The sequence below is a fragment of the Neomonachus schauinslandi genome, chromosome 3 (genome assembly GCF_002201575.2).
Source record: "Neomonachus schauinslandi chromosome 3, ASM220157v2, whole genome shotgun sequence".
NCBI lineage: Eukaryota > Metazoa > Chordata > Mammalia > Carnivora > Phocidae > Neomonachus > Neomonachus schauinslandi.
The window spans coordinates 156,004,806-156,076,894 of record NC_058405.1 but is presented as its reverse complement, the minus strand read 5'-3'; the positions used below and the strand labels follow the sequence as shown (position 1 = coordinate 156,076,894).

Sequence of the window (72,089 nt, the reverse complement as noted above, 5' to 3'; positions counted from 1 at the left end):
TTTTCAAAGGTTTAATGGATTTAATAATTTCTTTTTTAAAAAAGATTTATTTATTTATTTGAGAGAGCGAGAATGAGAGAGAGAGAGAGAGAGTATATGAGGGGGGGAGGGTTAGAGGGAGAAGCAGGCTCCTCACTGAGCAGGGAGCCTGATGCAGGACTCGATCCAGGGACTCCAGGATCATGACCTGAGCTGAAGGCAGTTGCTTAACCAACTGAGCCACCCAGGCACCCCTGGATTTAATAATTTCTTAATCTCTATCATGGTATCTATTATCCATTTAGTGGTCGGCACCTAGACTATCTTATTATATCCTCTTTTCAATTCTGACCTTCTCTCCCTTCCTACCTCTCTTGTTTAATGCTCCTAAAACATTTTTTCCAAGTTGTGCCACTTCCAGAGAAGGCATATCAAGAAAAATAAGAATAGCTAATGTATATTGAGTAGCTATGGGCAGAGCACTCTGGTCTCTAATATAATCATCTAATATAGGGTCATCTCATGGAATAGAAGGTGAGAGGTAGGACATGGTAGGAGATGGAGCTGGAAACATTGACAGGATCCACCTTGTACCTGGCCTCCTGAACCATGTAAAGAAATTTGTACTTAATTCCGAGGGCAGTGGGAAGTCATCAAAAAGTTTTCAGCAGAAATATGATACAACTAGATTTGCCTTTTAGAAATGAGACTCTACTACTATTATTATAGTGAATGGAGTAGGGCAAAGAAGGTGATTGGGATGAAAAGCTAGCTAAGAAGATGCTGTGGTGATAGAAGCCAAGTGTGGAAGTAGCTGAAATTAGAGGAGCAGTGAGAACTAACTATTCAGGAGGCAGAACCAAGTTTATCTTGGTTTATCTGAAGACTTGGCAACAAATTGGATGTTAGAGGAGAGAGAAGAAGGAAACAATGATCATGTCCAGATTGCTACAAGAGCAACTGGGAAGATGGGGAACACAGGAAAGGACAAATCTGAGAATATGGAAATATCCAGCAAACAGATACACGGGGCTAGATATATTCATTCGCTCAATAAGCATTTTTAAGCACCTGCTTAGAGCTCAAATCTACACCCCTTTTAAAGCACTTATTTTCTATATGAGATTCTAGTTTTAATAAATTGGGTATAAAGTATGTCTCTATCACCTTCGAATTTCTATTACAAATAGCAGAAGTATCAATGAACAGACAGTTGAATGAATCAATCATTAAAAGTAACTTTGCCAAATGTATTATAGCATGAAAAAAAATTGATGAGCATTGCCAAAAAGGCTGTTAGTAGAGTCAAATTTTGGTGGCCTTGGCACCACAGCAGAGATATTAAGTATGTATTTAAAGATACAATAACATAAAACATTGAATAATGAGACACTGTAGGCTCACATCCCTCGCACCCTGACATATGTAGTATTATATATCAAATTAATTTTCAACATTTGAATGAAAGAGATAAAATTTGTCACAACCAAGAAATTTCTTTATATATAATTACCAAAAGAATTAATTTTGTTTTTATTTTAGTTGTAACTCAGAGAATGAGGTGTAGGTGGCAGGGCTCAGATGCCAGACATGGCCCATGTTCACACACATTAATTTAAATGACTGTGGGCAAAGCATCTCGTGATAACAGAAGGATAATTTGACTGAATGAATGTCATACATGGTTTGATTAAGAAATGGTGGCAGCCCATAGGATTGCTTCTTAGGACACTAGCACACTACTGTTGTGAGGTTGGGTGAAAAGCCACTCAGAAAGAAATACTGACCACAGCTGCTGGGAAAGCATATAAAATGTGCTGTAAAAATTTTTACAGAATGATAGACTTTTCATTACTACCCAATGATCAGTATTTTTCTTAGAGGAGCTGTTAGTTAAATGTCTTGTCAAGTCCCCTCTTTTTTAGGTATAGCCCAAAATATATCAAATATATCTATATAGACGTTGTATTCCTCACCTCCAGGCCGTATAGCAAACTTGAAAGACAGGCATCAGTACTCTCATTTTACCAAAGAAGAAACTGAGGCTTAGAAAAAGCTTTAAGACTTGTTCATGAACACACAATTTTTAAGTAGCAAAGCTGAAATTCCAAGATCCCAGATCAAATTATCTAGTCTCTGTCCCCTTCCCCACCCAAACTGACTCCCAAAGATTTAAGTTTCCATTAAGTAAAGTCAACCTAGCAAGAGTAGACTGTGTTAACTCAGGTAAAGAATTCTTTCAGAAATATGGAAGAGAATAAGTGATCTTGATTCAATCTGGGAGAGAAATACATCAAGATTGTGCCTAACACTTAGTAGGAGCTATAGAGGACAGAAGAAAAATCTAAAATGTGGTCCCTCTTGTCAGAGTTGGTGAGATGAGACTAATAAGAATAAACTAAGGATACTGTAATTTCCCAGTGTTTATAAGATAGGTTTTAATTCATTTCCTTTTGCCAAAATCAAGGTAATAGCTGATAAGCCTAAATAATACTGCTTATTTGTTCTACTGAAAGAGTTTACAGCCTTTAAACTGCCAAGAATACTGGCTCCTCAATTAAGTTTACTGGTAGGTGTGCTAGGATTGGACCCAAGGTCATCCAGCAGCAATATATTATCTTTAGTTCTTACCACAACATTTCAAATTGAATGCATTGGTTTGCACAAGGATTCCAGCCAAAATTCCAAATACTCAGGATGCCTTAATAAAGGAAGCTATGGATCCAGCAATTCCACTTCTGGGTATTTATCTGAAGGAAATGAAAACACTAACTCAAAAAGATACATGCACCCCTATGTTCACTGCAGCATTATTTACAGCAGCTAAGACAGGGAAACAACCTAAGTGCCCATCAATGGATGAATGGATTAAAAAAAAATGTGAGATATATATATCACAATATTATCACTCGGCAATAAAAAAAAAAGGAAACCATGCCATTTTTAACAACATGGATGGAGACCCTGAGGGCATTATGCAAAGTGTAACAAGTTGGATAGAGAAAGAAAAATATCTCACTTATATGTGGAATCTTAAAAAAGATCCAAGTCATAGACACAGAAAACAGATTAGTGGTTGCCAGAAGTGGGGTGTTGGGGGTAGGTTAAATGGGTAAAGGTGGTCAAGAGGTACAAATTTCCAGTTATAAAATAAGTAAGTCCTGGGAATGTACTGTCCAGCATAATGACTATAGTTAATAATACTGTATTGTATATTTGAAAGTTGCTAAGAGAGTAGATCTTAAAAGTTCTCATCGCAATAAAAAAATTGTAACTGTGTGGTGATGGATGTTAAACAAACTTATTGTGGTGATCATTTCACAATATATCCAAATACCAAGCCATTATGCTGTACACCTGAAACTAATATATTACACGTCAATTATATCTCAATAAAAAACAAAAACATGGTACCAAAAAAATAATAATTACAAAAGAAGCTGTGGTTTATATCTAGTAAGTATAAGGAGAGAGACAGAGAATGTTACATATCCTTTTCGAACCTGACTTGCACCCCACCTGTAAGAACCTGGCAGATGGCAACACCTAAGACAGAAGACAAGGAGAAAGCTCTGTGGATTCTCAGCAGCCTTGCTTGAAAAGACTGCAGAAAAAAACAAACAGCATTGCCCCTTAACCATACTATTACTCATAATAAATTGAGTAATAGCTGCCAAAGTTATGGTTCACTCCTTTCCTTAATTTTAAGGATTTATTTTAAGATTGGTCATTATTTATTTAAAGTCCCCATCTTTACAAAGCATTATACTCTCTCCTTTTGTGGTCCCTTCTGAGGACCACAAACCAAACAGTTTGAAAGAGTTCTTGCTTTTAAGGAATTCACCATCGAACATGGAAAACAGAACAGAAAACCTGAGTCTGAGTCAGACATGATTTTTTTAATATGTAGTCAAGTTTTCATTCACGTTTTATATGTATTCACAAACTTTCCCAAAATGAGCCTCATTCCAGGAGAAAAAAAGGACTCTGAAGTAATTAGCTGTGAGAGGTCTTTTATTCAATAAAAAGCAAAGATTTAGTTGAAGCATAAGGTGAAACCAGCTCAGCTAAATTAATGAGGAAGCTACTTCTAATACATACCTTTACTAAGTTTCGGGTGTCCCTTAAGGCTGAGTTAGTGCCAAGGCGGGGGTTACGGTGGCTTTTTCTAAAATTTAAATTAACTCGAAGCAAGAAAAAAAAAAAAAAGCTCCATTATATACCATTCGTTAAGATGAGATTTTAGACAAGAGAATGATCAAAACTGAGCACACAGCAGTATGTCAAATAAAATAAGCACTTAAAAAATCATTTGCTGAACTAAACAGAGCTACACTAAACTCACAAATAGCTCAATTCTTTTACTCTAGAATTTGTGGAAGTTGAAACCCATCTTTGCACAAACTTGACCCTCTAGCAAAAACCACACAATTTTTGTCAAGAAGGAGCAAAGAATGTAACAATTACATATACTGCTAGTTGGTTTACAGAACTTTTTTGGTAGGGATGGGAAACTTCATTTTCTTTAATAACTACATCAACCAAAATCAAAGTCTCTGTGCATTCTTCTTTGTAATGCTCCAAGAAATCAGAGAAAAATCAATGATGACCAGTCTCTACAACTCCAAAGACCATGAGCAGAGACACTGGAGACCCCATCACTTTAGAAAAGAGACCATCCCAAACCCAGTTAGGTTATACACAGCAGCTACAAGACATTTTGCTCCATAACTCAAAAATACCACTCTATTCAAAGACTTCCATGATCAGAATCTTAGGAATTATTTTTACTTACTGATTCCTTTATATCTCTGAAAAGTCCTGACAATTCCTACTTCAATACTAGTCTCAGATTTTCTTTTCCATTTCTAAATAATAATAACTAACATTTATTGACTATCTACCATGTGCCAACTACTTAGCTAAGCACTCTATATGAATTCTCTCACTTCAACCGCCCAACCACCCTATGAGGTAGGTTCTGCTACGGTGGTGAAGCTGAGGGTCAAAGAGATTAGGTGACCTGCCTAATGTCACCACAGCTAATAAAGAGAGAATCAAGATTCCAATTCTGGTAGTCTAATTCTAGGACCTATCCCTGAAAAGGCAGTGGTACATTACCTCCTGGACCTAGCACCGAATTCTAGAAAATTTTAGCCACTCTCTTAATTATCTCCATTGTTTCACACAGCTATTAAGGAAATCTTTCTTAAATACAGTTTTGTTTTGTTTCTTTTTACCAATTACTCACCCATTTAATAAAAGTACAATGGTTTTACATAGCATATTAAATTTAATGGAGCTGATGGGACACCTGGGTGGCTCAGTCGGTTAAGCGTCTGCCTTCGGCTCAGGTCATGATCCCAGGGTCCTGGGATCGAGTCCCGCATTGGGCTCCCCTCTCCACGGGGAGCCTGCTTCTCCCTCTGCCTCTGTCTCTCTCTCTCTCTGTCTCTCATGAATAAATAAATAAAATCTTTTTTAAAAATAAATAAATAAATAAATAAATTTAATAGAGCTGCCATAGCAAGCTCATCAGATCCTCAGTCAACCCATTAGATCCTCTCAAATTCAGGAGCATAGCCTCTGGAATACAAAGACAACTTGCTGAACTGCTATCAATGAAATATGGGGTTTTTTTTCTTCAGAAGGAAAATTCCTCTGATGGTTGTATTCATAGCAACCAGAAAAAGGGAGGTAAAACAGTCCAATATAGTTCACCACAGTGCAACTGGCAGAGCAACTAGCATTGTGATCTAAGAACAAAATTTTATACACAATACGGATAAAGAATAACATGCCACTGACTTGCTGTGTGAATCTGGGCAAGTTATTTAACCTTCCTGTGCCTCAGTTTCCTCATTAATTCATAACCCTAGTGAGACTTATGTGAGTTAATACATGTAAAGTGCTTAGAACAGTAAGACATGATAAGCACTCGATAAATGTTAGGGGTTATTATTATGGTGGGAGTGTGGGAGGAGACATCCACATAACTCCTTTCAAATATGTCAAAAGTTGTCACATGAGTAATTAAACTTACTCTTTCTAGCTCTAGATAGAAATCAGCCTGACTAGGAAATGCATCAGAGAGGAATTTTATTTGGGCTCAAGATATGAGTATTTTCAAACAACGACAGCAGCCTGAAAATGGAATTGGCTCCCCTGCGAGAGAGGGAGCTCCCTACTGACTGGAGGCCAATATCTATGCATCTACAGGGGTTCCAGCGCTAGTGTGGTTAACTGCACATGACAACCTCCAAAGCCTCACTGAAGATACTCCATTAGATTCTTTCCCACAATGTGTGGCACACAGTAGTTTTTCAAGACATACTGTATTGTTCTTGTTTGGAATTTCTCTAAGATTCACATATGGTATGCATTTGCGAATCAAGATAAAAGTTCAGTCTGTGTCTGTGAGACACAATTTTGAAGTTAACTGGTTCCTACAGGTATTGAAATAGGGTGTAGTAGCACAAGAGCTATGTTCTCATCAGTTGCCCTAACCAAATCAAACAATGTGAATCCAGAAACACATTACAGTAATGTTGAACTCCCTCATATCACAAAATACTATGATTGCCTCTCCAAATTAAAAATATATTCCATGACTTAAATAAATAAATAAATAAATAAATAAGAAAATATTCCATAACTAATTCTTTTAACCTTAACAAAACTTCTTCATTTTACCAATAAAAATCTCCTAAACTTTAAGCTTAGAACATGGCCACCTAGGTAGAGACTACATTTCCCAGTCTTTTGTAGCTGGGTATGGCCATATCAATAATGGGCCAATGGGATATGAGTAGAAGTGATATGTGCAACTTACAGGTCACTTCCTTTAGAAAAGCTACTTGCCCTCCACCTTTGTTTTCCTTCTTCCTATGTGCTAGAAGGGGAATGTGGTGGTGGTGGGACAGTTTAATGGAAGGTACAAGAAAACAAACATGCTAAGGGGATGGCCCAAAAAGAAGACAAAAGAACCTGGATCCCTGAATTACTTTATGGAGCAGAGCTACTTACCTGATACACAATCTGCCTACTGGTGGAATGTTACTTACTAGAGAAATAAACTTCTATCTTGCTTAAGCACTATATGTTTGGATCTCTTTGTTAGAGCAACTTAGCTTCCTAATAAATGAAAAAGTATTTATAAATATGGAGAGTGAACTCTTTAATTTCAAAGGTTCAGAGTTTCATGTACAAATACTCTCAGCTAAATTCTATCTTTAATAAAGCTTTTTAGGGCACCTGGGTGGCTCAGTTGGTTAAGCGACTGCCTTCGGCTCAGGTCGTGATCCTGGAGTCCCGGGATCGAGTCCTGCATCGGGCTCCCTGCTCAGCGGGGAGTCTGCCTCTCCCTCTGACCCTCCCCCCTCTCATGCTCTCTCTATCTCATTCTCTCTCTCAAATAAATAAATAAAATCTTTAAAAATAAATAAATAAATAAAGCTTTTTAGAGTGAAACTTTAAATTCTGGTGTATATCAAGCCAACCATAAAGCAAGCAATACTTTCAAGGGCTGGATACCACCACCAGGGTACACTCTCTGGAAGCTAGAAACAGAATAGTTTAGGAAGGAAAAGACCCAAATGAGAGAAGAAGAAAAAAAATACTTAAAAAAAAAAACTAAAAAGACACTCCCTTGAGGGTCATAGCACCAAGATCCTTATAGGAATAAGACAAATAATCTACCTTAGTCATCTACTTGACCTTTAAAATGTTCAAACCATTTACAACTGTAAAAATTAAATATCAAAATCAAAACCATGAATGAGGGTTCAGAAAGATTTAAGACATAATCAGATAAACGCAAAGTTATGTCTTTAAGAAGCCTCAGAGCAATGTTTTGTACTTTGTAAAAAAAAAAAAAAAATTTTTAAAGATAGTAAGATATTAGTCATAGTTGTTAAGGACTTAACCCACAGTTTGGTTTTCTCCAGACTTCTCTTGAAGGAGTTCAAAACAACAAAAATATCCTGTGCACTGTTTCGTTTTATATAAGTAAATATCTAATACCTACATCCAGGAATTGTTTTAATTATAATTCTAACTTTTTTATCTTGTTGAATGCCATTACACCCACTACATAAAGATTTTATGTCCTCAATTGATCCCAAAGTCAGTGGAGAGTACTGTTTCTCTCTTCTGGCTTTTAACAGGCTTTATACAATGGAAAACATTCCATAAGCTAGTCTTATTATCCATGAAACCAGACAGCAATTGGTTCTCTATGTTGTAAGCTTGCATGAAAATTACACTTTAAATATATGCAGCACTAAGAATATAATATAATTTATATTATATTATATTATATTATATTATATTATATTCTTATTTTAACACCTTACATTGCCACACGGGCTGGACTTACACTGACAATGCATACACAATAATGACCCAAGGCCCAGGTAAGTATGTGTTTTGTATAGGTGTTACAAGTAGCTTCTAAAATATGATTCTTCTAGTGGATCTTATTCACTAAAGTTGAAAAAGGTAAAATAAATAGTTGATTTTACAAACTAGCCACTAGGACTCATCAAAATACCTCTTAAGGAAAAAAAATAAAATGAAGTCTCATTCCCTAACAAAATTACCCACATCTTCACTGCAGAAAATCTTCCCCTGTCTGCAAAATTGTCCCTTTTTTTCCAATTATGATTTGGGAAGTTTTGTACTTTTAACAGTGAGGGTAGAGGTGGACATTTGCTCAAATATAGAGATCAATGGAATCTATTTTTCCAGAGAGTTTCAGAGGTACAGTCTACTCAGAATAAAATCAAACACACAAGAATGTTGTGAGAACCTGAAAATTGTCCTTCAATTGTTGTGAAGAATATATATATTTTTTTAAAGATTCTATTTATTTATTTGAGACAGAGAGAGAGGAGGAGAGTGAGCACAAGCAGGGGGGAGGGGCAGAGGGAGAAGCTGACTCCACACTGAGCAGGGATTCCTGGCGGGGCTCAATCTCAGGACCCTGAGATCATAACCCGAGTCAAAATCGGATGCTTAACTGACTGAGCCACCCAGGTGCCCTTGTGATGAAGGATACATTAAGAATAAACTCAGAAAACTGAATCCTCTTCTTTTAAATCTTATAAGATCATAAAAAGCAGTTATCCACCAATTTGCTTTATGATTTGAGGAAGTCTGTAACCTCTCTAAGTCTCAGTTTCCAAATCTGCAAAGAGGTAGATTCAACTATTACAAAGTAAACTCTAAGGATTATTTCAGTTCAATTTTCTATTAAAGTTCTATATTAAAGCATAAAAAAGTAAAACATGTAAAACTGCAGATGCATTTAGAAATGAAATGTTCCTAAAATCCATAAACTAATTGTCTTTCTTTAAAACTACTACCAAGGGGCACCTCAGTGATTCAGTTGGTCAAGCATCTGCCTTCAGCTCAGGTCATGATCCCAGGGTCCTGGGATCAAGCCCCTGGGCAGCTGCCTCCCTGCTCAGTGGAGAATCTGCTTCTCCCTCTCCCTCTGCCCCTCCCCACCCCTGCTCCTGCACTCTCTCTCTGTCAAATAAATAAATAGAATCTTTTAAAAAGTAAAATAAAATAAAACTACTATCAAAATCCTGAATCTTAACCCAATGGACTATTCATATTTGTTAACAAATAATCATTTTGTTTAAAGAATCTTATAAAATTCATCTGAAATTGGAAAAAATTGGCACTATAGCCATTACCTAGTTCTGAAACTGGGATGTGATAGAATCATGGCCCCCAAAGATATTTATGTCCTATTCCCCAGAACCTGTGAATATTAGTTTCCATGGCAAAGGGGAATTAACACTACAGATGGAATTAAGGTTGCTCATCAACCAACTTTAAAATAGGAAGATTATCCTGGATTATCTGGGTTAGCCTAATGTAATCCCACAGATACTCTAATATGGAAGAAGGAGGCATAAGAATTAGAAGGGAGCAAGGTAGAAAATCAAAGTTAGGGTGGGTGATGTGAGAAAGACTCTACCACCCATCACTGGTTTTGAAGATGGAAGGATCCATGATCCAAAAAAAAGGAGGCAGATTCTAGATGCTAAAAGGAGCAAAAAAAAAAAAAAAAAAAAACAGATCTTCCCCAGAACCTCCAAAAAGGAACACAGCCCTGACAATATCTTGATTTTAGCCCAGTAAGGCACATTTCAGACTTCAGACTTCCAGAACTATATGATAATAAATTTGTGTTATTTGAAGCCACTAAGCTTGTGGTAATTTCTTACAGCAGCAATATATTTAGGGTTTCTAAAATGTAGGTTTGGATGAGTAAGAAACCCAAACTCCCAATCTAGGAGGTGTGCCAAAACAATCACCTTTGATCTATTACTGTTTCTTAGATCCCTCTGACTTCCAACTTAAATGAAATGATGTATGGGCACCTAGCTCAATAAATGGTGGTTGCTTTTATTGCAGAACAATGCAAGGTTGAACCACCTTAACTTTGTTTTCTGCCTGGCCCCATTCCAACCAGATCAATATGTTCTTAAATTACTGATTTTTGGAAATTTGGAGTATTGGAGTTGCAGGTTTGGTGGATAAAAGAAAATAGGTAGGAAAAGCTCTGCCCTCCACCCACCTTAATAGCTATGAGACCTAAAACAAGTTTCCACACCTCTCAGAGCCTCAGCTTCCTTATCTCTAGGATTGAAATGATAATGATCGCTATGTCTTATCACACTATCAGAATTATTATTATATTATCAGATCTTGATAATATTAGTACCTGTTACTGTATACCACACCATGAAATCTGCCCTGGATAAATGGGAGAGATGGTAGACAGCCTTGCTTAGTAAATGAAGGGGTAAATTTAGAGAATGATCTCTAAGCTCTCCAATTCTATAATAGTGTAATTTATAGTTAAGCAATCTCAAATTGTTAGAGTACAAACATGTGAGTTTTATTTTTCCCAACTATACCATCTCAGATCCTCTTTTCCCTGGGTACTCTGATTATTACCAATAGCTCACTCAAACCCCATAATGTTTTGGTCTCTCTCAATTATTAGAAGGGTTCTTTCAAGTTCTTAAAAACTCAGTCCTAGATTCCACGGGCAGATATCGGAGGATAAACAGCAGCGGGAGGGTGCCTGGCCGTGGGGATCCTACACCGCTGGTGAGCGACAGCCTCGCGCGCTGGGGACAGGGCAGACTCTCAGACCAGTAGTGGCGGGGAAAGGACTTTAGGGCAGCCCCCAGGGCGGGAACCCTGGAGCGGCAGGGTCGCAGGGGCGAACTGGGAGCGGCTGGCAGTTTTAGAAGCACAAAGGGCAGAGACGTGCCCCAACCTGGAGGCAGGACTGGGGGCACTGCGGAGGGGCGCACAACCCAGGATGCAGCAGTTTATAGCAGCATGGACAGAAACGGAGACAGTGTGGCCTGGAGAGCTCACTGAAGAACAGACTGCAATCTCTCTGCTCTGAGGCAGAGGGTTGGAAACTGTGTCTTCTGCTCTGACTCGCGGAAGAGATGCGGAAAGCCGCCACGGAAAGCCGCCAGAGAACAAAAGCCCCAAAAACTGATTCCCGCTGAGCCCATCCCCTGTCACAGGGGGGCAGGGCAACTCTGCCCAAGCAGGGTTGCCTGAGTAACAGCGTGGCAGGCCCCTCACCCAGAAGACAGGCTGGGAAAACAAGAGGCCAGCAACCCTAAGTTCCCAAGAAAACAGGTGCACCTTGCTTGGGTTCTGGTCAATAATTTGGACTCTATACATTCCCTCAAACACCCATCAACAGAATGACTAGGAGGAGGAACCCCCAAAATAGAAAAGACTCAGAGATTATGACTTATGCTGCAGATTTACAAATGGATGCAGATATAACCAAGATGTCGGAGATGGAATTCAGGCTAGCAATTGTGAAGACAATGGCTAGAATGGAGAAATCAATTAATGGCAACATAGAGTCTCTAAGGGCAGAAATGAAAGGTGAATTGGCAGAACTTAAAAATGCTATCAATGAGATCCAATCCAATCTATATAATCTAACAGCTAGAGTAAGTGAGGCAGAAGAACGAATAAGCTACCTGGAAGACAATATAATAGATAAAAAGGGAAAAGAGGAGGCCAGGGAAAAACAACTCAGAATCCATGAAAATAGAATCAGAGAAATAAGTGACACCATGAAGCGTTCCAATGTCAGGATAGTTGGAATCCCGGAGGGAGTGGAGAGAGAGAAAGGACTAGAAGATGTATTTGAGCAAATCGTAGCTGAGAACTTCCCTAATCTGGGGAATGAAACAAATATTCGCGTCCTGGAGATGCAGGGCTTCTATGACCGGCAGAAACTGAAAGAATATGTGACCACTAAGCTGGCCCTGCAAGAAATATTAAGGGGGGTTCTATAAAAGGAGAAAGACCCCAAGAGTGATATACAACAGAAATTTACAGGGGCAATCTATAAAAACAACGTCTTCACAGGCAACATGATGACAATTAATTCACATCTTTCAATAATCACTCTCAATGTGAATGACCTAAATGCTCCCATAAAACGGCACAGGGTTGCAGATTGGATAAAAAGACAGGACCCATCCATATGCTGCCTACAAGAGACTCATTTTGAACCTAAAGATACATCCAGACTGAAAGTGAAGGGATTGAGATCCATCTTCCATGACAGCGGACCTCAAAAGAAAGCTGGGGTAGCAATTCTTATATCAGACAAATTAGATTTTAAACTAAAGTCTGGGGGCGCCTGGGTGGCTCAGTCGTTAAGCATCTGCCTTCGGCTCAGGTCATGATCCCGGGGTCCTGGGATCGAGCCCCGCATCGGGCTCCCTGCTCTGCGGGAAGCCTGCTTCTCCCTCTCCCACTCTCCCTGCTTGTGTTCCCTCTCTCGCTGTGTCTGTCTCTGTCAAACAAATAAATAAAATATTTAAAAATAAATAAATAATAAATAAATAAAATAAAAAATAAACTAAAGTCTGTAATTAGAGACACAGAAGGACACTATATCATTCTTTTTTTTTTTTTTAAGATTTTTTTTATTTATTTATTTGAGAGAGAGAGAGAGAGAGAGAGAGCACAAGAGGGGGGAGCGGGAGAGGGAGAAGGAGGCTCCCCGCGGAGCAGGGAGCCCGATGCGGGACTCGATCCAGGGACTCCAGGATCATGACCTGAGCCGAAGGCAGTCGCTTAACCAACTGAGCCACCCAGGCGCCCCGGACACTATATCATTCTTAAAGGGTCTATCCAACAAGAAGATCTAACAATTGTAAATATCTATGCCCCCAACACGGGAGCAGCCAACTGTTAACCAAAATAAAGAGTCATATTGATAACAATACATTAATTGTAGGAGACCTCAATACTCCACTCTCAGCAATGGACAGATCATCTAAGCAGAAAATCAAGCAGGAAACAAGAGCTTTGAATGATACATTGGACCAGATGGACCTCATAGATATTTACAGAACATTCCACCCTAAAACAACAGAATACTCATTCTTCTCAAATGCACATGGAACTTTCTCCAGAATAGACCACATACTGGGTCACAAATCAGGTCTCAACCGATACCAAAAGATTGAGATTATTCCCTGCATATTCTCAGACCACAATGCTTTAAAACTGGAACTCAATCACAAGAAAATTTGGCAGAAATTCAAACACTTGGAAGCTAAAGACCACTCTGCTCAAGAATGTTTGGGTCAACCAGGAAATCAAAGAAGAACTTAAACAATTCATGGAAATCAATGAGAACAAAAACACATCGGTCCAAAACCTAGGGGATACTGCAAAGGTAGTCCTAAGGGGGAAATACATAGCCATCCGAGCCTCACTCAAAAAAATAGAAAAATCCCGAATTCACCAACTAACTCTACACCTTAAAGAACTAGAGAAAAAGCAACAAACGATGCCTAAGCCATGGATTAGAAGAGAAATAATTAAAATTAGAGCAGAAATCAATGAATTAGAAACCAGAAACACAGTAGATCAGATCAAAGAAACTAGAAGTTGGTTCTTTGAAAGAATTAGTAAGATTGATAAACCACTGGCCAGACTTATCCAAAAGAAAAGAGAAAGGACCCAAATCAATAAAATTATGAATGAAAGAGGAGAGATCACGACTAACACCAAGGAAATAGAAACAATTGTTAGAAATTATTATCAACAACTATATGCCAATAAACTGAGCAATCTGGATGAAATGGAAGCCTTCCTGGAAACCTATAAGCTGCCAAGACTGAAACAGGAAGAAATTGACAACCTGAATAGGCCAATAACCAGTAACGAGATTGAAGCAGTGATCAAAAACCTCCCAAAAAACAAGAGTCCAGGGCCTGATGGATTCCCTGGGGAAAAAATAATACCTATTCTACTGAAGCTGTTTCAAAAAATAGAAACAAAAGGAAAACTTCCAAACTCATTCTGTAAGGCCAGAATTACCTTAATCCCCAAACCAGGCAAAGACCCCATCAAAAAGGAGAATTTCAGACAGATATCCCTGATGAATATGGATTCCAAAATCCTCAACAAAATCCTAACTAATAGGATCCAACAATACATTAAAAGGATCATCCACCACGACCAAGTGGGATTTATCCCCGGGATGCAAGGGTGGTTCAACATTTGCAAATCAATCAATGTGATAGAACACATTAATAAGAGGAGGAAGAAGAACCATATGGTTCTCTCAATTGATGCAGAAAAAGCATTCAACAAAATACAACATCCTTTCCTGATTAAAACTCTTCAGAGTATAGGGATAGAGGGAACATTCCTCAAGTTCATAAAATCCATCTATGAAAAACCCACAGCGAATATCATCCTCAATGGGGAAAAGCTGAGAGCCTTTCCCTTAAGATCAGGAACACGTCAAGGATGCCCACTCTCACCACTATTGTTCAACATAGTACTAGAAGTCCTAGCAAAGGCAATCAGACAACAAAAAGAAATAAAAGGTATTCAAATTGGCAAAGAAGTCAAACTCTCTCTTTTCGCAGACAACATGATACTTTATGTGGAAAACCCAAAAGACTCCACCCCCAAATTACTAGAACTCATCCAGCAATTCAGTAATGTGGGAGGATACAAAATCAATGCACAGAAATCAGTTGCTTTCTTATACACTAACAACGCAACTGTAGAGAGAAATTAGAGAAACGATTCCATTTACAACAGCACCAAAAACCATAAGATACCTCGGAATAAACCTAACCAAAGAGGTAAAGGATCTCTACTCTAGGAACTACAGAACACTCATGAAAGAAATTGAAGAAGACACAAAAAGATGGAAAAATATTCCATGCTCATGGATCGGAAGAATAAACATTGTTAAAACGTCTATGCTACCCAGAGCAATCTATACCTTCAATGCCATCCTGATCAAAATTCCAATGACATTTTTCAAAATGCTGGAACAAACAATCCCAAAATTTGTATGGAATCAGAAAAGATCCCGAATCACCAAGGAAATGTTGAAAAAGAAAAACAAAGCTGGGGGCATCACGTTGCCCGATTTCAAGCTATATTACAAAGCTGTGATCACCAAGACAGCATGGTACTGGCACAAAAACAGACATATAGACCAATGGAACAGAATAGAGAACCCAGATATGGACCCTCAACTCTATGGTCAAATAATCTTTGACAAAGCAGGAAAAAAACATGCAATGGAAAAAAGTCTCTTCAATAAACGGTGCGAGGAAAATTGGACAGCCACATGCAGAAGAATGAAACTCGACCATTCTCTAACACTATTCACAAAGATAAACTCAAAGTGGATGAAAGACCTCAATGTGAGACAGGAATCCATCAAAATCCTAGAGCAGAACATAGGCAGTAACCTCTTTGACATCACCCACAGCAACTTCTTTCAAAATACATCTCCAAAAGCTAGTGAAACAAAAGCAAAAATGAACTTTTGGGACTTCATCAAGATAAAAAGCTTCTGCACAGCAAAGAAAACAGTCAACAAAACAAAGAGGCAACCCACAGAATGGGAGAAGATATTTGCAAATGACACTACAGATAATGGGCTGGTATCCAAGATCTCTAAAGACCTTCTCAAACTCAACACCCAAAAAACAAATAATCAAGTCAAAAAGTGGGCAGAAGATATGAAAAGACACTTCTCTGAAGAAGACATACAAATGGCTAACAGACACATGAAAAAATGTTCATCATCATTAGCCATCAGGGAAATTCAAATCAAAACCACATTGAGATACTACCTTACACCAGTTAGAATGGCAAAAATGGACAGGGAAAGAAACAATAAATGTTGGAGAGGTTGTGGAGAAAGGGGAACCCTCTTACACTACTGGTGGGAATGCAAGTTGGTACAGCCACTTTGGAAAACAGTGTGGAGGGTCCTCAAAAATTTAAAAATAGAGCTACCCTATGACCCAGCAATTGCACTACTGGGTATTTACCCCAAAGACACAGATGTAGTGAAAAGAAGGGCCGTATGTACCCCAATGTTCATAGCAGCAATGTCCACAATAGCCAAACTGTGGAAAGAGCCGAGATGCCCTTCAACAGATGAATGGATAAAGAAGACGTGGTCCATATATACAATGGAATACTACTCAGCCATCAGAAAGGATGACTACCCAACTTTTACATCAACATGGATGGGACTGGAGGGGATTATGCTAAGTGAAATAAGTCAAGCAGAGAAAGTCAATTATCATATGGTTTTACTTATTTGTGGAACATAAGGAATAGCATGGAGGACATTAGAGGAAGGAAGGGGAATTGGAGGGAGAGATGAACCATGAGAGACTATGGACTCTGAGAGACAAACAGGGTTTTAGAGGGGAGGGGGGAGGGGGGATTGGTTAGCCCGGTGATGGGTATTAAGGAGGGCACATACTGCATGGAGCACTGGGTGTTATACGAAAACAATGGATCGTGGATCACCACATCAAAAACTAATGATGTATTGTATGGTGACTAACATAACATAATAAAATTAAAAACAAAACAACACTCAGTCCTATTCATTTTAAAACTTCAATCTCATGTTCAATTCAAAGTCCTCTTCTTTACCCCATTACCCACAAGGCAAGCTAGAATGGCGGTTATAGTGGTTGGAGCTGGGGGTGGGTCTACTCTATCCACTTCTCCCTTTCTCTTCCTCTCTGCACTTCCCTCCTAGAGCTCAGCTGGAGGAGGGATAGGAGAGTCCAAGGTCTTCCATAGATAGTCCCAGAGGGATGTTGCAGGCCTCACTGTGTTAGTTTTCTCTGCTCCTTAGGTTAACACTAAACTGACCTTTGGCACTCTGTGAGGCAGGCATCCAAATACAAACTCTCTGGAGTTGCTGGTTCTCCACAGTCTCCTCCTTCCCTGCATATTCATCATCCTGCTGTTAGAGGTCTGACTTGGACACTGATGTCTTCCTCTTACCCCTCACCCAGCCCCTGCCCCAGTATTTTGTTAAGAGTCCCTCTACCCAAATGGCTTCTTTGGGTGGGGCACCAGCAAGACTCCTGGCCATCTTCTATAGTGTTCCCTTTCTGAACACCCAGGACAGTATTAGGGGCTCTGATGATCCCTTACAGAGAGGGACTGAGTACCTTCCAGAGAGGAGATGAGCATCAGTCCCAACTTATATGGAGACTTGGTAGAGAGGGAGACTGTTGGATGCCACCACCACTACACATTCTTCCAGTCCTTTCTTTCTCTGACTTAGAAAAGGTCATGAACCATCCCCTCCCCATCCCCCCGATGAGGAAAGTGGAAGGAACATGCTCTTCAGGAACCATAACACCACTCCAAGATTACCTCTTCCCTCCCAGTCCTCCTCTTATTTAGCCTGGGATAGAGAGATGGGCAAGGGTAGTAGTGAAATCAAACTCTATAAGACCAGAACCAGTGGCTAAACACAACAGTTCGTGGTTCCCTGAAGCTGTAAAATGTCAGATTTTTGTTTTGAGCTGTGATAGTTAATTCCAGCACTCCCAACTACCCCATCTTGTTGTACTAACTTCTAAACTGACTTGTTTGTCAGAAGCCATTTCTCTGTATTGGTGAAACTGTCATGCTGAGGGTACAACAATGAAGAATTTCCTTGGACTTTCCTGGGGCTGGGGCTAGAAAACCAGCAAAGTAGACAAAACTCATCTTTAATGCCAAACATTCTGACCAACAACCCAGACCAATCCTTCCTAGATCCTTCGCAGGAATCTCTTAGCTCAAAGGGCTTTGTGCCCAGCAATTACTGTTGGTGTGTTAAGGTGTGAGGTGTTAATTAGTTAAAAGGCTCTCCAGAAGAACCAAAAAGCCATCAAAATCTAAAAAACCTGAATTCCCAAATGAACAACTTCTGGCAGAATGATCCAGTGAAGAGACATTTGTTAAGCCATTTACCCTGTCCATTTATAAATATGGTCCCATCTGACTCCATTCCCCTCTAACGTACCCTGATCCTTCTTTTTCTCTTCTCTCCCAAACTCCAAAATTCTCAGCATCTAGTCAAGTTTAACTGCTAACACTTCTGAGTATGACTTCTCATAGCCCTTGCAGCTACTTTTGTGACAAACTTGTCTTTGGATAAAGACTATCACTCCAGATGTAGGACAGACAGCCTGAGGATCAAAAGGTCATCTGCTATTGAGGCTTCTGACTTCCATTGTGTCTAGCACAAGCGTGTATACACTATGCACATACACACACACCACTGCATTTATCACAAAACTTGCTTGATCCCATACTTACTGAACATAAGAAAGTATAGGGAAAATATTCCTTTATGTTTCAGATGTTTGGGGAAAGCCTTATCTTTTCTTTCAAAAAAAAATCCACTTTAAGAGAATGTGACCAAATATCTTATAGTGCAAATGCTGCAATAAGAAAACAGAAAGAGAAAGAAAAAGCCAAGGTCCAATGTCTTTTCAATAATTTAACATAACTGCAGGGTGCCTGGGTGGCTCAGTCTGTTAAGCAGCCAACTCTTGATTTCGGCTCAGGTCATGATCTCAGGGTTATGGGATCGAGCCCCGCATCAGACTCCATGTTTAGTGTGAAGTTTGCTTGTCCCTCTCCCTCTGCTCCTCCCTCTGCTCCTCTCCCCAACCCCCGCCCCGCTCATGCTCTCTCTCAAATGAATAAATAAATAAAATCTTTAAAAATAATAACAATTTAACATAACTGCAGATAGATAATAAAAACTAACATATGGATGTTTCAGCAGAAGAGCTGACTATGCCTTTAATACCTAGCCAGTCTCCAAGTGATGGAGACAAACCTCTGAGTACCATTTGGTCACCACACTATATCTCTGAAGAGCAGAACAGACTCATTACCTTTAACACAATAAAGCAGCCATAAGCACAATAATTTCTTGACATAATCATGTATTTGAATTTCCCACATATTTGGAATTTCTATCTCCCACCAAAATAAGAATAAGAATAAGAATAAGAGGGGCGCCTGGGTGGCTCAGTCATTAAGCGTCTGCCTTCGGCTGGGGTCATGATCCCAGGGTCCTGGGATCGAGCCCCGCATTGGGCTCCCTGCTCCGCGGGAAGCCTGCTTCTCCCTCTCCCACTGCCCCTGCTTGTGTTCCTGCTCTCACTGTGTCTCTCTCTGTCAAATAAATAAATAAAATCTTTAAAAAAAAAAAGAATAAGAATAAGAATAATAAAATAAATAACTACATAGACTTTCAGTTTAATGGAATTCCACAAATATTTGCCAAGCCCTCTTATGTGTGAGGAACTACACTTACCTCAAATGTAATTGGAAGGAAATCTCAATCATACAACATCATATACACTACCACTTAACAAAATTACAACTTCCTTGGGTTAAAAACTCAAATACTCCTTATTGATTTATTGATGCTGGAAGACAAAACTATCAAACTATAAAATAAATCATATCAAATTACAGTGATTAAGTAACAAGCCATTCCTTAGCCTGTGTAATTTATACCAAAGTTGGATCACAAGCTATGTCTCATGGTAAAGATGCTAATTCTGGTCAAAGAGTAAAATGCTAATAGGAGTTCCACTCCTCTCAAGGTAAGGTGGAGTACAATACTAACATAAAGCCATAGGTATTTTACATGAAAGGTTATAAAACTTTAAAAATGTATTTTAAAATGTATTCAAATAATCCTTAAGAGCTTCCCAAAACTGTTTTTCAGAATCACTTCTTTTAAATTTGTCAGCTAAACTTAGTTTTTAAGGTAAGCATAAAATGTCTGCCATTTCATCCACAGTGGTTAAGGTTTAAATCAATATTATTTAAGAGGATGTATAACATAAAGATTAAAGCAACCTCTAGAGCTAGACTATTTGAGTCTATTTCCTGCCTTGGCCATTTGCTACCTATGTGACCTTGGGCAAGTCACTTATCTCTCCACCTATAAAAATGGAGATAATAATAAAAAATACTCACCTCATGGTTATTGTGAGGTTTGACTAAATTAACACACATTAAGTGCTTAGAACAATGCCAGACTATAATAGAAGTTATATAAGCTTTTGCTTTTATTATAAAGAAAATGTCTCAATAGGAAAAATCTCTTCAAGATGTTTTATCTATTAGATTAAACATAAAAAGAAATCTATTGAATTATTAATAATATTTCTAAATATGTAACATTTAATTATAGCAGAGAATCAATCGTTTCAAAATATTTAAAAACAGTTCACCAAATGCTGAGATGTCTTTGCATCTTATATGTCAGCCTCTAGGGGGAGCACAAACTCCTAGGTCCTCCTCCACCATGTCCTCCAAAAATTAGTCAGGATAATTAAGAAATTACAAGTTCAAGGACAATGACGGACTATGTTTTATGGAAGCAAAGCTTTCAAAGGAGAGAAAGGTCAGAGTGCATGTAGCGTGGTGTTCTCTCTTTGTGCTCAACCCAACGTAAAGAGTTGACCTGAAGGGGGTCAGAACTAGTGCCTTTTGCACTGCTTCTTCCAACACAGGTGCCCTTTTTCTGAACCAGACCCTAACCCAGCCTGAGTCAAGGGAGGCTTGTAGGGAACGCACTCTCCGCCTGCTGACTCCTTACTTTCTGTCCCTAAGAATTGTGCTCCTGAGCAGCCCACCCTCATCATTGGCTGTCAGAACTGGGATGTGGGGTGAGGGTTTTAAGCACACAAGCTATTTGGCCTACTTTGGTCTGAAATCACTTGTGCCTTAGGGGAATGCCCCTACAAGGTGATCAGGTCCAACTTTCTAGAGTTCTGCCTTGAAATCTTGGTGTTCTTTTGTCTCTTTTTGCCTTCCATGTGCATTTATCTCCCTCAGCACCTCAAAGAGAAGGTATTCTGAATACAATCTCACAATCATTTCTAACCATCACATTGTACCACACAATAATACAAGTTTGCCAACTTATGCATATTGCCCATGCTTAGTCTAATACAGACTTAGCATTTTTTAAAAGGCTCTTGAAGAGGTCAGCATGAAAGAATTAACAAAGTAGATATTATCTTTCAAAGGTGTTTTAATCTTTTGAATACAAAGTTGCATTGTTAAGGAAAAACACAACATCCTTGCCTGTAATTGCTATACACGTTTGTAAATTTACAAATACGAATTAAGAGATCTTTGGAAACAAAGCACACTTTCTAAAATAGTTTAGTTTTTAGATTGTTTTGTTTTGCTTTAGATGGATTGCATTGCTTTCCAATTTAACCTGCCTTTCTTCTCCCTGGAGTGTTAATGATAATATAAATAATGATTCCTTTCTATTCACCATATACAATCCCACTTTTCTCAAAGTAATGCTAGATTAATTATTAGTGAAATGAGTTAAAATGGTGTAGTTGAAAATAAACTAGATTATATCTCTCTTAAACACATACACGTAAGATATTACAAATAAAATGACAAATCAAATTCAATTTTCAATCCAAGGAACTATTCCAATACTTCGTCATACTATTATTTTGTTGCCATCAAGTGTTAACTGAGATACATAGTACATTGGTGACAATTTAAAATAAGACAAAAAATTGTTGTTATAGAAGTTGACCATTTAGTGAAAATTTTCATGATCATTTTATTTATTTTTTTTAAAGATTATTTATTTATTTATGTATTTGCCAGAGAAAGAGAGAGAGCACAAGCAGAGGGAGAAGTAGGCTCCCTGCTGAGCAAGGAGTCCAATGTGGGACTGGATCCCAGGACCCTGGGATCATGACCTGAGCCAAAGGCAGACTCTTAACCGACTGAGCCATGCAGGCGTCCCTCATGATCACTTTTAGCATACTCAATAATCACAATAAATTTTGTCTATGGTACCCTATTATAGGAACAAGATGCTTTCAGAGCTCCAACTTAAGAGCCCCTATTTCATCACTCTCCTGGAATACTACATATTCCTATGCCCCGGGTACTTGTTCCCTTTCTGTATCAGTCTAAAAGAGAGTACAACCCCTCACAAACCCAACTGCTTGTAGGGGCATGGGAGAAGCAGCCTGGTGTAAAACAATAGATGTGCACTCCATTTATTGATGACAAGTTGAACACCTGACAAATTGCTCTGCCTTTTAAAATATAGTTCAGGCCTGTACCTGTCAATACCAAAGACAGAAAGGTTTGCCATCCCTTCCTAGAGCCATCCATCTTGAGGTGTTCTGGGTCGGGAAGTGGGGGAGCAGAGGAAGGATAATTTTCCCCCACAAGCCATAAGGCCCAAGATTCAGACTCTTCTGCCATTCTCTTATATGTTCCTATTGTATTCATGACTTGTGAATTGAAAGTATTTGCAGATTGTGGACTCCCTGCCTCTGAGAGTCAGCATAAGAGCACAAATTCTGGAGTTAAGCAGACATGGGTATGAACCCTAACTCCACATTGTACCAGTAGCTTTCTGTGCCTCTTTTCTCTCCTTTAGAGGGTTTGCTGTGAGGATTAAGTGACATAATGTATAAAAGCCCCTAGTTTAGCACCTGACTCATAGTAGGCGGTACTTGGTAAATGTGAATAAAATTCCTCTCACCTCTCTGAAGATAGTCATAATTTTGATATGCATCAACAGGTGCCCAAGGCGTATCGTTGAAGCGAAGGCTCAGAAACCCACTATACCAGCTCCACAATGGACGTGACAAAATGAGAATGGCCATGACACAAAATAATGACACAAAAAACACCAAAGCGATTACTTTAGCTGTTCCAGTGCCGGTATCAACACCTCATTTCCAGATCCTATCTTCCTCCCACAAACCTATGTCCATGACATCCAAATGATGATTTCTTCTAGAGAATTCATACTTAAGTAGAATTGAAAGGGAAAAAGTAGAAACCTTCAATACTTTACATATAATGGAAGAAAAATCAACTGCTATTCTGAAAACATGTATGTAACCCAGTTCACATCATCTAGTATAAGGAATGAGCTACACTGCTTTCTATTTCCAAAACATTACGGAGTTCAAGAGCCATAAACTACAATTTAAAGTGTTAAATATTTTAAACCTATAAGGTTGATATCAAATATTAGATAGAAAAATGGTCTAATTTCTTAAAAAGAAATATATTCACATGCAGAATAGTACATAATTGTTAGATGTTATCAGTCTTGCATGTAACTAACTTGTCATTTTAAACCACAAGTCATCAAAAAGCAATTAAGATGGAGTCTATTGCAATATTGTGGCATTCAACAATGCACTTACCAAAAACAGGCAGCATTTATCAGTGTCAATGCTACCAAAAATAATCACACAGAAAAACATAGGGAAAAAATGGATGGATTAAAGAAAACCTAGTTTAAGTCTCCTATTAAATTTTTTAAAACTTAGGACTTGGCATATAAGGGAAGAAACACAACTATAGTAGAAAGAAGACTTTACAAAGATGTGTAAAGATAAATGTTGTTATTGTCTTCGTCAGCTCAGAAGGAAATTGTTTTCTCAACTAAAACCATGTTTTCACAAATTAGAGAGGGCAAATTTACTGAAAACATTCCTTTTGTTAATATACAAGACATTTCTTTTATTAATATACAAGATAGTCTGTTTTCTGGCATGATAAAGGAATGCACTATTCTGATTTTTCTAATATTCAAGTTAATAGAGAATTAGCAGTCAAATAATTAGAATAGAAACAAAATCCTAAACTGAGCTGAAAATAATTTAATATTTGATGATTCACAATCTTTCAGTGGCTCAGAGTTATGATCATGAATATGAATTATCACTATACTAAGGCTATTTGGAACAATCAGAGAAAATTTAATAGTTTGATTAATATAAAATGTACTAAAGCCTTTCTTTTCTGTGTATGTTTTAATGCAAATAAAAAGAATCCTTGGCCAGACTCTGAAAAATGCATTTTTCTCTCAATATAGAATATGTGCTACGTATTTCTTATAGGATCTAGACCTTTTTTAGAGACTCTCCTTTTTACTTTGCTAAAGTGAACTAACCATGGGGCAGCAGATTCAAGATGTAAACAGAAAGGTCCTTGATCTCAGAGATTGTGTGGAACAGAACCCCATCACCTGCTTCTTTCCCCATTGGAAGGGAATAAAGGCCTCTGGGAATAGACCCTGAGGACCCTGCCCATCAATGACCTTCCAGGTTATTCCTGAAGATTAACTCACACATCACAATGATTTTGGACAACCCACAGGGAATCAAAAACATTTGGAGCAAACTTGAAAATATGAGGCCTGTAAACTTTATTTAAATTTTATTATATAAATCAAGAACATCCATAACTCACCACAGATATATACAGATACATAGGCTTACATATGCATGGAATATTTCTGGAAGGATACTTAAGAAAGTGTTAACAGCTATGGGGGCAGACTATGTAAGTGGGAGTGTGGGGTGGCTGGGAGTCTTCCCTTCATGCTCCTTCATAACATTTGATTTTTTTTTTATCATATGCTTACATTACTTTTTCAATAAAACCTAATTTAAAATAATAATAACAATTCACTTCATTTTCTATTATCTTTAATTATAAAGGCCATTTATTAAATGCTCATTCTACTATTAAATAGGGAAAAAAATCAAGTTGATATTCTGTTGCCTCCCTCTTTTTTGTCACAAAAAATGAACTTCAAAACAAAAGAGGCACAATTACTCAGCAAGGGCCCTTTTGAGAATATAAACCAGCACATAATACAATTTAAAAATTACAAATTTAGTTGCAAGAATTTGTATATTCCTTACACTCTGTCACTTTTATTTTTTACAACACTATAGAGCCTACTGTTTTTTATGATGGTCTATTTTAAACTATCTTCAGGTGTTTGTTTTCACAGCACAGGACCTCATGTTGTATCAATATCTTAGAATCCAAAATGTAATTGTTCCCTAATTGTGCTGTTTTTTAAGTTTCAAAATAATATGCTTTCTGACCTGTGGGTTAAAAGAAAAAAAAGTGATCATTTCTTTTCTATCCAAATTCACACCCAGAATAGCACACTCCTTTTCACATAATCTAAAAGGCACAAAATAACAAAAACTACTACAAGTCATTTGCAACTACCACCCACTTTTCTTTTTATATAGAAATCTTCCTGTTGGTTTTAAACTTCCATGTGTCAGTGTTGGGGAAAAGCCTAGACAATACTTGGAGCTGGGTAGATGTACTGTGGGCACAGTCTTCCCACACTGGCAAGGGGAGTTTGAGCTTGAGAAAGAGACATGCATTATGAGGTGGTTACACAGTTTAACTCTGAACAAGGGTCTTGAATGTATTAGCACACCAAGTAAATTGAAAATAGTAAGAAGTTCCAAGTCCATCTTTCACTATCATCTTTGGATATATATATATATATATATTTACACACACACACACACACACATACATACACAGTTCCATACTGAGTACTTATTCTACCAAAACCAATTTTAATTTCACAAGCACATGATTACTCACATTCATTTATGCTAAGAGGCTCTTTTCCAAAGCCTGTGGGAGAGTGACTTCAGGGTACCTTACCACATGTCATGCACCCAAAAGATGAAATCTCAAACGGAAGAAGCCCCAAGTAGAAGGAAGACAGAAAGAGATAAGGGAGAGAGGCTTACAAATTTCTTGCCAAATAGATGAAGAGAAATCTTGTCTGGTGGTTGAGGGGTGGGGAAGCATTTTCCCTGCATGCAACGGTAACCACAAAGACCAGGGATGATGCTTGGGGGATTGATTGCTTTCTGCTCACTCTTTCTGCAGTGCAGAAACTCAGGGCTCCACCATCGCTCTCCACTTGGCCGGAGGGTCCGCTGAAAACTCTGCCTGTCTACCGGGAAAGTTCACGCTTCTTGGGATTTCGGGACCGTTTGAGTCTGGAGGTTGTTTTTGGGTTGGGGAGGGGGCTGTTTGGGTGGGTGGGTGTGGGTGTGTGTGTGTGTGTGTGTGTGTGTGTGTGTGTGTGTTTCACTTGAGGGTAAACCGTGCATTTCCTTTACTGGGGGGGAGGGGGCTGGGGATGGGGGCTAACCTTTCTCTGGAGAGCAATGCATAACCATCCCTGGTCTGCATTTACATTGAATCCTTCCTTCCTCCTTCGAAGCATCAACGGTTTAGTGAAGCTTTCAGAGAAAATGAGGGAAAGCATCTATCAAAACGCAAAGACGCAGAGCGGAACTTTTCCTCTGCTGTCAGGAAAAAAAAAAAAAAAAAAAAAGGGACTTCTGCTTCTCACGGCCAAGAGCTGAGTCTGGGAATCTCCGGACGAGGAAGGAAGGTTTGGTAATGAGGGAGGTGGGAGAAAACAATGCCGAGCCTGCGATGCCTCCGACACCGTACATCCTGCCTGGATCCCGGACCCACTCACCACCCACACCCACGCTCCTGGGGCGGCGCGGCCTCGCTTACCTTAATGATGCTACTGCGACGGGGGGTCGCCCGCGCAGCCTCCAGGAGGCCGGCCTCGCTGTCAGCCGAGGCCCCTGCAGCGCCCGGCAGCGCGACCCCGCTGCGACGGTCCCTCCACCTGCCCCCAGGGGCCACAGCCACGCCTTCTCCGGAGGCGGCGTCCGGACCCACTCGGGGGTCGTCTTCACATCCGGCTGCGTCCGGCAGCGCGGGACCCTCCCTGCCCGCCGCGCCCTCGGCCATGGCCGGCGTTTCGGGCTCTCTGGGGGAGACGGCACGCCCGGCAGCGGAGTCCAGCCTCTGGGCACGAGTGCGCTCCTGCACCCGGAGGCGGCTCTGCCAGACTTTGTTTCACCGCCCGGGGGCGGCGGCGGCGGCAACTTTCTGGAGAAGAGACATCGCTTGTCTAGAGACGTCCGCGGGCTTTGGTCCAGGAGGCCGGCAGTCCGCTGGGGTACGGCGGCGGGAATGGGGAAGGAGATGTGAGCGGGAGGGAGAAGGAGAGGCGAAAAGGAGAGGGAGGTGTCCGAAATGTGATGCAAACGCCCGCTCTGCGCCAGACAAAAGGCACCGGGCGCCTCGCCGGGCGGCCTCGGAGGCCGGGACGCTTGCGGCCTGAGGGGGGCCGGAGCCGGACGCCCGCGGCCCGTCGCACCCGCCACCTGCCCGCGGACGGCGGCGCAGCGGCCCCAGGAAGTGCGGCGGCGGCGGCGGCGGCGGCGGCCTCCACTCCGCTCTGTTGTGACAGGGAGGGAAGACTTGTTTTGACAGCCCGTGGGGATTGGCAGGCGTCTGAGCCTCTTAGGAGCCTAGCGTCGCCGAGGAGGGGTCGGCCCGACCAATCCCCACTGCGAAGGGGTGTGCCCGAGCGCGAAGAATGGAAGAATGTGTTCTGTAACTGGGAGCCGGCCCAGCCGGCTCGTGTACTCGAGCGAAGGTGTGAGCGCGCGCGCGTGTGCGCACCCGCAGGCGCTTCGTGTACGTTTTAGGAAGTTTAGATATTCGAAATGGGCCTGAAGATGCAACAAAATCCGGGGATGGGGGAGGGGGCGAGTGAAGGAAACCTTTGGCAAAGCAAAGCAATTTGGAGGAAAGTTGGTGTTGAGCCCTAACGTCAAAGTGTTTGAGGTGACAGAGCGCAGCTTCGCACCATCAGGGGTTTGCAGGCTCTCACACCAACCCTTTGAAGTCAAGTCCATGTAGAGATAAACTAGGGTTTACTGGGGTCCTGGAGCTGAATAATTTGATTCAGGTTTCTTAAAATGATCTTCAGTTCATTCTGCAATGTGACTAAACATAACAAGGAATCAGATAAAAGAGGTGAGGGTAATAGGCAACTAAACCAACTAAATCCCTCTGGAGAGTGACTCCTAGCAAAGCATAGATATGATGGATGTTGATTAAGTACAAGATGAGGTGGGGGATTTATTCTATCCTAAAATATCCCTATTTGATAATGGTTCAACCTACTTTCTCTAGATAATCCTATATAAGCATATTTTGCTATTTCCAGCAAGTTAGCAACCAAGCAGAGATATATCTTTAGATAATGCAATGTCACTGTAATTTACCACAGAATGCTCAGGTAGATGTAAAAGATGGCTGTGAGGTTCCCTAGTAGGACAGAAAACGATGATTTGGTTTAAAGACTTTTTAATATCCAAATCTATATTATACCTTATTTATAACATTAATTATATTTTAATTGTTAATAATTTGATCATTTGAGATGATACATATTCCTTTGGCTGTCCAAGAATATCAGAAATTCTTCAGCCTTTAAGACCTAGAATTTGTTAGAATTTCAGAATTTTAGAGACGCAAGGAGATTAAGGGATCATCTAGGACAGCCTTTTTATTTTACAGATGAGATGAAGGCCTGGGAAGCTTTAGTTTCTTGTCTACTACTTCGTGCAGGAGCTGAAATTAGAATCTGCCACTTAACTCCTCCTGTAATCTCAGCTACTTTATCTCTCTCCTCTGGGGCTGCAAGCAGTCAGAACTGGATAAGGCCCTTGAGAGGTTTCAGACTTGACATTTACCAACTTTTAGGTAAGACTGAGAAAACTCAAGTTTACCTTTTCTTTAAGTATAAATGCAGCCCAGTAATGAATGTACTGCAGATTAGCAACCTCTGGTTTTAGAACCAACACCACCCTCTAGTGAGATTCTACTGCATCTGTAATAGCAAATGCTCTCTTCTTTCTTCCTCCTATGTAAAAGACAGGAAGGGAAAATCAAAGTTTCCTTTTCAAGTGACCCACTTTTATTACCCCCAGAAGAAAGTAAAAGGTCCCCCAGACTTAAAACAACCATACATGTCCTTCATCTCCACTAACTAGTTCAGGGAATCCTTACCTCTCTTCTACAGGAAATATCTTTACTTGCTATCCTCACAAATATAACCTATTTTAGGCTATCATTTTTTTCTTTGATATTCAACTATTACTATGTTTTACTTTTGTCTTTATATGGTTATTTCAGAGCTTCATTTTTCTTTGTTACCCTTATAAAAATAACATTCTTGGGTTGTCCTCAAAGAAATGTAAATGACAGTTATCTTACTCATTATCTTGTTCTCCAATATTAATGTCATCTACAAAGACTTCCCATCCTACAGGTTTGTATATATAATTCTGATAATAATTTGTTTTTTAAAGTATTAAAATCAGTGTCACCTTATTAACATTTAAGGTCGGTGATCTTCGCAAAAGAAGAAGAAGAAGCTGCTAGAAAGTACAGCATATAAGTGTACAAAATTTTTTTGTTTCAACTAGATGCTATCCAGTTGGACTTTTATCTCTTCCCTCCCTTAGCAGCCTTCTCTCTCACCCTCATGTGAAGGCAAACACACACAGTCTCAGCTTCTCTCACTCTCAAACTCTCTCACTCACACACGCACACACACACACATGCGCACCACACATACACACCTTGTACTAAATCCTTTATTCTGAGCATCTGTTCATAAAGACTATTATGTAATTCATTCTGCTTTGAGAAAATGGTTGGACCCTAATCTAACAAGTCTTTCATACTATTGTCTTCTAGCATAAGCTCAGTAGGCTTTTCCTGATACTCATATTTGCAGTTAAAAAAAAAAAAAAAAAAGATCCACCCACTGAATCTTCTCCTACCTGGGGACAGATTCTACTCTGACCCCATTCCCAAGACTGAAAGGTTTAATCAGATTTGGTTAAGTCAGCAGCTATTGGCACATTCCTACCCCTCCATTAATAATCCCCCCTTTCTGAACCCTCCTACACTGTTGGTGGGAATGCAAGCTGGTGCTGCCACTCTGGAAAACAGTACGGAGGTTCCTCAAAAAGTTTAAAATAGAGCTATCCTACGACCCAGCAATTGCACTACTGGGTATTTACCCCAAAGATACAAATGTAGTGATCCAAAGGGGTACGTGCACCCCAATGTTTATAGCAGCAATGTCCACAATAGCCAAACTATGGAAAGAGCCACGAAGTCCATCAACAGATGAATGGATAAAGAAGATGTGGTATATATATACAATGGAATATTATGCAGCCATCAAAAAAACCCAAAATCTTGCCATTTGCAATGACGTGGATGGAACTAGAGGGTATTAAGCTAAGTGAAATAAGTCAATCAGAAAAAGACAAGTATCATATGATCTCACTGATATGAGGAATCCTTAATCTCAGGAAACAAACTGAGGGTTGCTAGAGTGGTGGGGGTGGGAGGGATGGGGTGGCTGGGTGATGGACACTGGGGAGGGTATGTGCTATGGTGAGTGCTGTGAATTGTGTAAGACTGATGAATCACAGACCTGTACCTCTGAAACAAATAATACATTATATGTTAAAAAAAAAGAAGAAGATACTAGGAAGGGAAAAATGAAGGGGGGAAATCGGAGGGGGAGACAAACCATGAGAGACTATGAACTCTGAGAAATAAACTGAGAGTTTTAGAGGGCAGGGGGGTGGGAGGATGGGTTAGCCCAGTGATGGGTATTAGGGAGGGCACGTATTGAATGGAGCACTGGGTGTTATACGCAAACAATGAATCATGGAACACTACATCAAAAACTAATGATGTAATGTATGGTGACTAACATAATAAAATAAAATTTAAAAAATAATAATAATCCCCCCTTTCCAAATTAATATCACCCACAATTCTTGCCTCTCAACCTTTCACCAAATAAGGCAGCAATCACTTGATTGGCAAATTGGAAGCTGGGGTGAGGGGAAGGGAAAAGGATGTGAATAAGAGTAATGAATAATAAGAGCAATTCAAATGTAACCACCACGGAAAGGTCTTCTTTGATCACAAATCTCAAGTTGCTCCTTCAACCCCACACACATACCATGTTACTTATATTATTCCGTTTTGCTTTCTCATAGGATTTTATCACTATGAATAAACTGTCCTGTCCATGGAATTGTTTACTTATATATTGTCTTACTGACCTCCTATCTCTGCCCCACTAACATGGAGAATGTAATCTCCATGTGCAAAAGATTTTGTTCATTGCTTTATCTCTAGCTCCCAGGACCATGTCTGGCATAGAGTGGATGCTCGATAAATATCTGTGGACAGAATCTTCACCTTTGCAATCCTCTGACTGAATAAAAAAAACATTTTTTATTTTTTTAAAAAAATGGCTTTGTCACTGCCCACACTATGGGACTTCTCATCTTCTGGGATCCTAGAATTCCATCCTAGGGCAGAAATCAAAACAGATCCAAAGTAAGCAGTTGCAAAAGTAGAAGGATGCTTATAAATTGGAGTAACCTGAAATTGAGAATTAGACTGGAAGACAACTGAGAGGAACCTAATCAGGTCCAGCAACCCTGAAAATACATAGCCCAGAATCAGTGACCAGATCTCCACTTTACAGTTAAGGAAACTAAGGATCAAAAGGGTCAATAAGCTTGCTCAGAGTTAGAGCCAAAAGGAAGTGATGGAACCAGGATTTGACTGTCCCAGTCAGTGACTTCGAAGCTTGTGCTCTTCCTGCTACATGAGGCTTTCATAAGGTGCAAGTCCAATGATGTCGTGGAGGAAGAGCCATTCCTACAGGTTTGGGACCACTCACATTTGGCATGACACCCTCTCATCTTAACAACAGCATTACCTTTATGTCATCATGATGGAGTATGAAGCTGACAGATTTATCAGTGTGTGAGGAAACACATTTATCCTCTTGTTCACATATGTGTAGGAAAGGATATTTTGATATTAAAAGTCAGTTATCCTGATAAGTTCAAAGATGCACTTTTTTTAAGATTTTATGTATTTATTTGACAGAGAGAGACACAGCGAGAGAGGAAACACAAGTAGGGGGAGCAGGAGAGGGATAAGCAGGCTTCCCGCTGAGCAGGGAGCCGGGGATGCGGGGCTCGATCCCAGGACTGGGATCTCGACCCCAGCGGAAGGCAGACGCTTAACGACTGAGCCACCCAGGCGCCCCTGTATTAACTGACTTTGACATGGATCCTGAAGATGGAGCTCATGTCATCATTATGGTCCACATCAATGCAGAAACCACAGAGGCATTTATGAAAACTACCACTGGAATGGCACCAATGAAGCCCACATGAAAACTTGTTTCTCTTCTTCATTTTATTTGATGATTGGATCTTTTCCAGGTATGAAGTTATAATAGAAACCTCTTCAAATGAAACACACTCCCGATACCTGACCCTTGCAATGCAGGAGTAAATATAAGTTTGGTTCTTCATCCTCTCCCCATCCAGGTACATACCCCAAATCTAATTCATCTGCATGTGTTAGGAAACTAAGGACCTCCAATTTATGCCAAGACATAAGGTTTATTAATGCTTTTTTTTTTTTTGTGGGGCTCGATCCCAGGACCCTGGGATCATGACCTGAGTGAAGGCAGACGCTTAACGACTGAGCAACCCAGGCGCCCCTATTAATGCTTTTTTAGCATCTTAGGACCCATTGGAAGAAAATGAAGAGTGATATTTCTTTCCCTAATGCATTCCCTTTGGGTCATGATATATGAGTCTTATACCTATTTTGTTAACCTCATTGATATGCCTTTGTTGCATTTTACTTCAAGTCTTTGGGAGGAAGAAGCAGAGTGCAATATTTAAATAAACACAAAATTGTAATGCATTTTCTGAAGTATAAAACAAGACTAAAGTATGGTCTCTTCTGTGAGGCGTTTTTAGTTCCCCGTGAGTTTTCGGGTACATAGCTCTTTCATTAAGCATAATGCAAGTTTACTCCCTTTACAAAAGGAAAAGCCATAAAAAGTGAGTCCTTTAAAAAAAAATCCATTTGAGGCCAAATGTCTAGTGAAAACTGGATTGCTAGCATTTCCTCGGTCATTAACCCCTGTGAGAGTCCCCCAGTTCCCACCCTCACTGACTCATATAGGTCACCATGGAGACAACTACCTCTTCCCTCATCCACAGTAGAGGAGCTGCAGCTGCTGAACTGCACTTGGGATGTTTGCCATTCTCTGTTCTATATGAAATGTACTGGTGAAACTTCAGATGATGTCACAATTGTTTTTGAAAGATTGGGGGAGATAAAGGCATGTTGCAGGAATCATCTAAAATATTAAACAGCAGCAAAGAACTGAAATTTAACTTAAACTGTGAAGGAGGATAATAAACAACAAACATTGTCCAATACTACATTTAGTGTAATGAGAGGTTCTAGAGCTTTCTTTAAATTTTTTCCTAACCAAAATGGGATTGTAGTAACTAAACTGGTAACTGCATATAGAATTTATTTGGGGGGTGCCTGGGTGGCTCAGCCGTTAAGCGTCTGCCTTCGGCTCGGGTCATGATCCCAGGGTCCTGGGATCGAGCCCCGCATCGGGCTCCCTGCTCTGTGGGAGGCCTGCTTCTCCCTCTCCCACTCCCCCTGCTTGTGTTCCCTCTCTCTCTCTCTGTCAAATAAATAAATAAAATCTTTAAAAAAAAAAAGAATTTATTTGGAAGATTCCTTACAAGCCATACTTAAACTCTAGGAAAAAAACACAGAATGTCGTTATTTTTAGACTATCATTTCTAAAGGAAAGGATATTTTTCTGATTTTTGATAGATGTTATATTTCCCATAAACATAAACTTCAGAAAAATAAAATATATGAAAAATAGAATCTTACTTTTTCCATATGCCTTAATTTTTCCTATCTTCAAAATATGGATTAAACAGGTTTTAGTTTGTTTTCTGTAAATGTAAATAATGGCGTGTGATCTGTGATTGAAACTAAAGTCAAAAGGAGTACTTCTTTATTTTTTTTTTTTATTTATTTGAGACAGAGAAATACAGAGAGAGAGAGAGAGCATGAGCTGGGGGAGGTGCAGAGGGAGAGGGAGACGCAGGCTCTCCGCTGAGCAGGGAGCCCGATGTGGGACTCAATCCCAGGACCCTGGGATCATGACCTGAGCCAAAGGCAGACGCTTAATCAACTGAGTCACCCAGGCATTTAATTAGAAAAAAGTATTTTCTCTTAGTTCTCATCTTAAAATTTATTTAGTAATCTCTACACCCAACGTGGAGCTTGAACTCACAACCCTGAGATCAAGAGTCGCATGCTCTTCCAACTGAGCCAACAAGACACCCCTCTTATTTCTCGTCCTTTTTTTTTTTTAAGATTTATTTATCCATTTTAGAAAGAGAGAGTGGGGGAAGGGGCAGAAGGAAAGGAGAGAGAATCCTCCAGCAGACTCCCCACTGAGCACAGAGCCCTACTCAGGGCTCAATTCCAGGACCATGACCTCAGCCAAAATCAAGAGCCAGATGCTCAATTGACTGAGCCACCCAGGCACCCCTCTTATTTCTTATCTTAATTCTCCATACTCACCAATCATTAATGGCATCCATTAGGTATGACTCACATGGAAATACTTCATTAACACTCTTTGTTTTAAAGACAATCTTCATACTCATGGGGATGCTCACTAATCCTCCCTGTGGAAGGGTTTATGCCTCCTCAACTGGTTAACAGCAGGCTCAGTCTGTTATGGATTTGCTTTAGCCAATGAAAGATGAATGAAAGCCCCTTCTGAACAGAGCCAGTGCATGCTTAACCATGATTTCATCTTCCTCTGCCACAAGATTAATTGGTTACCAGATAGAGGTTAGATGCTAAGTGAAAATGGCAAGGAGCAGAGCTCAAGCCAATCTACAATGGATGTGTAACATGTTCAAGAAAGCAACCTCTGCGGTAAGCCTCTTAGATTTGGGGGTCATCTGTTACTGTAGTATAACCAAGTCTCTTTTAACTGATACAGATACATAAGTCTACTGAAAGCCCTATGCTTTCTACAACCATGCTATTGGTCCATATGGCCAGATACTACTTGATTTATATAGCAAATAAACATTCCTGGCATCTATTAAACTAGTAAAAACTAAAAATTTTTGGATATCCAAAAATTGTGTATAGTTATTTCTATTTCTGTGACATATTTTTCTCATTTATTTCTTTCCTATAACCTATATAAGCCTCTGTTTCTGTCTTTCTTGTTAGGTCTCGAAATGGCAGCCTAAGTATGATCAATGCATGCTTCTTTGGGTATAATTTTTTCTTTCACCTGTCTTAAACATTTCTCTCCTCCTCCATGCACATCAACCCTCCCACTCCTTGCAAGGTAACTCAAATTAACAACCTAAGTTACCAAGTTAAAGCATGTTTTCAGCTTTGGTGTACATTCATGTGTGTGTGCATGCACGTGTGTAGAGAAAGTGTGTGTGTTTGTCATTGTTTGATTTACTAAAAAAAGAAGAGGTGGGCAGACGTATTTTATACATACTGTTCTGCATCTTCTTTTTCTCACTTCTTTTTCTCAACAATACCTGGTAAGAATCCCCACCTTATCTGCATCTACTAATTTGTTCTTTTAATAACTGCAAATATTCTATGGTATGGATATATGATAATTCACTTAGGCATTGCTGTATTTGGGGTATTCAATTTATTTCTAGTTTTTCACCACTACAAACAACATTGTAATTATCATTTTTGCACACATGATTTTATGAACCAGTTGTTTAATTTCCATAAGACAAATTCCCAAGAGTAGAATTTTTTAGGTCTAAGGATGTATGTATTTTTAATTTTAATAGATAATGCTAGATGGATTTCCCAAAGAATTACAGCACTTCACATTTTACCTTAATATGTATTGTAGCTCTCAATAATTTCTGCCTATCTTATAGGTATAAAGTTAGATTCCATTGTTATGTTAATTTCACTTTCCAGATTACTAAGCATCATTTCAAATGTTTCTGGGTCATTTGGATTCAGTCCACACATGTGCCTTGAGTAATTTTCCATTGGACTGAATGCCTTTTTTCTTCTTGGTTTGTAAGAGTTCTATAGCAAACACAGAGATCCCACACTCAGATCCTGCTTCAGTAAAAGGCTCACTCTCCAGCTTCAAGGCATATGGTTCACTGACAGCCTTCAGCTGTTCAGTTACTCAGGGTTCTCCTCAACTTTTGAGCCAAGGTCATGTTCTTCTTGGGGCAGCCCCTTGCCAGTGAATGAGTGAAGTGTTGATAGCTGAGGACAAGCTCTTCTCTTCTCTGGGCAATCACCAGTCAATGGGCCCTAGCCATTTCCACCAAGGCAGGACTCCTCCAACAGGCAATCATTGTTCCAGCTCCCCCTTCGGCTGGTTGAGATTTTTGTCATGTCTGTATCTGAACTCTTCCTGTCCAATCCTGCTTCTCCCTTTTCCCTCCACATGTGTTACTTTCCAATAAATCTTTCACCTCTAATGCCACATGCTTCTCAGAAAACCCAACCAATATATTATAGATGTTATCCTTACTATGTCATCAGCTTTAATATTTTTCCAGACTATTGTTTATTAATTTTATATCTGTTGCCTATATAATACATTAATTTTCATATAATCAAGTATGTCTCTCTTTTCAGCACTTTCAGCACTTTCCAACCCCTAGGTTGTACATGTAATCTCCTACCTTTTCTTGCAAGATATTTTTTAACATTTAAGTATTTGGTCTTTCTATATTTTTGAATTTAATTTATATGTGTATACAAGCATTTATATAAAATTTTTTAAATAAGATGGTGGGCTGCTTTTTTTTTTCTTCATTAAATAATCTACTCTTTTCTCACTGAATTGAATTATCCTTCTTGTCATATGTTAAATTATCACATATACTCAGTCTACTTTTGGGTTATCTGTTCTGATCCAATACCATATGAATTTGATTACAGTGACCTTGTAGCATGTTCTAATGTCCATACTCTCTCCACATTGTAGCTAGAGGGATTTACCTAAAATACAAGTCTGACTCCCTGCTATGAAGCTTTATTGGCTTCCCACTACCAGTTGAATAGAGTCCAGGCTTTTCGGCACATGTGGCCATGGCTCTTGTCTACATCCCTGGCTTCCTTTCTGGCTACTCCACTTCTCTTCCTACTCCAGATGTAAAAATAATAGCTTTGAATTTTGGTTGCTTCTAAAATTTTTCAGTGCTTCAAGGAGTTCCAACCTTAAACAGATCCAGATATATAATGTAAGGGCAAATACAGACTAAAAATAAGAGGTTTAATTCTCCCTGGGAGAAATAAGGAAAAAGACTTCTCCCATCTCTTTTTTTTCCCCCCCAGAATTTTTTTCTCTGTCCTTTTCAAATGTATATAAATTTTTATAATGGCTAACTATCCTCAAAAAGTTAAAAATAGAACTGCCCTACAATCCAGCAATTGCCCTACCAGGTATTTACCCAAAGGATACAAAAATACAGATTCAAAGGGGTACATACACTCTGATGTTTATAACATCATCAGCAATAGCCAAACTAGGAGCACCTTGGTGGCTCAGTCAGTTAAGTGTCTGACTCTTGATTTTGGCTCAAGTCATGATCTCAGAGTCATGAGATTAAGCCCTGAGTTGGGCGCCATGCTGGGCATGGAGTCTGCTTGAGATTCTCTCCCTCTCCCTCTGCCCCACTGCCTGCTCATGTGCACTCATGCGCTTGAGCTCTCTCTCTCTCTCAAATAAATAAATCTTAAAAAAAAAAAAAAAGTCTGACTCTTGATCTCAGCTCAGGTCTTGATCTCATGGTCTGTGAGTTCAAGCCCCACATTGGGCTCCACACTGGGCGTGAAGCCTATTTTAAAAAACAAACAAACAAAACAATAGCCAAACTATGAAAAGAGCCCAAGCGTCCATCGACTGATGAATGGATAAAGGAGATGTGGCATATAAATACCATGGAATATTACTCGGCCATCAAAAAGAATGAAATCTTGCCATTTGCAACAACATGATGGAGCCAGAATGTATTATGCTAAGCAAAATAAGTTAGTCAGAGAAAGACAAATACCCTATGATTTCACTCATATGTGGAAATCAGGACAAAACAGATGAACATATGGAAGGGGGGGGAAGAGAGAGGGAAGCAAACCATAAGAGACTCTTCACGATAGAGAACAAACTGAGGGTTGACGGAGGGAGGTGGGTGGGGGAATGGGCTAAATGGGTGATGGGTATTAAGGAGGGCACTTATGATGAGCACTGGGCATTATATGTAAGTGATGAACCACTAAATTCTACTCCTGAAATCAATATTACACTATATGTTAACTAGAATTTAAATAAAAATTTGGAAAAAAAAAAAAACACCTTTTTGAAATGCAAACAGCAAGGGAGATAGTTCCCCTATTTCCCAGTTTCAGTAAGAAGTTAAGATCCTAACTTTGATGTTTGCTTTACTCCAGTTTGCAAAATTACCTCCTGCTATAAAGATACGAGGTTTGTTTTTCCTCTCTATAGAGCCAATAAGATGGTGACTCCAATCACCAGGTAAGGTTAGGATGAACTATCTGTGATGTAATGGGTTGTGTCTGCTTGGCAATATAAGTGGGTGAGATTCCTTTCTTTGTTTTGTCTTTGCAATTTCTTGCCTGTGCTGTGTACCACAGAGTTCATGCTTATTCAGTGATGAAACTGGTTTCTGTCTCTATCACCTTTGTGGAGAGGTATTCTTTTTTTTTTTTTTTAAAGATTTTATTTATTCACTTGAGACACACACAGAGAGAGAGAGAGAGCATGAGCAGGGAAAGAGGCAGAGGGAGAAGGAGAAGCAGGCTCACAGCTGAGCCAGGAGCCCGATGTGGGGCAATATCCCAGGACCCTGGGATCATGACCTGAGGCAAAGGCAGATGCTTAACCATCTGAGCCACCCAGGCGCCCCTGTAGAAAGGTATTCTGAGTGGGGAGAAGATTTTGCATTTTAATTATATTTCCCCAATGGTGACCAATATGGATATTTTCTTGAGCACAGAACCAACAGAGGGCAAACTCATAGAAAGCTGTTTTTTAGCCTGCAATCATTAAACACAGTGTGCAACCTAAACTTTCAGTTCACAAGATTACCACATCTTAGGTTACCAGATCTGTGCTCCTGATATAGTCCCTTCTGCAATCTCTCAGGTGCCCTAAGAAAAAAACAAGTTTGAAGTTTTCCTGAGTTATTCTGTTTTTGTCATGTTTTCCTTCAACCAAAAGCAAACTAAATTCAACCTGTTTAATCCTATTGTAGAGAAAAAGTCATTTGATGGTTATGAACTCACTTCTGTATATGCTGTGATTGGCCCAAATCTCCCTTCAGGACCAAGCCATTGTTCCACCAAATGCTGGGGTGTGGGCTGTTCTCAGCTAAGTTCCTCTCCAGAAATTGCCCTCAGCCAAAGAGAGTCATCTTGTCCAAAGTTTGGACTCTTATCTGGGAGCAGCCTGCACCCAATGTCTATAGATAGGTAGATGAGGATAGAGTGTACAGTGGAGGGGGAAGGGACCCTAGTCTCTGGGGACAACTCTGTAGGTCATCCTAGGATTGCTGAAACTCTGTTGCAAAAATCACAACTCAACTTGCTCTGCCCAGTCCTGCTTCCCTCACTCTTCTCAGGTACTCTTCCCAAACTCATATTGCCCAAAATTTCTACATGCAAATCTCAGAGTCTGTTTCCTGAGGAACCCACTTGCAACATTCACCATATCAGGAGCACCAAAAGAATATTTTTCCAAATGTCAAAGTTACTGATGTCTGAGAATATGATAGTAAAACATGATGAACATAAATGAGGGTTTCTTGACACCATCTTACAGTGCAGGAGCTGTTTAGGCAGGGCTCCCACTGGCCTGTTCAGCATCTTTTTATGTATTAGAAAAATGCACTCCCATTGAATGGAGGGGCTTGTGGCTACATGGTTCTATGAGTGGAGCAGTAAGGGCTGGATTTCATCCTACTAGCTCCTTTGGCTAGACAACCTTATATATTGAGTAATCTATGCAACACTACATGGTGGCCTTCCTTAGATTCAAAAGATCAGAGTGCACCAAGGCAACAATTGCCCACTATTCAAAAACAACATAGTTGCTAGAGTAGAGGACAAGTGACAATTAAATATTTTTTTAAAAGATGTTTGAAATGTCATGGTTAGGACGCTAGCAACATGAACTACTGCCAAGATGCCTATAGGTGAGAGAAAACATGAATTAAGAGGGTCATGACAGTACCCGAAAATACCTCATGCATCCGAAGGAAACCAGAATATGTCACCCCAAAATATGCCTCTTGACCTAGGAATTATTTTGAGTTGAAGGCAATTAAGAAACAGTAAACACAGAAAAAGCTCCCCCTTTTGTGCCTAAAGGCAGGAAATAAATTCTTTTCCTGGAGACAGACACTTATCAGCCCCAAGACAAGGCACCAGAGGAATCTGCAAACTAATCTTGTTAAACTAACCCTTATCTTCCTAGTTTCTTCTTCACCATTTACTATCTCTAACCTAAACTCCTTCATCTTGTCAATTACTCATAAATGTATTGTTTCTTTGTCTAAAAGGTATAAAAGCTTCCTGCTCTGGTCAGTTCTTAGATCTTCATTCCCTTATGAAGGCCCCCAAGTACATGTAAAAATTCAGTAAAATTTGTATGCTTTTCTCCTATTAATCTTTGTCAATTTAATTTTCAGACCCAGCCAGGAACCCTAAGAGGGTCAAGGAAAACTTTTTCCTCCCAGAAAGATCACATCTACAAATGAGGTAAGAATGGAAAGAGGTTGGGGCGCCTGGGTGGCTCAGTCAGTTATGCATCTGTCTTCAGCTCAGGTCATGATCCCAGGGTCCTGGGATGGAGCCCCGTGTCGGGCTCCCTGCTCAGCAGGGAGCCTGCTTCTCCCTCTCCTTCCGCCATTCCCCTTGCTTGTGCTATCTCAAATAAATAAATAAAATCTTAAAAAAAAAAATGGGAAGAGGTTAAAAAACAGTTATATAAATCTTAAAAATCTTTAAAAAAAAAATGTTGGGGGGCACGCCTAGGTGGCTCAGTCAGTTAAGTGTCTGCCTTGAGCTCAGGTCATGATCCCAAGGTCCTGGGATTGAGCCCCTCCACAGACTCCCCTGCTCAGCAGGGAGTCTGTTTCTCCCTCTGCTCTCTCCCTGCTCATGCTCTCTCTCTCTCTCTCAAATAAATAAATTAATTAATTAATTAATTAATCTTTAAAAAGAAAGAAAGACAGCCGTTGGTGGTCAGAAGGTAAGGGTAAAATAAAGGGGCAAGCCAAGGCAAATACTGCAGGACTGAGTGTACAAGTGGACAATATGTTCTGGGCAATCATTCTTGGACTGAAGTCTTGCTGCACAGGTCTTATTTTTGTATATGGTGGTATAATATCTGTGAATGTTCAAAGGATTTTACGGGTGGGATGTTCCAAACACAAGGTCTTCCCCTAAAAAGCAACTGAAAACATGTGTATAATTATTAAACCATACTTGCATAAGTGAATCAAGAAAAGATTCTCTGATGATGACTGTTTTTCATTCTTATTCCAGAAGTAAGAGTAAAATGGTAAGGAATGGGTATAAAATGGAGGGTGGGGTGAGGGTTGCCTATTCATTTAGTCTCTGTTCTATAAATAATTACTGAGGTCCTACCTCATGCTGCACAGTCAGCTCTAATATTTTATATTCCTGCATCTAAGTAGTTGCTCAAAATAAACTGCATATGCAAATAAAACAGTTTTATAAGGAATTTTCCAATGAATCACTTACTGTTCCATCTAGATCATCTGGGTAACATCCTCTCTAAATGTAAGTATTACATTCCATAAAGGAAAAGGAAATCTGAACTGGACTCTGCTCCTTAAGACAGATTTTTAAAACTCCTATCCCTCACCTCTCCTATTTCAAATATCCAACCATCATAGAGAAGAAGAAAGCACCTAATCATCCTCCAGAATACAATAGGTTAATAGACAGGGGAACAAGAGAGAAATAAAATGGAAACAGAGGCATCTTCTAAACGTGTCCTTTCATGTTGTTTTATCTACCAAGTCACTCCCTGATTTGGGCTGTCTCTGCACCTGGCAACTCTTGTACTGCTACACTTAGCACATTGAGTGTATAAACTTTCTATTTACTTAGCTCCTTCTTGCACTAGACCACAGGCTGCTGGAGGGCAAGAACCAGGTTTTAATCACTGCCACATCCCCTCCCGTAAAGTAAAGCCTGGTCCATAGGAGGCCCACAGATGGTTATCTAGGTCTATAAGCTAGAGAACACATCCCAAGGGTTATTGAGAAAAGGACTGTCTAAAATAGATATCAGGAGTTAGAATCAGTGTCTAGAAAACTCAAGGAGCAGTAATGGAAGAATTACCAGTACGGGAACGCAAGCAAGAGGGAGGGCAGGTTTGAGTAAATCCCTGAAATAAGAACTATGCTCTTAACTGACTGTGTGAAGGAAAAAGATGGGAAACATTGGGATGCTAGTACAAAATATAAACAAATGGGATATGCAATTTGGGTTTGCAATTTGTTATGTGTTGCACTTTTATATTTATCTTTGTCAATGACCTCTCCAGGATTTGAAACTTGAGACTTCTGAACCATCCTCACCAATCCCTCCCCAACATCACCACGTCCAAGAGTCTCAGTTCTTCTCTGGTTTCTCCTTAACCCTTTCCCAGTATTTTATTCTCACAGCTGCCACTTCTGTTTAGGTCCCCATTATTTTTCACTAGAGTCGTATGCTCCTAATTCAATTCTCTGTTTCCTGTCCTTTAAAAACTGTTCTCTGGTCTGAGCCTATCTTTCTAAATTTTGGTTCTGATTATATAACTTCCTGATTCAATAACCTCAATGGCCCTCTATTTGCAAAGTTCTCTAGAGTAAAACTCTAAGTCATTATTACCACAATACAAGTAACATGGCAGAGTGAACGTGCATGGGCAATGGAGTCAAATAGAACCAAGTTTTGAAAACTGCATCTACCAGTCACTAGCAATGTAACTACATGAGTCACTTTTACCTCTCTAAGGTTCAGATTTCCAGAGAAAGAATGGTAACTCAGAAGACTAAAAAAGAATGTGCCTAGTCTAGTGCTGGGTAGATGAAAGGGGCTCTATATCTTTCCTCCCACCTTCCCACCCAAACCACAATTTCAGCCTTGATGATACCCTTACATAGCTCTAAACATTGTGCCTCACGATGCTGTCCTCTGTGCTCCTACAAGATCTTTGATTGCAGTTCACCTATCACTTATCCTATTCTGCTTGTGTCTTATTATAAGCACATTTAGATATAATTATTATTTTGAGCAGTTAGTCCTTTCTTCCCTTCTAGGTTGAAAAAAACTCAAGATGAGGATTTGATCTTGTTCATCTTATCTCCCATAACATAGAGCATTAGGTACTATGCATAATAGGAACACTATAAATGTCTACTAGTTGAATTGTATACTTTTACATGACCTACTCAAGTTTTAAAACCAAAATTTCCTTTTGCTTTAAGAATGAAAAGAGAAGAACAGAGAATTACTATCACAGGCCTTGAAATACAGTCAATGTTCCCTAAATTGAGTTGATTAATTTGTGTATCACAGACTGAACACCTACTATGGTGAAGACAGTCTTTAAAAATAAGGGTTTTCAGGGGCGCCTGGGTGGCTCAGTTGTTAAGTGTCTGCGTTCGGCTCAGGTCATGATCCCAGGGTCCTGGGATCAAGCCCCACATCGGGCTCCCTGCTTGGCGGGAAGCCTGCTTCTCCCTCTCCCGCTCCCATTGCTTGTGTTCCCTCTCTCGCTGTGTCTCTGTCAAATAAATAAATAATCTTTTAAAAATAATTTAAAAATAGGGCGCCTGGGTGGCTCAGTTGGTTGGGCGACTGCCTTCGGCTCAGGTCATGATCCTGGAGTCCCTGGATCGAGTCCCGCATCGGGCTCCCTGCTCGGCAGGGAGTCTGCTTTGCCCTCCGACCCTATCCCCTCTCATGTGTTCTCTCTCATTCTCTCTCTCTCAAATAAATAAATAAAATCTTTTAAAAAAAATAAAATAAAATAAAATAAAAATAATTAAAAAATAAAGGTTTTCAGTCAAAAAAAGACGGGCAAAAGATAATAGCTACTCAAATCCATCATTACTACTGAAAAAAAAACACACCCAAAGATCAGTTCTAATGTTATCGAACAGCAAAATTATTCTGCTCTAGAATATGAGTATTAATTTGAATAGGTTTGTACTGTTTCCACAGAAACTAAAACCTAAAATAAGCTTAAATTGCATGCAGAAATGTATGACTTTAAGGATGCTTTAGCTGAACTGTATCCAATGAAAAAAATTATGTTTCCTATTTTATTTTTGGTAAATAATATAAAGATCTAATCTTTGAGCAGATTAAAAATTAATACAGTGATACTGCATATTTTTAAAGTCTTTCTCTTGAAAGTAAAATAACCCAAAGTCAAACTTTTATAAGAGAGCATAGAAGTTATTACTAATGTAACTTTTAACAGTTGTTGCTGCTAACTTTTATAAAAACACATGTCAAAATGGTTAAGCTCATGAATTGTCAGGAGACCCCAGTTAAATCTCTTAGAGCTTTAGTTTTTGACCAAATGGACTTAATCTCCATCTGATTGAGCCCTTGATAAATGGTAGTTGTAAAAATCATCATCATTATCACATAAGTTTACTTCGTTGTAATCATTTACGACTTGATTATATATATTATATATCGCCATTACATTATATTCTATATGTATGTATAATATTACATTATGTATTATAGCGGCGATATATGAAATTCTCAGCTACCTTTTACAGATATTTTTTACAAAGTACTCTTCTTTCAAAGACGCTCCCAAGGCTATTAGCGGCCAGAGCCGCTCCAGGCAAACCGCACTGTGCTCAACCCCCTCTGGCGCGCGGGTGGCCTCGTCGCGGGCCGGCTCCCGAGGCTGTTGCTGCGGCCAGGCGGTGCTCAGCCGCGAGGGGCCCGCGGGAGCCGCGAGGGGCGCAGGCCTGTGGCGGGCGCCGGGGCCCAGAATGGGCTGCACGGCGAGTCCTGGCCAAGCCGCCCGCGCTGCCCCGCCCGCTGGCGGGAATGAGTGACGGCGACAACAGGTGCAAGCGCGGAGTCCGAGGCTTCTCGGGAGTCCCCGAGTTTGGCGCGTCAGGCCCGAGGGGTCAGAGTTTGACTCTGGAAACCGCCCTCCTCGCCTTGCACAAGCCTTCCGAAGTCGCCCCTCAACCGGCCTCTTGCTCCTTAGTAAAGCCTGAGGTCACGTCAACCTCTAGAAACCCACCAGTCCTGGGCGCCGAATTTTCTCCAAAGGGGAGAAGAGAGGAAGGCGTGCGGTGCATGGTGCTTTGCATAACCGTTCGCGCTCTCCTCCCCAGCCGTCGGAAAGCAGGCGAGAGTGGCCCCAGAGCCAAGCCCTCGTCCGCACACCACACGCCCACCCCGACTTTGGGGCACGCTCTTCCCCTCAGACGGCCCAGCTCGGCGACCACGGGCCACAGCCGAAACCGCCCGCCCGCGCCGCTCCCCGGCTTGCGGCGCCCGCCCGCCCCGCCGCCCGAGGCGACGTCGCCTGCTCCTCCCCACCCCCCCTGGGTAGCAGGTTCAGGCCCCGGGTCCGAGCCTGCGCCCCTGCAGCTGCCACTGCCGCCGTCACCGCCAGGGGGAGTGTCCGTCAGGAAACGTGGTGTTGCTTCCTTGGTGTGAAGGTGCTATCAAACTTCGGGTTTCTGTTCCTTTCCCCCGGTGTTTGAAGCGCGTAGAGGAAGATGGAGACCGAGTCCGGGGCGGTGAGTACAACAGTAAGGGCCTCCGGCCCCGGGGTAGCAGGGGTAAGGAGCAACGTGGACTCCATTCCTGAGGGGCTGGAAGAGCGAGGTCTAGCGCCCAAACGCCCACTATTTTGTCGGGAAGAAATGTGGACAGGATGCCCATCTACCACCGCGAAGAGCGGCCCGCCTGCAGGCCCGGTCGGGTCGTGTCGTGTGGTCGGCAAGGTGGGACCACCGGGCCTGGACCGGGTGTAGGCTGGCTGGGGGACCTCTGAAAAGGCCAGGAGATTTCGGGAGTCGGCGGGTGGCTGGGTCCTATGCACCAGGCGGGGCTGGGCAAGAGCAACAGCTTTCCCGCCGAAACTGGGCTCAGCGGCGTCTTTGACGCTCGCTCTGGCGGAACTCCGCCCAGCCGCCCACCGCGAGGGGTTGCCAGAGCAGCTGACGCCGCCTCTCCCCGACTGGTCAGTGTGGACCGGAAGGCCTGAGAGACCTGGGGGAGGGGAGGGGCACCGTGGCCCACGACGGACCCAGACACTCTAACACCTCAGGGCCCGGCGGGGGAGGGGCGGGAGCCAGAGAAGGCCTGAGGGGCCTGAGGCCCAGAGGCAGGCGCTGCGGTGTCCCGCCTCGCGCCCCGCTGGCAGCCAATCAACGCGCGCCACGTGCGGACCGGGGGGTTGCCGGCGCTCGAGGCCGACGTCGGGTCGGTGCCGTTGAGGGTTCCCGCCACTGCTGCTGGCGGGATTGCGGGACAAAATTTCTCGCTGGCTAGCCTTCTTTTCCCTCCCGCACTTTGGTGGGGAGGGGGTGGATCCTCGTGTCAGTGTCCAAGTTCACGATGACCCGAGAGAACCCGAGGAAGTTTTTGCCGCGGCCATATCCCCCAGCGCCTCAGCTTGCTGGCCTCTGAGGGGAAGGAGCACCGAGGCCGTGACCGCGACGGTTAGCCTGCCCTCTTCCTGTTGTCTTCGTTGGCAAAGTGGATGATAGATTTCGAGGTTAATTCTCAAGGGAAGAAGTCAGTAAGGGCACATTAGAGGACATTTTTAATAAAATCTTTAGTGTTGGAAGTTTTGCTAAGCTAAGGACCCTTACGTCTAACCAAATAATAGCACCTAAGTGCTTTTCATACATTTGCGAAATCATTGCCCGTGAAATGAGGCTTTATTGTTTAACTCCATGCATCGCTAGCCTTCTCTAAGGAATTTAGATATTGCTTCTGCTTGAGCCTTGTCACTGCTAATATTAAAATATTTTCTAGGCTATTTTAATAGCATATTCTTAAACCTCAGCCTAATGGTTGGGATATCATGAGCAGGAAGAAATGATTCATTCGTTTATTCATTTGTTCAACAAATATTAATTGAACACTTCCTATGTACCGGCTCTACTTGAGATGCTTAGTGAGCAAAACAGGCAGAATCCCTTCCCGTATGAATATTGCACTGTTGTGGAAAGTGATAGACAATAAACACAAGTAAATTATATAGCATGTTGGAAAGTGCTAAGTGGTAAGAAAAATGAGGCAGTTGGAACCCACAGTACAGCAGGAGTCTTAGAAACTGGAGAATGAAGTGAATAGGTTGGAAAAGTTGATGTTTTTCCTTTCTGGGTATCATTTAACCAGTTTCTCAAAATAGGAAATAAAGCATTCTTTTCACTTCTGTTCATGTCATCTCTCTCTTTCAAGGAAAAATAATGGAATTAACTTTTATTTAAACCAGTTGGAGAACAAACGAGTTCATCTGTTGAACTCATTTTGTTTTTAAGAAGAAAATTTCATAAAGACTGATTTTTGTTAATTTTGCAAATATGTAATTTCTACACCCTCTAAACAGGCAAGATTATATCTACTAGAGCTGTCCTATTATCTCTAGCAATGCAAATATCCAGTAGAAAAATTACGCATCCCCAGATCATCCATCCATTCTCTGCACTACAGAGTCACTATTTGTGACTGAAGTTACAAATAACTTCCAAATGCTTAGAGAGCATGCTGTTAAGATTGGGTTCCCAATTTCTTTAATTGGAAACTACAACATAGCAATTATTAAATGTGATAAATTTTCTGTGGTTTAATAGGTGTTTTTATGAACTCCCTTATTAGGGAATATGTGTTGTTTGTCCCCCCTTAATACTAGATGCAGAATAGAGCCCAATAAGGTCCAGCCTACAGCCCCATAATCACTACTGGTCTAGTCATTTCTCAGTATATCTTGAAGAGATTAATTTAGGGATTATGGTTTTATTGGCCAATGAAGTGAGAGAGGAGAGCAAATATGAAAAAGAACAACTCCGTTATCTAAGTTAGAGATTCATTTTATGTATTTGTTTCTCAGAGAATTGAAATTATGAACTGCAAGCTTTTTTGAAGCATTCATTTAGTATGTTAGACTGTCTCAGAAGTCTGTTAAGTGTCCCCAGAAAGAAAGTAATTAGCAAGTGCTTAAATTGGTTTCTCTTCAAAATTCTATTCTCGTCTTGTTTTTTTCAGATATACGTTAAGAGTCTACCATCTTGCCATTGTACAAAGGCTTATATGTTAATATATATTTATTAAAATCTAAATTAGGCCCCCAACTTAGAATTGTGAACATACATGTACTGAGCTCAGTTCTTTGGTATACAAATTTATACCTATGAGTTACAGGTATATACATTTTTTTTTAACGAAATCAGTTCAATGTTCAAATTGACAAGTGCATTTAAAAATTTGACTTTAGAGCTAAAATATGGTGAACTTGAACATCAGAGTTTATTGACTTGTCAGTGCCGTTTAGCCAAAGACTACCAGGAACATATCTGCAGTTAAGTAAAGTTGGGTCTACTGAATTGTTGACACAAGGAAGAGCATACACCATGGAGCCTCTAGGTAAGAGGGTGTTAGAAAAGAACTTACTATGGGATTTAGGCTTGTGTTAAGCTCTTTTTAGAAAACATTTCAGGAAGAAGGGCTGTACTCTGAAATACATGTTGTCAGAAAGTGGGAGTAATTCTATGATTGGGTATGTTAATATTTATTTAGAAGGTAAGAAAAATAGATTGAGGCCAAATCTGTGATTGATAAAGAAGGAGCAGTTACACGAATCAGCCAGGATTTTTGTTTCTTGTGGTTTGGACAATGCTTTTGTTTTTGTCAGGGTTCAGACATCATTTTGGAATGGTCTTGTTTTTAATGTGATCCATCACAGTCAAAGAGTAACTTTGCCTAATGTCTGTTAACAAGAGAACACCACAGCCTTACTGTGAGTTCCAGGCCAACACCTAACATCACCAGAACCAAGCCAGTTCCCAGCTGTCTAGGGCTGTTTTTTTCTTTTTCAAACTTCTTTTTCGAGTTTAATATTCCTCAACATTTATAATATTTAAGTAGTATATTTAATAGCAATTAATATAAGTGTATTTAAATAATATATTTTAAGATTTAAGATTTCTTCTGTAGTGGAGTAGATTCTGTATTTCCCATATTTTTGTTGCTCCAAAAAGTTATTAGTTCTAACTATAATTTTCATAATATTAGAATAAAATTAAAGTCTAAAATATTACATTTTGCCTAAATAACTCAACTTTTTGATAGATATATGTTTTCAGCCTGCATCAAAACTTATACCCAATGCTAAAAATTTAAAAGAATTTTATTTTACAGCAAACATCAAATCAGACGCAAACAGATTCATTATCTCCATCCCCTAATCCTGTGTCACCTGTGCCTTTGAATAACCCAACAAGTGCCCCAAGATATGGAACAGTGATCCCTAATCGCATCTTTGTAGGAGGAATTGACTTTAAGGTACCTATTTATGTATGCAACGTAGTGTATTTTTTGCATTAGAAGTTATTTTATTTCTCAGAACTACTTTGTACAACTACAAAAATAATAATATTTACTAATTGCATAATGATTAGTAGGTTTCACATTGTCTTACTATAAAGAATCTTTTCAATAACAATGTAGGTTAAATAGAACATATATAATTGTCCAATTTCACATACAAGGAAATTGAGGCTCATTGACGTATCTACAGGCTCCTAGCTTCTTAGTGACAGAGTGAAGTCTAGAATCCCAGTATTCTGACTCATAGTTTCATATTCTTTACCTCACCATACCACACTAATTATACTTTATTACATAGTATTCCAAAGACCAAATAATGTATGACTATAATTTTAAAAAAAGATTCAATATTTTAAAAAACACAAAATTTAGTCCTATGAAATCCTATTTCTTTATCCCAATTTTACTGTCAGGTTCCTACTAATATCCTGAACTTCCATCTTTCACAAATTCCTTTCTGCCACCTAATTTAGAATTTGATCACCAAAAAAAAGGCCTGTGACCTTATCAGAATAAAGCATCTTCACATTAATATATTTTAATTATGTAATCAGCCATTTCACCATTTCAGAGAGGCTTAGTTTGTTGTTGTTGTTGTTGTTGTTGTTGTTGTTAGATGTTTTGCAGCACCATTTGGGAGATAGTAGTAAACACCTCTAGGAAAGGCCTGCATGGCTATTTTGAGTAGAATATCCTACTTCCAAGTGGATATGTAGAAGGATTTCCAAGCTTCCATTTTATATACTGGAAATTACAGGGATAGTTGTTTTTCTTAATTAAAAAAAAAATCCTTGTGCCATTAGGGTATGAAATTTATTACTCACTATTTCCCTGTAATCAGTCTTTCACAATTTGGATGAAATTACTTTTTTTCTGCTCAAGAGAAATGTTACACTTACTGTATTTGTCAGAATAATGGTTCTTAAGCAAGTATGTGATTGGTTCACTAAAAATAAAGAAAAATTATTTCTAATGAAATCTTTATTTTTTTAGAAAGATTTTCTGTTTCTATGAAAAATATTAATGGCTGACCATAAATATTCGAGTATTCATGTTCAGAATTAATTTATATTACAAACAGTATATTTTTTAAATAAATCTTCAATAAATGGAAACATTTGTATGGCTAGGTTATTTTAGGTTACTGAATTCTGTCAACTACATTATGAACTTTGGAGGCCATTGTAACAATGCAGTTATAGCTTTCAGGTAATTGCTAGGGTTCCCTCCCTGATACTTATCCCTTTTCCAAAACCAGACACATGACAACAAGGAAATAGTTTACTGTAGTAGCAAGCTGTGTCAAATTTTGTAAAACTTTTCTTTTTAGAAGCTTATAGCCCATCCCTCTTCATACTTAATCATCTTAACTGTCTCATTTTTCAACTAAGAAGTAGAGCTGCAAAATTGAACTAGTGATTCTATCAGAGAATAGTTTGAATTAATTTGTTTTCGAATCTCTAATAAAAATTCTTATTCTGGCATTGCTTCCATTTTCAGTTTATTGAAATAAGAGGTATTTAGTTATTCTTATATTAACTCAGTATTTGTCATCATCCAGTTTAGTAGCTTTAGGTTGCCAACTAATAGCTTATAATGTATGTAAGTAGTGAGGTAGCAGGGGAACTCAAGAGGCATAGCCCCACTATTAGGCATGTCTTTTTCTGTATATATAAAGAAAATTTTTTTCTAGGGATATTTAAAGTTCCCCATGGCATAGTTATACCTGAGCCAGAAAATGAAATTGCAATGAATTTAGTGTGAATACTCTAGGAAAAGGTGATATGAGTCTATTAAGAGACTATTTCAATTAAAACCATCTTTGTAGATATCTTGTACATAATAGTCTAATAATGACTCAGATTTTTATTTTGAATATCATAATGTCATTATTTAGCCAAAATGTATATTGAGTACAGATAAACTATCTAAAAACTTTAAATCTTGTAGCCACTTCATTGGTATCACAAACTGAGTTCAAGTACTTTTGGAAATATATTCCTTTCCTAAGACCTTACTCTTCCTGGAGACTGCATATTAAAATAGAGGGACTGGTATATATTGCCAACATCCTAGTTCCACTGCCATGATTGTGAGCCTCTCTGAGCCATAAGAACCAATAGTAATATGCCCTTACTATAGTTACAGCCATGCCTGATTCAAATTATTATTTTAAAAACTGGCAAAAAGAATTTCTTTAAATATTAGTGGACTTTCTTTGTAGTTTTAAAGTAATTCAGCTTAAAAAATTTTTATTGATTATAATAGTTTAATAACATAGTTACTGCATAAAGCAATGTATTTACATTGATTTTAATAATTTAGTGGTTTATATACTGTTTTTATGTTAAGAGGCATTCTTATATTCATATTACTCTTTGCTTATAATCCTTTTTGTCTCCAAAACAAACATAAGACTTGTTTCATTTTTTAGCAATTAAAAATATTTTTTGTGTTTTTCTTTTATGCCATTAGACAAATGAAAATGATTTAAGGAAGTTTTTTTCCCAGTATGGGTCTGTAAAAGAAGTGAAGATTGTAAATGACAGAGCTGGAGTGTCCAAAGGGTAAGTATCACTATAGAAAGTACATAGAATTAACAATTGTGTTTTTATTGGATTACTAGGTTTTATATGCTAACTTACTTTGATTCCATTTTTTAAAAAGAGAATTTCATACCCTCTTCTTTTCCTCCTACCTTTAATCTCCCATTTCGTGTGTGTGTGTGTATTTTGGAGGGAGGGGGGACACTGTAACAATTCCTTAATTTGTTGGGAAGTTATTATTCTTGCATGGGCTGAAGGACCATTCAATGTTAGGTAGCAAGCATTTAATGTTGAGTAATGTACAGTAGCTAAGGAACCAGAAGCTAAAGGAATCAGATATTTTTGGAATTGTGTGCTTGCTTTAGACTAGAGAGAGCTTTATTTGAGAAAAGCTGGCAAAACGAATGTCTGTAGGTTTTGCCTCAGAGACCTAGTTAAGGAACTAACCTGAGAAATACAACTTTAATGAGAATGGTTTTTAATTCCCAAATCAAAGAGAATGAAAACTGAGAAGAAATCAGCAGGATTTGTCTAAAAATCACTAATGACCTTAGAGCTGTTCCAGTGGATTGGTATATGCAAAAGCCAAATTTCAGAGAAGAAAGAGGTAGTTTACATAGTGTACTCAAGAAGTTTGACAGTAAAGTTAAAGAAAATGGGTAAGACAGTGGAGATCAGTGAAGGATTGTGTTTGTTTTCTTGAAAGAGAGGTAAGACATACATATTTATAGACATAAGAGAAAGGAAGGACCAGTGAGGTGTATAGAAAATTATACTAGTGTGGGAAACCACATGTAAGTATGTCAGATAAGCACTTTGGAAGAGATGGGATTCTGCAGAGAGGTTATTTTTAAACAATTGAGATACTTCCTCAGACTGACAACCAGTATTAGGATGAAGTGAGATTGTACCTCTTGTATTTGGTTAATAGAATTTACAATATTTTGGTAATATCCATTTTTTTTACTGTTGAAAAACACATAGAAAAAGAAAAACACATAGAAATGTAAACTGTATTTTATGCCTTTTCCACTGGGTGGTGTATGTGTTCTACCAAAAAATTTAGCATAAAAATATTTCCTTAGCCCTTGTTTAGTGTTTGGGCAAATAGAAAAAAGAGAAATTCCTTTGTTTAAAAAAAAAAAAAAAACTTTTTTATACAATAGAGTAATTATGAATCAAAATAGTAATCAAGATATTTAACACTACTCTAGTTTCCTTAAATTATCTAAACAGAAATTATGCTGGGGGGGGATATACTTTTTATTTCTTTCATATCTTTTTGTATATTTTGGCTTTTTGGATATTGCATACATAATATAATTGTATCTTGAACATTATATGAATTGTATTCTGAAGGTAACAATTATATATGAAAAGCAGATATAAAATCTGGGATGTACATATTTTTAATTGATTTATGTTTGGGAAATACTAATAATTGCATTATTAGTTTATATGTGCTAATAATAAATAATACATCTATATACTCATTTGCCAATGTAAAAAATTTTATTGTGTTGAAATTTTTATTTTTTTAAAGTTTTTTTTCCTACTCTGATTCTTATTTAAGCTAAACTTCTATTCTGTACTAAAATTTATTGTATCCTAATTTGTAAGCTAGGACATGAATCCTTCATGCTTTCCTGCCTTGTATACAGCTCAGATATGGAACTGTTTTAAGATCCTGGGGGGTTTTTTTGTTTTTTTTTCTTTTAGTGTCCCAACTCTAGCAGGAGGTGACCGTATTATGCTCTGAATTATACTCTTAAATTTTGCATGATGGTGCTCCATAGAAAACTGCTCATTCCTACAGTGGCCCATTCTTAAAAAGAAATTGAATTTTAATATAACTCTAATGTTCTAAGAAAATAATTAATGTATTTATTTAGGTATGGCTTCGTCACTTTTGAAACACAAGAAGATGCACAAAAAATTTTACAAGAGGTAAGATCTTTTGATGTATTTAACTTCATTTTTTGGACCTTCTTTGAAACTAATCCTTTAGGATATCTTTTTTATTATTATCACTCCAGTACAATGATTGATTGTTAGAAAAAAATTTTAATTTATTTGCATCTCAAGATTGACATTGGTCTCCAAAAAAATTGAATTAAAAAAAGATTAAACAGGGGCTCCTGGCTGGCTTAGTTGGTGGAGTGTGCAACCCTTGATCTTGGGGTTGTAGGTTTGAGCCCCACGTTGGGTATAGAGATTACTTAAAAATTAAGTCTTTAGGGGCGCCTGGGTGGCTCAGTTGGTTAAGCAGCCACCTTCGGCTCAGGTCATGATCCCAGGGTTCTGGGATCGAGCCCTGCATCGGGCTCCCTGCTCAGCAGAGAGCCTGCTTCTCCCTTTTCCTCTGCCTGCCACTCTGCCTACTTGTGCTCTCTATCTCTGTCAAATAAACAAATAAAAAATATCTTAAAAAAAAATTAAGTCTTTAAAAAAAAGATTAAACAGAAATTTTATCTACAGAAAAACAAATTCCAGATTATTGCATGAGTATGTTTGCGAAGTTGTAATATTTTTTTCTTTATTTGCTTACTAAGAACTTGGGTATATATGTTTTCTGAAGCGTTAATAGCACTTTGAATTCCTAAAAACACTACAAACATGGATTCCTAGAGTGAAATTATCTGAGATTATTTCCATCCTTTCTGAAAAACTTTATATAAGCTAAGAACATTCATAGAAAAAATCTATAGCCTGCAGTTCAGTGTAATAACTTTAAATTTGACAAATGTTACATTTAATTTTTTTAGGAAAAAATAGTTTGAATTGTACATTATTAAATCACATGCAGCTGATCCTCATTATTCATAGTAATGTTCTATAAAGTCGCCATGAACACTCAATTAGCAAATATTGGAACTCCTGCTCCTAGAAGAAATACAAGGTTCCCACAAGTTTCTGTTTACATTATTTTCATCAACCAATCAACACATAACTTTGTTTTATGTGTGTTTCTGTTTAAAGACATCATGTTAAATATATATTGTTGATTCATTAACATTGAACTCCTGGCCAACAGCACTATAACTCATGTATGAATTAAGCCCATCTAAAACATTTTCTCCATAAGGTAAATGACAGTCTTCTTGTGCTTAGGAACATTAGCCAGCACTTCAACACTACACTTGAGGGCCATTTTAAACAGCAAATTTAAAAAAAAAAAAAAAAAAGCAAAATCACCAACATAAAACACAAAAATGCAAAAAACATGGCACTAACAACATAAAATAGACTCTTGTTTAAGAGCTGAGACAAGAAGAGAGAGTGTTGCCTTGTTTGACCTCAGCCTGGGACTGTGTATGTCAGGCAATTCAAAATTTTCACCTCTCTGCTCATGTCCACTAGTAACCACTAAATTGCCACAGGTATTGATTTTGGGGTTACAAATAATTTTAGTGAATAGGTGAATTTCCAAATATGGGATCTATGAATAGAGGATTGACTATATTCCAATTAAAGAACTGGGGCCAGAGAATTGGAACCAAGATTCAAACCCAGATCTTTTAATATCCGAAGACTATGCCCTTTCCAGTATTCCTTGCTACTTTCAAAAAATGTTGTAATGTGAAGTTTAAAAATTGTTTCTTACTAATTTTTCATTATTGGTTTTATAAAACAGTAGTACCAAGATAATAAAATATTTTTTCTTATTTTAGGCTGAAAAACTTAATTATAAGGATAAGAAACTGAACATTGGTCCAGCAATAAGAAAACAACAAGTAGGAATCCCTCGTATGTATTGAGAACTAATGTATTTTTCAGTGTTTTTGCATGGTTCTTTTTTGAAATATTAGACTTTTTCAAGAACTTAATTAAAATATCAGGCTTCTTTCAGCTAATAAGGTTATTTTAGCAAAGTTGGTGATCAAATGACTATTTCTTACCACAAATTAATATATGTTAGATTTGGGGGGGGGCAGGGAAAATTTTACACAAATAATGGTGCTTACATATATTGCATATAGTTACACCTTTAAAGGAAAACTCCTCTACATAAAAATATAATTTAAAATTGCAAAGGTAATTAGAAGTATTTTGGTACTATTCTTTAGAAGTTTTTCTAAATAGAAAAGTAATTTAAAATTAGAAATTGAAGATACTGAAAGTAAAAATATAGAACCAGTATCAGAAACTCTAGTTGCATGGTAGGTACTGTAGCCCAACTAGATATGTCATAATTATGAGGGAACAATTCCTAAAGCTTTAAGAATTGGCAAAGTTGTGCCTTCCTCAAATTTCTGTAATGCTGCCAACTCTACTCTTCTTTTTTTCTCACTCTTCCTATTTATTATATTAGGCATCTTCACAGTTAGCTTTTTACCTAAATATTTATTAAACTCTATAATAGTCTTTGACTAGAAGAAGATACCCAAAATTAGTAACTAAATTTTCTTATTCTTCCTTAACTGTGCCCTAGAATCTACTGGAATGTTTAAAACATTAGGTGGTTATTGTGTATCTGTTAACAAATTAATGGTTGTGCTCATTTGGACTGTTCTATTTTTGACTTAGAAATTAACAGTTATAGGGGTGCCTGGATGGCTCAGTTGGTTAAGCGACTGACTGCCTTTGGCTCAGGTCATGATCTCAGGGTCCTGGGATGGACTTCCGCATCGGGCTCCCTGCTCAGTGGGGAGCTTGCTTCTCTCTCCTCCACTCCCCCTGCTTGTGTGCATGCTCTCTCTCTCTCTGTCAAATAAATAAATAAAATCTTTTTTAAAAAGAAAAAAAGAAATTAACAGTTACCAAATTTAATTTTGACTTAGTTATTTGTTCATTTAGAAGATAACTGAAGTGTCCTTAGTAGGTTAATACTTCTTGTTAGTTCCAAGAGTTAAGCTGTAACATGTAGTAACAGTTCTATACTACTAGCAGTAGGTATAAGTAGTAATGTTCATATTATGACCCATAAGTTGCATTAAAAACGAAAAACCATAAATTACCATGCTGAATGCTTTCAAACAGACAGTAAATTTGAGAAGTATAGGGTTAATAACTTAACCAAATGGTAGCATTAGCCTTCAAATCCAGGACAGGTTGACTCCAAAGCTCTTTATACTTTTCTTCAAATAAATATTAAGTATAAAAGTAGATTTACAAAATACGGGGGATTTTTATCTCAATTTTTTCTCAAATCTATCTCTTTTTCCATCTCCATTACCAACATTCTAGTCCTAGCTACCCACCTTGCTTGCCTTGATTACTGGAAGAGCCTCCTAACAGGTCTTTCTGAATCCAGTTTTGGTACCTTCCAACATCATATACAAGGCAGCCAGAGTGATCTTTCAGAAGTGTACATTTTCTATTATTCTCTGCTTATTTTGAGCTGTTCTTTCCTTCTCTTCCTGTACTTTAGCCATCTAGCCTTCTCTCAGTTCAGAACATACCATACTCCTGATATACATTATTTTCTTTACCTAGAATGCTCTTTGCCATCCCATTCCCATCCCAATCTTTTTTTTTTTTTTTTTTAGATTGGGCATAGAGCCCAATGCGGGGTTGAATTCACGACCCTGAGATCAAGACCTGAGCTGAGATCAAGAGTCAGATGTTTAACTGACTCAGCCACCCAGGTGCCTCCCAATCATTCTTTAAAGCTCAGCCCAAACATCATTTCTTCACAGATTAAATACAATTGGAAAGTTCATACTACGAGTGTAATACCCTATGCTACCTTTTAATGTATTTATCAAAATCGTATTTAATTAATTAAATTGTGTAATAAGCTAATAACTGTTTTCCCCACCAGAACCTAACTTCCACATGGCGTGTCCAGTTTTTTTCTTTTTTCTTTTTGGCTGTATCACCAGCCAAGTTCAATGCCTTGTAATAGTACTGACTCAAAATTTATTCATTTACTTAACAGATAAACCTGTGGCTCCTTGAGTATCTTTGAAGGGAAATCCATGAAACTCCTGAATTGTGTGCAGAATTTTGTTTGAATGTATATATCTCTGAGAAAAGGGTCCATGGTGTTCATCAGATTCTCAAAAGGATGGGATTAAGAATCACTAACATAAGCAGTAACAATACTAGATGAAATATAGTGAAAATATAAAAGCTCAGAAGCAGTAGTGCTGCTTAAAGTGGTAGGCCAGTGCTACTCACAGTGTGGTTTGCAGCCAGTAACAGTTCAGTTGGAATCTGTCAAAATGCAGATTCTCAGGCTCTATCCCAGACTTACTGAATCTAAATCTCTGCAAATGTGGCCCTGGAATTTGTATCCTTATAATAAACTATCTAGGTGATTCTTATGTATGTTAAAATTTGAGAATTACTGGTATAGTGGAAGGAGGATTGCCAGTTCCAGTAATTTACATAAACTTGCTGGTCAGTACTTAATCTGACTTGGCTTTTATATAAATTTTTCAAGTGTTAGCTTGACAAAAAAAAAAATTTTTTTTATTTTGGGGGAGGGAGGGGTTATATATAACTTGATCTGAGAAAAGAGATGGGGACCTAGAACTACACATGAAGATTTGTGGTCATGTTTGCAATAAGCAGCAGTTGTTGCAAAGGGAGGCTGGAGAATAAGAGTCATAGCCTCAATGAATGCTTGTGATAGTAGATCCAAAGAATTTTAGGATGGAACCAAAATTCTTCAGGAAAGTATGGAATCTTTTCCAACTTCACTGCCTTCATCATCTTTGGCCTTTTACAAATAAAGTTGGTTTTTTTTTTTTTAAGATTTTATTTATTTATTTGTCAGAGAGAGAGCACAAGCAGGGGGAGCAGCAGGCTCCCTGCCTGAGCAGGGAGCCCAGTGTGGGGCTCGATCCCAGGACCCCAGGATCATGACCTGAGCTGAAGGCAGATGCTTAACCAACTGAGCCACCCAGGCGTCCCTACAAATAAAGTTCTTACTAAGGTCTTAGGAACTTCATTACAGTGCCTATAGTCTTCAGTTAACTCATATATAATGTATATTTGTAAAAATAATGACCTTGCTGATAATAATTTAAATTTTTAAGCCTTGTGTTTGATTACATTGTTATTAAAATCTAAATTGGTGAATCTTTAGTATTCTGTTTTTAAGATTTTATTTATTTATTTATTTGACAGAGAGAGGGAGAGAGAGCAGGAGCAGGGAGGAGGGGCAGAGGCAGAGGGAGAAGCAGACTCCCCACTGAGCAGGGAGCCCAATGTGGGACTCGATCCCAGGACCCTAAGATCATGCCCTGAGCCGAAGGCAGCCGCTTAACTGACTGAGCCACCCAGGGATCCCAATTTTTAGTATTCTTTATTGAACTTATTTCTTTTTCTTTTATTCACTTTAAGCTAATAAAAGCTCTAAGAGAGTGAGTTTGAAAATACATACTTCGAAAATACTTTAACGTATGGGATTTTTTTTAATTTGCAACATTCAGTTTTTACTGTAACTATATAGGTGTGTTAAGATAAACATTTTCAAGTGTCCAGAAATTACCTTTTTAAAAGTTAAACTGAAGATTTTAATTATTATTATTTAATCTTTGCTTTAGGTTCCAGTATAATGCCAGCAGCTGGAACAATGTATCTAACAACTTCAACTGGATATCCTTACACTTATCATAATGGTGTTGCTTATTTTCATACTCCAGAGGTAACTTCTGTCCCACCACCTTGGCCTGTAAGTAATTTTCATCTTAAAAGGGTTTCCATCTATTCTATCAATTTTTTAAAACACTTATTTCTGAAATATTTCAACCATAGACAAGTACAAATAATAATATAACAGCCATGTAGCTACCACTTAAATTTAATAAATGTTAACATTTTGCCATATTTACTTAAGTTCTTTTAATAAGGGGAAATGAAATATGAGAAATTCAGGCAAAGTCTCCTTGCCCCCATTTTCTTACCACCTTTTTCTCCTCAGACATATCCAGAATATGTAACCAGAATATCTTTCCTATCATTTTATGTTTTTACTACAAATGTAGGTATCCTTAAACAATAGGTAGTATTGCTTTGGGTGATTTTTAAACACTATGTAAATATTAGTTTTTCTATTCAACATTATGTTTTGGAGATTAAACCATGTTGATACTAGTATATCTAATTCACTTATTTTAATATTTTATAATATTCCATTGTATGAGTGTATAGTCCCCTATTGATGGACATTTTAAGTTTTTTCTGTAATCAAGACTACAGTGAACATCCAGATCTTGTATGTATTATGTGAGAATTTGTCTAGGAAAGTAGTCTTCAAAGTTTTTCGCTTGTATATCCTCTAAACATTTTCTGAAAAATTATGAATACTCATTTTTAAGTTGATATCTGAAATTTATCATAATTTTAATAATTTAGGAATATAACATATTATGTAGGTTGTATACCTAAAACTAATATAATGTTATATGTCAGTTATACTTCAAAAAAAAAAAAAAGGATAGAAAATGTCTAGAACTCTGTTAACAAAACTAGTCAGCCAAATAAAACTAATCAAATAAAACTTCATTTCTATTAGAAAATTCTAACTTTTAATTATTTTAATTATTTTTAAGTTCAAATAAATGCATTAATATGTATTCCTATAACCATGATGTAACTTATTTTGTTCCCTGGATGAAATAAGGAACCATCTCCCCTTTAATATTTCTTATACAAGCTCTTTTTGCTTTGCTTCTCTCATTTCTCAAGGGCATTGCCTTCTTGAATTATCTATTTGTTTGATGCCCTGTTGGTATTCATATTCCCAAACAAAGCATTGTAACAGATCCAGAATGAGTGAGAAGTGTGCCTTTCATCATGAAGGAGAATGGTAATTGTGAAAGGGAGTTATGAAAAGAAGAAAGACACATGGTACACAGACACATTCACAAGCAGATCAAATCAGGAAGGAGTACATATGAAATTTATGAATACTCCTAATTTTCATAAATATATTATGAATACTCCTAAACCTATTCATGCCCATGTACCACTGGAAAAAATCTGTATTCCCCTACCTTGGTCTAGGCTACAATATATGCATAGAAGTAAAATTTCACATTATAGAATATACACATTTTTGACTAAATGTTGCCAAATGGCTTTCCAAAGTATACCAGTTTACACTTTAGCTAACAGTTTATGAGAGCTCCAGTTTCTCCATAATCTACCAACCCTTTAATTTTAAATTTTTGCCAATATTATTATGAAATAGTATTTTGTTTTTTTATCTTCCTAGTCATTGGTAAGATTGAACGTATTTCAGGTATTTATTGGCCATTCCACTTTTCTTCTGTGAGGTGCCTCTTCATGTCCTTTATCCTTTATCTTTTTCTATTGGGGTTATTTGTCTTTTTCTTGAATTCATTATATGAATTTTGTGAGTTCTTCTGGTGTGTGGTTTGTCCATTAACTTTACAGGTTTTTTTGGTCATATACTAATTCTTTGTTTTAATGTTAACAAATGTATTAATGTTTTCCTTTATGGAAATGGTTTCATCTTTTGGTCTCTTATTTTTAAAACAAAACACTTAAAAAAAAGAATAAAAAATTTTAAATTAAAAAAACACTTCCTTATTACAATATAGATATTCTATATTTTATTTTTAAAATACTATGGTATTGCTGTTTTTCACATCTAGATCTTAAATCTGGAGTTCATGTATTGACTAATCCATCCTCTTTCATTATTTTGAAATGAATCCTCTATGAAATGCCACATTTGGGGGGAGTTTCTTCTGGGCTCTCTATTCTGTTGCATTGGTGTGTTTGCCCTGCCCAATTCTGTTTTAATTCCTACTGCTTTAGAACGAGTGCTGAAATCTGATAGGGCAGTCCTGTCACGTTTTTCTTCAGGAGTCTCTCATCTATCCTTAAGTCTTTACTTTTATAAATATAAATTTTATAATCTAGCTTGTTCAATTCTGTAAAAAGCCTTTGTTGGATTTTTATTAGAATTGCATTAAATGTGTAGATTAATTTGGGCATAATACTGAATTTTACCATCCACAAACATTTATTTAAATAGGTCTGTTATTTCCATCTGTCAATAAAATTTTCTTTCTCCATAAAATAGTTTAGCACATCTTTTGTTGGATTTATTCTTAGGTACTCTGTGGTTTTTGTTGCTTTTATTATGGTATATTTTTAAATCATACTTCCCAATAGGTTGTGACTTGTATGTAATAGTGCTTTTTTAAATGTTGACATTTGATCAGTAACCCTCCAAAACTTTCATATAGACAGTCATTTATGATTCAGTATACTTCTGTTTCTTTCTGCTCTTTTCTCATTTTTTCTCCATTGAATTACTGCACCAGCATGGTCTCTGCTGTAGTATTTATACGATAACATGACCTTATTCTTGAAAAAGGAAACAAGTTCAGTGATTCATGATTAAGCTTTATATATACTTACATAAACTTTATATATACCGTGTATATATTTATTTATACACTGTAGGTTTTGGAAGATAATCTTAGCCATAACCAAGGTTTCTCAGCCTCAGCACTATTGACATTTTGGGGCAGATGATTCTGTGTTGTTGGAGGCTAGTCCTGTATATGGTAGGATGTTTAGCAGTGTCCTAGTGTCCCCACATCTATAAAAACCAAAAGTATTGCCAAATGTTCCCTAGAGGGGCAAAGTCACACCTGATTGATAATTATTGCCCCAAATCAATTAAGGAAATTATTCCATATTCTGTTTGCTAAGAATGAAAGAGTATTGAATTTATCATGAAAGGGTATTGAATTTTAATAAATCTTTTTCTCTGTCTGCTGAGATTTTTTTTCCTCCTTTAATCTATTAATAAAAAATAATATAGTAAATTATATTATTCTTTTCTAATGTTAATCTGTGGTATAATTTTATTAACATATTATAGTCTGAAAATTGTGCAAAACTATGATACTTTTCTTCATTTTGCAGAGGGGAGGGAGTGACATTAAAACAAAACAGTGTAAAGTACATCCCATGTTACAAATTGAATTTTAATTGCTATCATTAAAGCTTATTTTACCTATCTTATAATACAATTTGCCTGCTTTATTAATGGTCTGGTTTTAAATAATCTATTTTGAGGTTTACTCTAGTACTTTGAATAATGAAGTGTTATGCGTACTTTCTTCAAACAGAGAAGCACTTAAAATTTATTTTCATTTAAATATCAAATTAATAAAATAGGATTTGATAAATGCTTCAATAAGTAATATATTTGACTTAAATGTATAACAAAAGAGTAGGATTTAATTATTTGTAAGCAGTGGGAAATCAGTGGCAAATCAGATATGATTATTCATTCAGTTCTGTGTTGTGTAAATATTATCTACTGCTGGTCTGATGATGGAAATAGGCAGTGTCACCTTAAGTCCAGCTGCCATTTTCTTTTAAAAATTCTCTTAGAACTATATTTTCATATTCTTTGGACTAAAAGCAACTTTTCTGGTGGTTGTTTTAGCATTACCATGAAAATGAAACCAAAGAAAAGTGGGAATACTGTGGTGATTTTAGTAGACTTAAGTGGAATTAGTAATAATATCAATAAGAGGTAGAAAAATGACATTTCCAATTATAGACCATAAGTTGACTGGGTTTAGGTAACAATTCAGGATAAATTTTATAACAAACTATTTTAAAGAATTTTGCCTAGGCCTAAAATAATTTTTCAATTTTTTTCCCTCTTATAGTCACGTTCTATATCTAGTTCCCCTGTGATGGTAGCTCAGCCAGTTTATCAGCAACCTGCATATCACTACCAGGTAAACATGAAATTACAATGAAAATTCTCTTTAAAAACTGTCAGTCCTTTTTGGGTAAATTTCACTGTATTCTTTCTCATGCAAATACACTAATAATTAAAAAGAGATAGTTAAGCCTTGATAGCAGTGCTGGGTTTGTTTTTTTTTTTTCTTTTCTTTTCTTATGGGGAACTAAACAATATCATACAAGAAGATGGGATGTTTGCTTCATTTAACCAAATGTAATGGGGTTGGTTTTGCTCCCCTGGCTAACATTTAATCTAAGTTTTTAGAAATAATTCCCAAAGAAACATACAGATAATATACTGGATCACAGGCTGATTTTTTAATGCTATTGTTAACATTATGTCACTTTCTTGCTATTATATTTAACATAATCTATATTAAAATAAGTAATATATTATGGTTTATATTATGGCAGCCTCTTTTAGTTAACCAGTACTCTTCATTAATTCTTGTGGGAGACTGGGGATAAATGAGCCATAATGCCAGACCATTTTGGTGTTTTATAAATAAAGAATATTTGTTGACATACTGTCTATGGCTGCTTTTGTACTACAATGGCAGAGTTCAGTACTTGAAACAGGATATTATGGTCTGCAAAGCTGAAAATATTTACCCTCTGGTCCTTTGTAGAAAAAGTTTGCCAACCTCTCATCTCTTGCACTCACAAATAAAATCACATTCTTTCCTACCTCTGGAATTGTGGAAGAGAATTTATTTCTGTTTCTTTTTTCTTTTGAACTTTTAAAATAGACCCAGATTAAATGTTAAGTTTACTGGAATTCTTTTTAATATTAGACTGGGTTTTGGGGGGATGGTGGTGTTTAAATTGTAAGTAGAATTTAAGATTTAAATTTATTTAAATTCATTATATTATATATTAATGTATATTATATATTATTATATTATATTATTTATTTATTTAAAAATAAATTTGTAAATCCTATTACCATGCTAAATATAAAACTATCTAAAGTGTTTCTTTCACTTACTAAAGATGAAAATAACTTAATGACATGTTTAAAATATATATATATTTAAAATATATATATTAAAATAACTTAATGACATATTTAAAATATAACTTAATGACATATATTTAAAATATGTCACTTTCCCTAAGCTGTCTCCAAATTCCGGCAGAAGCCCCAAAGACAGAACATTAGGTACCAGATCTTTTAATATGATAAGCCAAATATTGTGAAACCAGTTGGGGGACCCTTAGCTTATTGCCCACCTTGAGTACACATGAGGGGAGGATGAGATTGCAAGAGAGTTGTTAGAATGCTATGGCATGTCCCCTTCTTCCCAACCAAGTAAAGAAGACATCAGAGAATGACAGAAAACTTAATGTTTGTCCCCTGAAATTTGTGAGATGGTACTTGGACCTGACCTCTCCTAAAAAAGTCCAAAGAGAGAGGTGAAGGGTGGTAGTGGGGGGGGAATAAATTAATTAAAAAGTCCAAAGAAGAAGCTGGACTAGTCTCTGGAGGCTGGAAGACTACAGTGAGAATGTGTTGAACTTCTACTCACAACAAGCAAAGGTTTATGCGTCCCCAGAGCAAGATGTGAACCTCACAGAAGAGACCCGTTTCAAAAACTTTAAGGTGATCCCAATAAAGAAAGAACCTGTGTGAAGTAGACTTCTAGAATCAAGGGCTAGAATTGCAGTTAGAAGTTCCCAGGGGGGAGAGGCGCCTGGGTGGCTCAGTAGGTTGGGCGTCTGCCTTCAGCTCAGGTCATGATCCCGGGGTCCTGGGATTGAGCCCCGTGTCAGGCTCCCTGCTCAGTGGGGAGTCTGCTTCTCCCCCTCCCTCTGTTTCTCCCCCTGCTCATGCTCTCGCTTGCTCTCTCTCTCTCTCAAATTAATAAGTAAAAATCTTAAAAAAAAAAAAAAGTTCTCAGCAGGGAGATCACCAAAGAATCCAGTAAACTACTTAACTAGAGAGTCAGCATTTGGAATCTGCCACACCCCAAAAAGTGATCCGTCCTAATATTTATCCTGTGGCAAGGAAGAACAGCTCAACACAGTGCTTTTAAAGTGTCAGGGGGTGAGAAAGAATAGAAGTGCTTTCTGCTTGCACCCCATTGAGTCCAGCTCCTCCTTCATTAATTGATTACATACAGCAATAGCTCACTTGACATACCAAATACATTCTTAAAATTTCTAATACAGTTTAATTTTATAGTTTGACTCTGGTGTTCTGTTTGACACAAATTATTAAATTGGAAGTATGTTACCTAGATATTACTCAGGAAAGACTTTGGTACCAATTTATAATATAATATTTTGTAATATAAAAAAATCATTTCACCTCACATATTTCTTTTCAGGTATATATTCATCATTCTGCCTCTTTGATTAAGTATCTTCCCTTGTTCTTTCTTTTTACAAATTCTAAGATTGATAGCTTTATCATTTATTAGTCAAATCAGGTAATGCGTCGTTTAATTAGTATTTATCTCCATATTTCTCATTTCATAAGTAGTTATTTCATTTATCTAAAAACTATATATAAATCATTTTATTTCAGATTTTTTATTAAAATATTTTAGGAGATTATTTATTATCCTGCCTGTCTGAATGTAGACTACAGAACATAGACTTCACATTATCTTGGTCATTATAATACAGTGATGTCATCCATTAGCAACTTAAATAGCACCAAATTAACAGTGATTCAGTTTAGATGACAGATCCATGGCATCTTCTTACTCTTTTTTCTGTTTTTTTTAACTTTATAATGAAAAAAGACTATTAAAAATGGAAAATAAAGGGGCGCCTGGGTGGCTCAGTCATTAAGCGTCTGCCTTCGGCTCAGGTCATGATCCCAGGGTCCTGGGATCAAGTCCCACATCGGGCTCCCTGCTCCGCGGGAAGCCTGCTTCTCCCTCTCCCACTCCCCCTGCTTGTGTTCCTACTCTCGCTATGTCTCTCTGTGTCAAATAAATAAATAAATAAATAAATAAAATCTTTAAAAAAAAATGGAAAATAAAGAATAAAACACATATTATTAAGAAATAATACAATTAGTTTAAGAAATAAATGTCTGACATATTGTCATTTAAGTTTAAAAAATTTGACCCTCTTTTATTTAACAGGTTTTTAATATATAATTCACATAGCATTCAATTCAGCTTTTTAAAATGTGCAATTGTGTTTTTTACTAAATTCAGAGTTGTATAGCCATACCACAGTCAATTTTAGAACATTTTAACCAACCCTCCTCCCAAAAAAACCTTACCCATTAGTAGTCACTCCTCTTTCCTCCTACTCCCAGCCCTAGGCAACCAGAAATCTATTTTCTGTCTTTATAGGTTTGCCTATTCTGAACATTTCATATAAATGGAATCTACCATATGTGGTTATGACTGGATTCTTTCACTTAGCATAGTGTTTTCACAGTTTATCCATGTGGTGGCATGTATCAGTACTTCATTTCTTTTTATAGCTGAATAATATTCCATTATATGGATATAACACATTTTATCTTTTCATCAAATGACAGACATTTGGGATAGTCCCACTTTTTGTCTGTTATAAATACTACTGTGATCACTCCTGTACAAGTTTTTTTTTTTTAATGATTTATCTCCAGATATGACTTCTTTTTTTATTATTATTATGTTATGTTAATCACCGTACATTACATCATATATGTTTTCCTTTATCTTAGCCTTATTACCTGGGAGTAGGATCACTGAGTCATATGGTATCTCTATGTTTAAAGTTCTGAGGAAGTGTCATCTTGGTTTCCAAAAGGGCTGCACCCTTATACACTCACACCAGCAGTTGATGAGGATTCTAATTTCTCCACATCCTTTTCAACACTTATCATCTACCTTTTTAATTATAGCCTGTCTAGTGGTGACAGTGGATATAAAGTGGTATCACACTGATTTCCATAAGCTGAGGCCAATAATGTTGAACATCTTTACATATGCTTATTGGCCACTTTTACGTCTCTTCTTTGGAGAAATATCTATTCATATTCTTTACCCATTTTTAAATTTGGGTTACTTTTCTTTTTATTATTGAGTTATAACACCACTTTATATATTCTAGATGCAAGTTCCTTATCAGATATATAATTTATAAATGTTTTCTCCTATCCTTTGTATTTTCACTTACTTGATGGTATTCTTTGTAGCACAAAAGTTTTTCATTTTGATGAAGTCCAATTTATCTCTTTTCTTTTGTTGCTTGTGCTTTTCATGTCATAGTTTAATTGCCTAATTCAAACCCACAAAGATTTACACATATTTTCTTCTAAGAATTTTATAGTTTTAGCTCTTACATTTAGGTCTTTGACCCAGTTTGAGTTAATTTTTGTATATAGTTAGAGGTTTAGGGATCCAGCTTCATTCTTTTGCATATAGATATTCAGTTTTGACCCTTGTTTATAATCTGGGTGGGTTTTTTGTTTTTGGTTTTCATTTTAGGCCCCTGCGCAGTGTCTACCAGGACAGTGGCAGTGGGGTGTTCCTCAGGTAAATATTAACTTTTTTCATTGTGTTTTTGTGAAGACTGAATGAATATTAAAGTCAGGAGAACTAGATTTGAGATATTCCTCTTCTATTTAGTAACTGTGATACCTTTTGCAGTTAATCACTATATTTCTTAGCTTCCTCATTGTAAAATGGAAGTAATGATACCACACCTTTGTAAATTTCTTTACCTGATCTTGGTGAAGATGAGATCATATAAGTGAAAACATTTTATTAAAAATGAGTACTCATATAAACATGAAAAATTACTTTTTACTATTATGGGAAAATGTATCATTTTTCCAGTTGTACTTCAGATTTTGCTTCAGTTTGACTTGTGCTCCTAAGTAAATAAACCGTCTCTCAACTTTTGATACAAATAGTATACCAGCAAAAAGACTATTTAATGACATTTCCCATTTCCATGTGAAGTCACAAAGCTGAGAATAGATGTTTATGCCAACTCAAATACTGTAAGTTATATTATTACAACCTTTTGTAGTGATCTTAATATAACTATTTTCTGAATTTATAAAAGAGTTTCTGAAGCATTAAGAACTTTTAATGTTTACCAGTGATAAAGTTCTTTAGTCACATCTACACAATTGAAATTTGTAATAAGATACATCCATGCTATCCCTGGAAAAGAATTTCAGCAAAATATGAAACAAATATTTCTGTCATCTGTTGGCTAAGTCATTTGGTTTAATTGACATATTTGAATTAGAAATATGGTTTTATTTTAGTCTCCTGCCTCTTCTGCTCCATTCTTATACCTGCAACCCTCTGAGGTTATTTATCAACCAGTGGAAATTGCACAAGATGGTGGATGTGTTCCTCCTCCTCTATCTCTGATGGAAGCTTCAGTTCCAGAGGTATGTATTAGTCTCAAGGTGATTTATCTATAACTGTCTCATCTTAACATTTATTTCTTTTTCTTTTCTAAAAATATTTAAGACCCTCATGGAAGCTGCACATGCTTTTTCTTTGATTTATTCACACCTTTCCCCTTTTATATGTATCTAAGAATGCTTCATCTTAGACTTTTTTACTAACTAGTTCTGAACCATTTCTAAAACCAACTGTTCACTCTACTAGGCTAATCTCTGACTTGATCTCTTCGAAAGAGTAAGATACCAAATACTTCTCTTTCTTCTGGCTTGCCTGTCAGTCTGTATTGTTACTAACATTCTGTGAATTAAAAGCATATAAAATTTCAAAAGATCTTAAAAACTTCTTCCTTCAAATATGTAAATCAAAAATATTTCATGGGGCACCTGGGTGGCTCAGTCAATTAAGCATCCAACTCTTGATTTCAGCTAGGTCATGATCTCAGGGTCATGGGATCAAGCCCCACGTCGTCGGGCTCTGCACACAGTCAGAAGTCTACTAGGGTTTTTCACTTTCCCTCTGCCCCTCCCTCCCTCAAATAAATAAATAAATCTTAAAAAATATACTTCATAACTACAAATTGTAAATGCTATCTTCAGTGTCTTTAAATTACATTCCCAAACCATTACTTACCTTACCATATATGTGCCAAGAACTGTACAGGTATGTTTTAAATCAGTGTTATAAAAGATTAGAAAACTAGCACCCACCTCCCAATTAGGGTGTATTATATTATTTTTTATATTGCTAAGGTTTATAACATTATGATGTTCTGGAACAATAATTTCCACAGTTGGATTTTAATGTTACTATCACTACTTCTACCAGGATTTCTGTTTTCATCACAGCCTGCATTCATTACTTGCTTGACTGAATCTGCAAAGTACTCTTTGTTAAAGAAAGCTTGTGGGTGCTGTATTCTCTGAGTTTCTTACATGCCTATTTGTTCAACATTGTTGTCTATAAATCTAAAAGATGGTTACACTAGCTATAAAATAGCTGCATCATACTGCCAGAACAAAGTACCACAAACTGGGTGGCTTAAACAACAGACATTTATTGTCTCACAGTTCTAGGCCCAGAAGTTGAAGATGAAGGTGTTGGTAGGATTGGTTCCATCTGAGGGCCATGAGGGAAGCATCTTTTCAGGCCTCTCTTCTTAGCTTGTAGATGGCCACCTTCTCCTTGTGTCTTCACATTATTTTTCTATCTCTGTGTCCAAATTTCTCAATTTTGTAAGGATAGCAGTCATACTGGATTAGGTTCTATGCTAATGACCATATTCAACTTGATTACCTCTGTAAATACCCTGTCTACAAATCAGGTCACACTCTGATGTACTAGAGGTTAGAACTTCAACGTATGTTTTGAGGGAACCAAATTCAACTCTTTTTTTTTTTTTTTTAAGATTTTATCTTTATTTGAGACAGAGAGAGACAGAGCACAAGCAGAGGGAGAAGCAGGCTCCTCGCTGGGCAAGGAACCTGGGATCATGACCTAAGCTGAAGGCAGATACTTAACCGACTGAGCCACCCAGGCGTCCCCCAAATTCAACTCTTAACAGTACTATTTTCTTATAGAACTTCTAGTCTACTCTCTTCTGGTGTTGAGTGTAGCCATAAAGAATTTTGAAGCTGGCCTGATTTTCCCCCCGAACATAATTTGCTTTTTCTTCCTGCATGCCTTATGATGTGAGGGTGTATTGTTGTTGTTGTTGTTGTTAAGATTTTACTTATTTATTTGAGAGAGAGAGCAGGGGAAGGAGCAGAGGGAGAGGGACCAGCAGATTCCATGCTGAGCTCAGAGCCTGACACGGGGCTCAATCTCACAATCTTGAGATCATGACCTGAGCCAAAATCAAGAGTTGGGCACTTAAACCACTGAGCCTCCCAGGCGCCGCATGAGGTGTGTTCTTAGTTGTCTTTGCACGTACTATTCCCACCTTCTTTCTCTTAATTCTTCAAGCATCAACTCCACTAGAAAACTTTTTCTGACTACCTCCCCAATTTTCTTAAGCTAAATCAGGTAGTTTTCTTTTCTTCTATATATGTTTCATAGGACTTATGGTAATTTTGACTATTCAACTGTCCCTAATCAGTCTATAAATTAATTAAAGATAGGGAATGTGTTTTCCTTTTGTGTTCCTCCATTGTGTAGCAAAATGCCTAGTACATTGCAATGAAAGATAATACATTTTTTTTCTTTTTTTTATAACAGCCTTATTTTGATCATGGAGTTCAAGCAACATATCACCAGGTTTATGCTCCAAGTGCCATCTCTATGACTGCACCTGTGATGCAGCCTGAACCAATTAAAGTAAGAAGTGTGTTTTGATTTTTTATTATTTTTTTCAGTCATGTTTCAAGTTTTTCAAATTTCTTTTCTGAAAAGAAATAATTTTGGTTACTTATATTACATTTCTGATCAGAAGAACAGAATTAGTGAACTCTTTCATGTGAAGAACGTACAACTAAATTAACTATAATTTTTACAGTAGTTTTGAGTAAGTTATAAACCACACATGGTCAAAAATGCTTTATTTACTGTAATAAAATATATATAACTTACAATTTGCCACTTTTAAGTGTATAGCTAAGTGGTATTAATTACATCCATAGTGCTATGCAACCATTACCACTATCTGTTTTCACACTTTTTCATTACCCAAATAGAAAATCTGTACCCATTAAGCAATAACTTCCCATTCTTTTCTCTGTACCAGTCCCTGGTACCCTCTAATCAACCTTTTGTCTCATTGAATTTGCCTAGATATTTCATATACTCAGATTTTGGTTGTGTTAATGGCATA

The 72,089-nt window shown here is 37.9% G+C and overlaps 2 protein-coding genes across 2 annotated transcripts in view; one reads left to right on the top strand and one right to left on the bottom strand.

The window, feature by feature from the left end:
• PLCL1 (phospholipase C like 1 (inactive)) overlaps window positions 1–26,991 on the bottom strand; it is a 343,570-nt gene extending 316,579 nt beyond the window's left edge. The window contains 1 exon segment of the mRNA XM_021703070.1: window positions 26,749–26,991. Within this exon segment, the coding sequence (XP_021558745.1) occupies window positions 26,749–26,991 (243 nt within the window).
• An 18,830-nt stretch (window positions 26,992–45,821) lies between these two features.
• On the top strand, window positions 45,822–71,614 carry BOLL (boule homolog, RNA binding protein). The gene is made up of 10 exons (XM_021703198.1): window positions 45,822–45,842; window positions 49,474–49,617; window positions 52,138–52,229; window positions 54,101–54,155; window positions 55,880–55,955; window positions 59,705–59,832; window positions 63,827–63,898; window positions 68,345–68,392; window positions 69,136–69,264; window positions 71,498–71,614. Exons 1-10 carry the CDS (start codon window positions 45,822–45,824, stop codon window positions 71,612–71,614), a joined length of 882 nt encoding a protein of 293 aa, XP_021558873.1.
• Window positions 71,615–72,089: the final 475 nt, after the last annotated feature.

Excerpts from the sequence above, each read along its gene's own strand:
- BOLL (XM_021703198.1), top strand. The coding sequence starts at position 45,822 with ATGGAGACCGAGTCCGGGGCG. Across the intron at positions 55,956-59,704 it reads ACAACAAGTAGGAATCCCTC|GTTCCAGTATAATGCCAGCA; the intron begins GTATGTATTGAG and ends TCTTTGCTTTAG. Across the intron at positions 68,393-69,135 it reads GGCAGTGGGGTGTTCCTCAG|TCTCCTGCCTCTTCTGCTCC; the intron begins GTAAATATTAAC and ends GTTTTATTTTAG.